Here is a 72089-nt window from a genome sequence, read left to right as displayed (position 1 = left end):
ATTTCCTGTGATTCTGAACTCTGTAGTCACTGTGTTGCGTTATTGAGTATTGTCTTTTTCTTTTATTATTTATTATTAAATATATGTAAACCTTATAATTCTGACTGGTTTGTTTAGAGATATTTAAAATCTTAGAGTACTTGCATATGTATTTGGTCACACTTACCATTTGGATAATAGTAGCATTAAACTGTATGACTGGAAACCCTTTTGTAAGGGCCTTATAGTAGCTGATAAATAAGGGGGGCTGGTGGCAACTGGTACTACCTTATAGTCTGGGCAGAATGAGGCATAGCTAGTAAACCTGTGCCACCCTTTCTTAGGTGTGTGTTTGGGTTTGCGTATAAATCAAATCTCAAAGTGTGTGTGTCAGCTACTTGGGCAGGGACATGAAGCATTGGTTGGGCAGAGAAGGCACTGGAAGTTTTGGTTTGGCCAATCAGCTGAGAACTCAACCCTATAGCTGTGCCATTGGGGAATCTGGAGAAAGAGAGAGAAACCATCCCCAGACTGACTGTGATCTCTGCATGCTCTTAAGGGAAATTATACTTTACTGTGTGTGTACTTGCCATCTTCCCAGTTTGTATGTCCCTCACTGGTGCTAATGGTGAGGATTGAGGCTTCCTGATTACTGGGCAAGTGCAGGGGCATCACATATTAATTGTTTGGCAGTGGTGGGATATCCACATCACATATTAATTGGCTTGTAGTGGTGTAGATATTGAATTCCTGTAGCCTGTGTATAGTGATCACTGAAGTTGTTTGTACTCTCAATCAGCCATGCAGTGAACATTCAAAGTTCATAGCACAATTGTTTTATTTTTTTTATTTTTTTGTTAGCTTAGTTAGTCAGAGAGAGCAGACAAGCATGTCAGCAGAGGAGTATGGCAAGTTGACAAGGACCCAGTTGGCTGAAATGTGCCAGACTAAAGGACTGGTGCATGCCAACTTGACTAAAGCAGACATGATTGCAGCTTTAGTCACAGCTGCATCACAGAATAGCAACTAGGAGGACAATCAGACTGGCCTTGGAGATGTACAACTCTCAGAAAATTGACAGCTCAACCTGGTTAACTGATAGACAATGTAATACTGTAGATGAGTTGGGGATACAGGGAGACCTATACCTAGCAAGTGGGGCATCACTGTACAGGAAAGGGACGCCTAGTGCTGCTCATGGGTCTAAGGGAACCCATGATGTGCAGCCCAGACTGCCCCAAAAGAGTCCGCCAGTAGCAGGGGAAGCCATTAGTCCATGTACATGTCCAGGACCAAGGGCTAAATGTTTTAAATGCAACCAGTGGGGCTATGTAGCATATAGATGTCTATGGAGGCAAGGTGGGGAACAAAAGGTGGGAAAGCTAGAAAGTGGGAATGACAAAATACCAACAGTAGGTTGTCTCGAGATAACAAGGATACCAAACTACTACAAGAGGTTACATCCTATCTTAGTGAATAGGAAAGAGGCCCTGGCTATGAGAGACAAAGACTCTGACCTAACCATTGGGAAGCCTGCAATGGTTTCAGAGGAGTACTACTTGCTTGGGCAGTCTACTCCAGTCAGAGCTTTAGGGGGGACTCCATTCCAAATACCTTTGGCTAGGGTTTACCTTGAGTGGGAGGGTTTAAAAGGAAGCCAATAAGTAGGTGTGTTTGAGGATATCCCTACAGATGTCCTGGTAGGGAATGATTTTGATAATGCAGTACCATGTGTTCATGCAGTTACATGCAGTCAGGCTTTGTCAGGCTTGGACACAAGCATGTGGGTCTGGTAGCCTGGGGAAGACCCAGACAGACTGCACACTTGCAGCCAGGATTGGTGAAGTGGTTACTTCAGTGAGGGAGCTACCCTATTGCAGTGAGACTGAAGATGAGCCACAGCTACTTGTGGGTACTGATGTTCCCTTGGACAGAGTGAATGCAAGGGCAGGCATGAGTAGTATGTGTGTGGCTGACAGTGAGGCACCACTGTCAGAGGATACCAGACTTCCTGTGGAAGGGGAGCTGGGAAGGGTTGCAAAGAGAGAGTTGAGACAGGCTTAGCTCTCAGACCCTACATTACAAGGCCTAATTGAGGTAGTTAGTGAGGTACCTGATGCTCCAAAAATGGGGAAATCTGTATACTGGGACAAAAGGTTACTGTATACAGTGGACCCCTGAGGGAGGGCTAGAGGGTGAGAGAATACAGCAGTTAGTAGTGCCCAGAGCCTACCATTTGGCACTTTTAGCCATAGCCCATGATATTCCCTTTGCAGGCCATATGGGCATTAAACATACCAAGAGACGTATTATGCAGAACGTCTATTGGCCTGGGATTTCCAGAGATGTACCAGGGCACTACAGGACCCGTAAGCAGTGCCAAAAGGTAGGCAAGGCAGGAGAGAAGGTGAAATCTCCTTTGATGCCTTTGCCTGTGATTGAGGAGCCATTTCAGAGGGTAGCTATTGATATTATTGGGCCCCTTAGTACCCCATGTTCCACAGGGAAAAAGTATATCCTAGCGGTAGTAGATTCTGTTACCAGATACCCTGAGGCAGTGGCTCTGTCCTTCATTGAGGCCAGAAAAGGTGGCAAATGCTTTGTTAGAGATTTTCAGCAGGGTAGGCTTCGCAAAAGAAATACTGACTGACATAAGTGCCAATTTCATGTCAGACCTGCTGGCTTGTCTGTGGAAGTACTGTGGGGTGAAGCACTTAAAGACCACCTCCTACCATCCCCAGACTAATGGTCTTGTTGAGAGGTTAAACTCTACACTCATGTCCATGCTACAGGTATTTGCAGACCAGTTTAAGAGGGACTGGGACAAATATTTGCCCCATTTATTGTTTGCTTACAGAGAGGTTCCTCTGGAATCTAAAGGTATTTCACTCTTTGAGTTGCTGTATGGGCATAGGGTGAGGGGTCTTCTAGATTTGTTTTCAGATGAGTGGGATGGTGAGTGTGAATCCCACAAGGAGTCTGTTGTGGCATATGTCCTAAGCCTCAGGGAAAGGCTCAAGAAACTCCTGGGCTTGGCCCAGGAGAATCTGGCAGAAGCCCAACAGCAGAAAAAGGTCTGTTATGGCAGGAATGCTCGAGCTAGAGAGTATACTGTAGGGCAGCAGGTAATGGTTCTCATTCCTGTCAGACACAACAAGCTGCAGGCATCTTGGGAGGGACCCTCCAAGGTGGTAAGGAAGGTCAGTGATGTTAACTACATCATAGAACTGCTAGGCAGGAGGCAGGGGCACAAATTGTATCATGTTAACATGATGAAACCTTACCATGACAAGGATGTTCTTGTGCTAAGTATTTGCAGTACAAGGCAGGAGGAGTTTGAGGGGGATCTATGGCTACAGGAAGCCAGCCAGGAAAATCCCAAATTCCTATGGTGGAGCCTAGAGTTTCAGGCATATGATGGGACAGTGCAGTGTGATACTGGGGTCAGCAATGCCAAGACAGCTGGAATATCAAGACAGGGAATAGAGTACGGTATTCTCAGATAGGCTCAACCCTCTCAAGCAACATTTCTCAAGGGGTACTTGAAAAACCAGCTTGAGTTTTCAGGTGGTGGATTGTGGTATTGCCAGCCCAGCTACCAGGAATTTTGTAAATAGTCATATGTCATTTGTGAATATTAATATGATTCATATGCTTGTCCTACAAATGTAAAAGAACTGTATATTATCTACGGAGCTTCAAGAATGTAACCACAGTGTACCCTACTGGAAAAGAACAGAAATGTATATAAACTATATACCTGTACAAATGTATACCTTAATAGTCGAAGCTAGAAAATACAGAGTTAACTTGCAAAACTCTAAGAAAATAAGTTGGAATCAAAGTGTTTACAATTGTGTGTTTATCTCTCGGTTTCAGTGAAGGAGAAGGATGTCTAGAGCTAGAAGTTTATTTCTATTGTCTTGAAACATAAATAATTACTAGGTTTAAAATGTAAAGCGTTTTTACTGCTCTGTGACTTCCTAGCAGCTGCACATCTAAGATATAAGTATTTGTAACACAGAGATGATAAAACTGTTTGTATCTGTTAGCCTGGGAATGGAAGTTAGGTAACAAGGAGTGATGTTATCTAGGCTAACCCAGCAGTAATGTTTTGATATTAATCTGGGAACAATGTCAGAGACATGGGCATTTTGTATCTTGTCTTGGATCTAGAAACATCCATTCAACATTTCTCATCTGCATTTGCCTTGTTCTGTAGGTAAGTTATTTAGGGCATATTATCTTTTAGATATAGATAGGAATATAGTAATGATTAGTTTAGATGTTTTCTGTATTTTTGAGACTGTCCTACAGTGTTGTTTTAAAATATGTCCTATGATTCTGAACTATGTAGTCACTGTGTTGAGTTATTGAGTATTGTCTTGCTCTTTTACTATTTATTATTACATATATTTAAACCTTTTAATTGTAGGTGGTTTGTTTAGAGATATTTAAGCTCTTAGAGTACTTGCATATGTATTTGGTGACACTGTATGTCACTCCAGTAGCCTTGCTGTTGGTCACACTTACCATTTGGATTATAGTAACATTACCCAGTAGGATTGGACACCCTTTGGTAATGGCCTTATAGTAGCTGATAAGTAAGAGTGGCTGGTGGCAGCTAGTACTACTATAGTCTGGACAAAAGGGGACATGGCTAGTAAACCTGTGCCAGCCTTTCCCAGGTGTGTTTGTGTTTATGTATAAATTAAATCTCAAAGTGTGTGTGTGTGTGTGTGTGTGTGTGTGTGTGTGTGTGTGTGTGTGTGTGTGTGTGTCATCGACTAGGGCAGGGATGCGAAGCACTGGTTGGACAGACAGGGTGCTGGAGGTTTTGGCTTGGCCAATCAGCTAAGATCTCAACCCTATAGCTGTGCCAGTGGGAAGTCTTGTTGGGGATCTGGAGAAAGAGAGAGAAACCAGCCCCAGACTGACTGTGATCTCTGTGTGCTCTTAAGAGAAATTGTACTTTACTGTGTGTGTACTAGCCATCCTCCCAATGCGTACATCCCTCACTGCTGCTAGTGGTGAGGATTGAGGCTCCTTGATTACTGGGCCAGTGCAGGGGTGTTACAACGTATTTTTTTTTTGTTTTTCATATTGACTGTCTCCAACCCACTGTACAATTTTACATTGTAATCCCTATTTCTTGATTCCTTGTTGTATAAGTTGCATGTACAACTATTTTTTTCTGTGAATGACATCAGTAAACCAGGTTTCTGTCATCCTCGGGGTCTCCTGGTGATAGCCCCATGATTGAACACATCAGCTCCTTGGTTCCGACATGAACCCTGACATTGGGCCTGTTTTACAATTCTACAGTACTTTTCCTACTTGCTACACTGTCTTGCCTATGATGAGCTCTAGCACAATATTGAATGTGGTATAATGTGCCATATCCCCCACAGATCTGATCCCATTTATTGACATAATTATCCATTATGTGTACTTTGCCACACCTAAAGTAATAAAAGTCTGAGCCTGCCTAACCCTTTTTCATTCAGCATTTGAATATCTCAACCTCATTCTCTCCTGCATCTCTTCTTGTTGCTTCCTGACAACTGACTGTTCCGCAGTGATCCCTTTCTCTCCTTATAGTTCAATTCATCCTGATATCTTCATGGCCTCAACTTCTCTCTTTTTTGAGGTTTTCCTTCCCTAGGAGATCCTTTCTTCAGGGTGCTGCTTGTTCGATAACTCACTGAATTCCTCTTCGATATATTTTACTGACTAGTCTTTTTCTCCTGTTCCTGCACCATATCCTATACCATCTGCTTTTTATGTGCTTCTCTAGTTCCAAGTCACCATCTCTCAGATGACTTTACCACCCCTTCATGCTGTCCCTCCTTACTAATATTTCAATATGCTTGTGTTTCTACCCATGTCTGTTACTCTCCCTTTTGGATCTGACAGATCTCACCCTTGCACTCCATCTAGCAATAACCACCTCTAGTCATGTATAATTGTAACCGATTCTATTGCTAAATATATGCCTATGCTGTTCCAGTTCTAAAAAGTGCAGATGCAAGGAGATATTGGAGAGAATTAATCTATAGCACATTTCTGTCTATGGGTAATTAACCCTCTAACAGCATAAATATAACTTAGAATTGTCTTTCTGTAAGTAGCAAAGAAAAGTTGTATTAAGCCTAACTAAGCATTATTATATTTTTTAATAAAAAAAGTTTCATGAAAAATTCGACAGTATATAAAATCTATAGTATGCAAAACAGTGAAATGTTACACTGTATAGAGCTCAGTGTTTTGTGAAATGGTACTCCAGGTCAAAGGCTGCATTACTTTATGTAGATTAGCTTTTCTCACCTCCTGGGAGTTACAAGGCTTTGGAAACTGGAAACTTTACTTTTAAAATTAAAGCCTGTCAGGATATGTTAATTATGAAAAGGGTTTTTTTTTGTTTCATGTTTTATGCTTTGTTGTTAACTATGTAATATGTTATTTTTTCTTGTTGTTCCTTATACTGGATCTTTTCTCCCCAGGCCTCAGCTGAAAATGGGTTTCCAACCCAGTCAGAGTTTCCTGGTAACCAAATGTCAATAAAATAAGTAAATAAAGTAGAACCTATGACTCTTAGAGAGAGAGAGAGAGAGAGAGAGAGAGAGAGAGAGAGAGATCAATAGTTATTTCATTAGATTTTGCTATGCTATGATGTCTGTAGAGTAAACTGCAGATCTTAGACAGAAATTCAGACCCAGAAAGGTTTAGTGTGAGACTGTGTCATTGCTGTTTTGACTTACAATCACAAGTAGATAGCATTTTGTAACTCTTTAGCTCCAGCAACTGATAGCACCAGGCAAGCTGATAGGTGGAGTTCTTCTATTTGCCGCCTGCCTGCTCAGTTCCATGATGTGTATTTCTTTGTGTAAGTGCATAGCTGCTGATGTATTTAATTTTGCAAAACATATTACTTATTTTGTATAAACTTTATGCAAAGAGTTTGATTAACTGTAATTTCCAAAACTTGTGGCTATACTTATTTTTCAGTGTAGGAGTATGTTTGCAGAGCCTGTAACATCTCAGCTATTGTAATCCATATTTTCAAGAGCAACTGCTTAAAGCTATTGCTACCTTACAATTATTTATTTATTTTTGACCATGCCCAGGAGTTCTTCTACCATCACCTAAATAGCGTATTTGTTCCACAGATGGGAGCTGGGTTTTCTTGGGCTAGGCAAGAACCCTATGGATCTCCTTCCAGAGAACTCCCAGCATTCCTCTTTTTCCTCAAGAGAAGTAGCAGAGAGTGAGCAAGCTAGCTAGTGTTCGGGGTGTGACCTACCTCTCCTTGAGCACATCCCCTATCCCCTCAGCAGCTCTTCTGAGCCCTCAGTTGCTGCCATCCATGCATGCCTGCACACTCCTTTTCTCCTCAGGTGCACTATGGTACTACTGTGCTCCTGCCACATGCCATTTGTGTGACCATCCAGGACTTCCTTTCCAATAGAATGCATGAACTGGCAGCATCTGCTTACTGCCATCCTGTCTGGCCACCTCCTGCAGGGCATCAGTGTTGAGAATTGAATTTGGGTAGCCTGCAACATAGTCAGTGCTTTATCCCTCTATGCCATGTAGCTGGCTTTGCAAATATTTAGAGATCTGCTTGTTGTGACAGCAAACAGTATTGTGCTCTTCATGTGCTAGCTTGGTCTGACTAATGCTAGTATGCTGCTGTGAAGTTAGATAATTGGATGTTTCTTCTGGAGAGATATCAATAATCTCTTATTGTGTGTGTGTGTGTGTGTGTGTGTGTGTGTGTGTGTGTGTGTGTGTGTGTGTGTGTGTGTGTGTGTGTGTGTGTGTTTGAAAATAATATATGTACAAATATAAATGTTTGTGTGTACTCACACAAAATAATGTTGGCCAGGTTTCAGTTACTATTTGTAAGATAGCATTAGAAGGCATTAGACTAGGTGTAAAGTAAATAAGATTGTGAAGAATCAGTAACTGAAACTGCTCTGCAGCTTGTAAGTGTTAAATTTATTTGAGCAGGATAGTGGTAGAGTTGTTTATTTCCTTTGGCATCAGTGCGATTTACCAAACACTTTGGTCTAGCTTTAAATGTTATTACTTGATGCTAGCAGTGTAGATTTATAACTTGTACCATCACATATGAACTTGCAGCAGCAGCAGTATAGATTGTGAAAGCCTAATTACTGTATGCAAGTCTTTCTTTCACCTGATACAAATGCTGAAACTGTGACCCCTGTATGTCACACACTCAGTGATATTTTTCCCTTTAACCTATACTGCTACATTAGTTGTTTGTTCTATTTTTTGCTTGATAATATTAGCTGCTTGAAAGTTATCTATTATTTGTGTCTGATTTTTTTGATTTATACTACATTAATATAGGCTAATTCTGTGGTTCTAGCTATTCTGCATGACTTCTCTAAGCTGTGGTGCTAAGTGGCACTTACCTGATCAAACTTGTTTGAGTGGTAGAGTTGTTTATTTTCTTTGGCATCAGTGTGATTTACCCAACTTAAACCATGTTCTTCAGCTGATAACCTTCCAAGCAAGTACCTAAAAAAGCACAGCCAATAGCATTGCCTATCCCTATCCTGTCTCAATCTTTATAAATAGGTCAAGCCAGAAATCCCAAGTTCCCTCTCTCTGGAAACAGTCATACATTATCCCTCTCCAAAGGAGGAAATTCAACAGACACTAATAAAGTTATAGACCTATAGTAATCTTATTTCCTTTCACCAAAATACTTAAAAATGTACTCAAAAACAATTGCTAGACTATCTCCTGCAGAAAAACTCCTATCCCCTACAGAACATGGCTTCCATCAATTCCATAGTACTAGCACTGTCCTTTTAACTATATAGTTACCCTCAATAAAGATAGTGATAATGGTAAATTAGTCTTTCTTATTTTTAGACTTGTCTAAAGCCTTTGACACAGTTTGTCACAGCAAACTTCTACTTCAAGTGTCCTCACTGGTTCTCTTTCAGCCCACCCTTCTGTGGTTCAAAGCTACCTGTACAATGGGTGTACCACAAGGCGCTATCCTTGGTGCCCGCCTCTTTAACATTTTCTCCAACACCCTCTATATGTCCACACAGCAGACTGCCCTAATACAATATGCATATGATTCAACTCTCATTTGCACATCTGACAACATGGTACACCTCCAAAAAATTACTCTGAAAACTTTAACAGCCACTGCAACATGGCTTTGTAAATCACAACTCCTGCTCAACCCAAAAAAGGCCAAACTACTACCCCAAATCCCCAAATCCCTGTTTCATGAAATAAAAAATAAAGTTCTCACTCTAGATAATACAACCATTGACGTTACTTCTCATAGCAAATTATTAAGGGTGATAGTGGAAAACAGTCTTATATTTGACCTGCATATAGAAAATTGCATAAGAAAAACACATCATTAACTAAGGATGCTTTACAGAACCAAAAATGTTCTTACCAATGCAACTAAAGCTACACTTGCCACTAATTATCTCCTTCCCTCACTTCTTATGTACTTCCATCCCCACTAGTCTCCTGGCTTCACAAAAATTAAAATTGAACAATGCTATAGCAAAGTTGCTAAATTTGCAGCAAATACCCCTTTCAGAGCCCACCACTGTATAGCAATAAAAAGCCTAAATTGGTCAGCACTGTCTTATCAGTTAACATATATACAACTTCTTACTATCTATAAAATTATCCAGTATCCATCTTCCTATTCAGCACTAAAAAACATTCTACAAATCTATGTTCCCATTCGGTCATTAGGATCCAATGACCAGAAACTCCTGTCTGTCTACAAACTTATCAAATCTAATGGGCATTGTCTGTAGTCGTACAATGTTGCTAAGGCCTGGAACTCCTTACCTGTATCCATCAGGTCAATGCCCTCCCTTCCATCTTTCAAAACCAGTCTGAAAGACTTCCTAGCTAAAATCTGTCTCTTTTCTTGCTCAAAACCAGAATACCTTTTCATTCCTTATACCTCCTTACTCTCCCTTCTTCACTTACTTCCTTAATTCTATCAAATTCTCTTCCCTGACTTTCTCTCTAAATATGTCATAAGTCTGTTTTCCCTCCCTTCATATTGCAATTCTTGTTTGTATGACTAACTTACCTTTAATTTATCTACAAACTGTTATAAAAGATTGCCATATAACTTGTATCCATTCTTAACCAATGTTTTTATATTCTGTCAAACTTATAATTATTGAAACTGAAGATGTTTTTGTTTTATTTTTGAGGATTGTAAAATTACTGTTCTTAAAATGGAGCTTTTCTGCCTGGGCCACCAATGAAAATGGGCTTCTACCCAGTCAGACATTCCCGATAATCAAATGACAATGAATAAGTAAATAAATAAATAAACTGATGGTTGAGGATTTATCAGGCCCCATTTATGTGGTCATGTTTTATGTATAGCTAGTTATTTCTTCTCTCTTCTTCTCTATTTTTCCACTTTAACTTATTTGATTTTTTTGGTCAGCACAGCATTTCTGTGCACAGTTCCTCAAAACATAAAAGAGCCATGTTAACCCATGTTAAGCCTTGCACACTTGCATAGACATTCTCTGCTATGTAACCTAAGTGAATTGGAATCAACAAGGCAAGAAGGAGACTGTAGTCTGACTGGATTGCCTTACTTTTCTGTCACTGTTATTATGTAGTTTTCATCTACAGAGAGCTGCCATACTTCTATGTCACTGCTATTAGGCAGTTTTCATCTACAGAGAGGCTGCTTTACTTCTTTGTCACTGTTGTTAGGTAGTTTTTGACTAATGGGCGGTCCATACGAGGTGCCATCCAATCACTTATTTATAGCATTCCAATATCCTGTGGGATTCAAAACAGTTTTCCTGACATGGTAGCAAATTTTTCAGAATAAACAGCCATTTGCCAGCTGGAGGCAATTCATAAACCACACTGAGCACAATCACAGTGGCAGTGACATGCCATGGCCTGCATAATATGCAAATAACACTACAATGACGTGGAAATTTGCAACATTATTAAAATGAAGACCATGGCAGATGCAAATGAAGATGAAGAACATGGTGAATCAATTCAGAAATGTATACATTTTGCTGAGAAATGCTGTTGTCAGAGATGCTGACCTGAGTAAAATACCACATTAGTCATTATCTATTTGCCAAGAGGTTTTTGCTGCTGATGATAATCAAAGAGTTGTCTGCCACCTCACTTGGTGATGGTGAGTCTGTGTTTAACGTATCATGTTCTTCATGAAACAGAAATAGTGGACTGTTAACAAAGGTAATTTTCCCAACTGGATAGCTGAGCATTCAATAGATTTCTCAGTACAGAAGAAGCACAGAGAAGGTTCAGCAGTTGACAAAATACTGTAGTAATTCTACTCTTGTCCAAGAGGAAGTGCTTGGTTCTGTATAGTGCACTGCTTTTGTGATTTTTAATGGTATAGTCAGTCCCCCAGATTCACTATCCTTCTGTGCAGGACTAAGCGGCCGTTTAGGAGCAGGACAGCAGTGCACCATGCATAGTATTGAAGACGCGTTGCCTGAGCTCCGAAATGGGACATGGAGCTCATACGAGTGCAGGGGGCATGTCTGAAAGCAGAGGTCTTAGAATATACATGCCCCTGCAATCAAGAACAGAAGTGTAGGATTAAGAATGAGCGAGACTGCTCATACGTATTTGCATACCACCAGCAACATACCCCAAAGTGTACAAGAGCAATAGTTACAACATGTACATATGAAGATTATTTTTTTATGAAACAGATCAAATTTAACCATAGGTTTGTAGGTTTGCCCATCACTTATCTACAGCTAATTCAGTTTAAATGGCACAAGAGGATAAAAAGCAAGATATATGCAAATGAAGCAGTACAGCAATAGTGTAATGAGCAGAGCATTTGCCTTACAAGCAGTCATTCCTCGTTCATCCCACTCCAGTACAATCCATTTACCATGTCAAATCACTGTATGATCAATTTATTTTGTTGCATAACCTATGACATAACATATATTTGTGAACTGGAGTACTGCATTAACTGCAGATGTGAGGTGTCATTGTGATAATGTTGCAAAGTCCACAGATAATCAGAAGTGCCCCATACAGTATATGTGCATAGGAATCAGGGATGCAAATGGAAGGTAAAATGTGTAATGAATGATAAATCCATACAAGTGCCAAATCTACCACCTGCCCAAGAACCATTAGACATCACTGTCTAAATTTGTGTGGTGGTAAGTGGGTGTAAGCACGAGTAAGCAAGAGTAAGTAGAGTTATGCAGTAGTAAGTGGGAGTAAGCATATTTAAACAGTAGTAAGTGGTTTCAAGCCCATTTGCTCAGAGGTAAGCAATGTGCACATAGGTAAAGCAATATTGAAGCTAACTGCCTGTAAGCATATTTAACCGGAGGTTAGCATTGCTTACCTTTGCGTAAACCCATGCAAACCTGCTTACAATTGCTTAAAAGTGCCTTAACCACTCTGAATGCATCAGCCGCTGTCCTGCCCAGAAACAAAATAAACAGCCTTTGCAGGTCTTGAACTGAGGACCCTGTACACTATATTCACAGTAGTTAACCATTAAGCCATCACAGCAGTACATAAGATTGAGGTATCACCAAACAGAGCCTCACCATAGGAAATACAAACTAAACATGTGAAAGGAATCTATATACAGTTTTATATTGTATAACCAACTACAGGACATAAATATGTGAACTGGAGTACTACATTAAGCCCAGATGTGAGATGTCAATGTAATAAAGTGTTGAAATTCCCTAATAAACACAAGGACCCGATACAGTGTACATACACATGAATCATGGATACCAAACACATATATAACATGTAATGAATAATAAATCAATGCCACAATGCAAATATAATGCAACTTACATATTAAGCAATGCTAAGCATTGCACACCCCAGCTTAATATGTGTAACTAATATGTAGACCAGCTAACTCAATCTGCCATTTGTTATACCCCTTTAAGCATGCCAACTTCAGGTAAGCAAGTTTGCCCAATAGCTTAGCCTTTTCAAAACTGTCTGATCACATCAAAGTGCAGGGAACTGGCCCTATTTAAACCCAACAGGTGGGAATACATCTCATAACTGGTTGTAGCTTCCCCTTGTAGGCACTATGTCTGGAATGGAAGAGGGTGTGCACTTTCAGGCACTGCGCTGGGGCATCCAGGAGTCCAGAGTCATGGCAGGACTCCTTGTGAAAGACCATGACAAGAGACTGCTGCAGGGCCAGTACAGGGTTCAAAATACAAAGTGGAAGCCTGGGACTGTCTCGCCCGTGACCGGACCAGTGCTACTGGCATACCTAGAATGGGTGAGCAGGTCAGGCATCACTATGCTGACCTGAAGTAGTGAAAGGGGGATCTCTTGCCAGCCATGTGTAAGTATCAGTCCACAACCTGTTTAATAATTGCAAGCTCATATATATTATGGATAGGTATGGCTAAATATTCCTCTTATGTCTTTCACAGCGGAAAATGAGCGGGCTATGAACCAGGAGGCCCATGGATGTAGATTGGAGCAGTTGCGATGCAAGGCAGGTTAGTAATACTTTTGTATGCACTGTCACAGGAAATAAATCTAAAAGTAATAGTAATGTAATTGCCTTTATAAAACCTGTATTGTTTAAGGCATGTACTGCATACACTGTAAAGTATAGCAGGAAGAGTCTCTTATAGGTTGTATGTAAATAAAAGTATAATAGCCTGACAATAAAGATCTAACTGCTGGACTGCATGTGTTTACTCTGGTATCATATGGTAATGTAGATTTACAATCACTTAATAGTACTGTTGCGTTAAGTGCTGTTACCCACACTGAGCTACATAAATAAAATGTGTAGGAATGTCTGTATATGACTGTTGTAATCCAAAGAGGTCATATAGTACAACTGAGAGAGACTTAGGCAGAAAACAGGGGGATAGGCAATGCCTATACAAGATAAGCAATTTAGACGCCAGTTCAGTGTAAGAAACTGTAACCGGAAGTTAGCAGTGCTTACCTCTTTACAAATCCATGCAAACCCGCTTACAACTGCTTAAAAGTGCCTTAATCACTCTGTATCTAACAGCCCTTTTTTTACCCAGCAACAAAATGAACAGTCTCTGCAAGGCTTGCATCCAGGACCCTGTACACCACTGCCAAAGTGACTTATCACTAAGCCATGTCAGATATACATAATCCTGATGTTTTTACAAACATATCATCCAGCACAGGCATACAACAGTACAAGAAATGCATTTAAACCTGTAGATGTATGTGTGAGTGTATATATATGTATATATATATATATATATATATATATATATATACACACACACATCTATAGATATATATGTATATATATATATATATAATATAGAGAGAGAGAGAGAGAGAGAGAGAGAGAGCAATATATATATAGATATATATATATATATATATATATATATATATATATATATATATATATATATATATATATATATGTGTGTGTGTGATATATATATATATATATATATATATATAGATATATATATATATATATATATATATATATATATATATATACCTGACATGGTCAACAGGCCATATGATCGACACTCATTTGGTCGACAGTTCATTTGGTCAACAGGCATGTTATGTGGGGGGCTTCGCCCCCCCCCCCACAACCCCCCTAACTATATATATCAACTCCAGGGTCGCACAATATTGGGGAGGGGGACAAATCTGCCTGTCGACCAAATGAACTGTCGGCCAAATGAGTGTCGATATTATGGCCTGTCGACCATGTCAGGTAGACCCATATATCTATATATATATATATATATATATATATATCTATATATATATATATACAGATATACAGATATATATCCATAGATATAAAAGAGAACATAACAAATAAATATATGACCACAGGCACCATTAATGGGGGTGAGGGGGCCCAAGCTACACACGTCTTGTAGGTATTGCTATTATCCTCCCCACAGCCAAACAGGTCTGCCCTGCAATACAATACCAACTGTTGCAGGTCCCATAACCAGGACCCAACAACATGGGCACAAGATTTTAACAGTAATCCATACCACCTGTATGATTTCAGGCTGGTATCAATAACATATGCAGTACAGTCTGGCTACCATAGGGAATATACAATGTGGAAGCAATAAACATTCCTAAGATACATATACATACACACATATATGCCGATACACACACACATATGTATATATATATATATATATATATATATATATATATATATATATATATATATATATGTAACTACATATACACACACAGAGATATGGATAGGAAGATACATATTTAGAGGGTGCACAGCCAGTTTGCATACAGTTGCCACCTTACCAACTGGACACTGTATGAGTCACCCATACAAAAGACAATTGTTGCCTGAAACATGTACCCACAGAGAGGTCATAGGATATAACACCACACACAGGTTTGCATACATGAGAAAGCTTTATTTGTGTACTATTACATTGTATATGCCATGTCACATAGCTGTTTAGCCTCTGAAATACATATATGAGTCATCCATACAAAAGACAATTATTACCCAAAACATGTACCCACAGAGAGGTCAAAGGATATAAAAGCACACGCAGGTTTGCATACATGAGAAAGCTTTATTTGTGTACTATTACATTGTATATGCCATGTCATATAGCTGTTTAGACTCTGAAATACATATAAACAGACTAATACAACTCTCAAACAGATAACATAATACAGTATTCTGGAAAGCATAACATATGTTGCTGGCCAGGCCAAGGCCTTTGAGTAATACAACAGTAAAGACAGACTGGACCACAAGATAAAAATCAATCAACAGTAAGTAATGCATATGTATAGTCCATCAGCCTCTATCTACACTCTGTAAACAATCCCTAGGTGGTAAAGACTTCAGCTGACACAATGGGATGTATCTGTTACATAACAAGGCATAACTGAAACCATTTCAATCACACTGACAAACAGAACAATCTGTATGGTAGGAAGAAGTAGGCCTGCATTTACCCAAGGTGAATTGTATGGTAATGTGCATACAGATACCTTAAGGCAGCTTACCCCTGATACCACTCACATGTTGTAACAGCCTAGGTTAGTTATGGTGCATCCTCCCATAGACTGACATGCAGGGGCATATACCACTGTTACATACACTGACCTCTGGACCTCTGGACTGCATAAGGGCACACATGTACTGTGCAGATGAAGCCCACACATATATGGACCCAACCCCACAATATGTGTGGGGGCCACAACAGCAGTGGAATGATGGCAGGAATGGCAGCATAACATACTCACAGGCCACTGCATAACAACCCCTGACAGCATGTCATATGGACAAAGCCTGGTATGTAGGTGGAGGACAGAGGCTGGAACACAGGCCCATATGTTAAATAGTGTTGTCATACACTAAGCAAGTTGCTGGTGTTACAGGATAGTCTGCAACATACCCTTGGCCAGGAATATGAAGTCAGAAATACAAATGGATGCAGCCATGTACTGATAGCACTCAACACACACACTGCCAGTAATATATCTGACGCAAGACCTGTGTGGTGGACAAGCAAAACATAACAGGCATATCTGTGGCCATCAAGTGGATAGGCACACAGTTGAGAGCTATGCAGACAGACTGCAGTCCATGTTAAACTGGTATGTACACACAAACCCTGTAACACTGGTGCTATGCAATGCATACAACAACACTACTCACACTCTGTTTGTAGTTCTGGAACCTCATACAAATATGTAGCTGGCCTGAGTGTGCAAGTTGTCTTGTAAGAGGTGCTGCTAGTAAAGGTAAAGCGACCACACCCATGCCCACATGATGTAGGGATTTATAGTAGTGGGTTTCCATGACAGTGGTAATTGGAAGTACTACACAGAATGCTGCATGCAGGTAGCAAGTTGAGGACACTGGTGCAGAGGCCATCACCTGATCATGTGCATAACCTACAAAAGCCATGCTGCAATCTATTCCAAACAGCTTAATCCATTTGCTGGAGAGAGAGAGAGAGAGAGAGAGAGAGAGAGAGAGAGAGAGAGAAAGAGAGAAAGAGAACACAGAAAACAGATCTAGAACCAAAATCAGAACCACAACCAAACCAAAAACAAACACAAAGGAAGCAGGCTAAGGCCATAGCCTAGGAGAAAAAAACAAAACTCCTACAAGGGCACCATCCACAACAGACCACATTCCCACAACAAGTATGTGAAGTATATATGCATGTAATTGACTGCAGTACTTGGTCCATAATACTGTGGTAGATGATGTGGAATGATATATATGTGCCATCAGGTGTTGTTGTTGTAATGATGTTCAGCTGAACAACTGCTACTGACATTAGAGTCTGTCCCTGTGGGCCATATCTGTCAACTGTGCAGAGCAGCACCAACTGACAGGATATAATCCAACATAGTGTGTTTTGTGTAATGCAAAGGATGTATATTACTGTGGCCAATAGCTGGTGATTGAAGTAATGCTATAATGATGGACACGTGTGTTCCAGAGCTCACCACTTGCAGGACACTCAGGTTAACATGTATTGTAGCATGATGAAATGCTATAGGTGTGTAATAGGCTTACCTGAAATCTGGCCCTATATATACCCCCTAATGTTAGACTGTCTCCATATGTGGCACCTGTCTGTGTTATAGCAAGGCAGAACAGTGCAGCTGTGCAGGAAGGAGTGTTAGAGATTGTGGACCTGATGTCTGAATGTACCCCATATATAGGTATGTATATGTGTACACACAGATATATATATATATATATATATATATATATATATATATATATACATGTATGCCTACAAATATACAGATACCCATATGTAGACATATATATATATATATATATATATATATATATATATATATAAACACATACATACAACATAATATATATCTACACACACACACACACACACACACACACACACACACACACACACACACACACACACACACACACACACACAACCACACACACACACACACACACAAATATATATATATATATATATATATATATATATATATATATATATATATGCATATGTCACATATATACACACACACACACACACATGTAAATACATCCCCACACACACATAGCAATACACACAGATATATATATATATATATATATATATATATATATATATATATATATATATATATATATATATACAGCTGTAAGTATGTGCAACATGGATAGGTATGTCACATGTGAACCCCTTGTTGGGACTGCAATGCCCTTGTCTGTGAAGTAGGGAGTAGGGAATGGGAATATGGGGAAGGATAGCAGGTATATTTGTGGAGGTGGTTCGGGTTGGTAGATATAGAGGACAGCCTACAGGGGTGGTATATGACACATGTGGTGGGTAAACACCCTGGATGGTGTGTGTGGTCTGTGATGTGGAAGCCCCATGGTCCCCATATGGAAACAATGGGAACAAGGCCCCCACCCATTGCTACTCACAACAGCAGTCCATGGCCCTGAAGGTTCCTTGCCTGGAGGCTGAGCAGGAGGAGCATGTGGACCCTGTGAATGTGTACTGGGTGCCTCAAGGTGCTTTAGCACAACTCACAAGTGTCTGTGGAGCCCCCTGTTTAACAGACCCTGGAACTGACCTCGGGTGACAGGATCATGCCTGTGTGTGCCCCCAGGGGGGACAACATCCCCTGAGGTAGTTCCACCTGAAGACAGGGCAAGACCAGTAGATGAGCCCCCAGGGTAGCTCCCACATGTGATGTGGCCTGGTAACATCACCAGATGAGGTTGGAAAGGTGATTCTGCTGGCAACTATTCCCTAAACATGCTCTTGTGTCACTGTTATAGAACATATGTGGGTAGTAATAGACTACACCATCCCAGAACATGTCCAACAGCATGCATAGATATCCCCAATAACAGAGAATGACAGATGTGCAGCAATCACATAGCAAGCATACCACATGCATGTATGGAACCATAGCGGCCCTGACAATGGCATGCAGGTGAAATAGTCCGTAAACGGCCAGCAATGATAGTGTCCCCACAGATAAGATGGCTACAAACACATAGCACAAAGTGTGGTACAATACAATATATGTCCAATTGATAGGTAAACTGTAGGTATACCTATTGAGTTGTATGAACAGTTTGCTGTCACTGATATGGTGGGGGAGGGGTGACAGAGATGTGTATTAAGAACTATGGTAACTTTGCTGAGTTGCTCAGGCCTATTTCCATATTTATGTCTTTCAGCCAAGATGTCCCACAGCCATCTACCTGCGTATTCAATGGCAGAAAATGAGGTTGTGTTGAACCACCTAATACAGCACTATCCTGTTCTGTTTGGCAGGGCCGCCCATGAGCAGCAGGAGTGGACCACCCTGTGGAATGATCTAGTCCACAGGGTCAATGATGTCGGCCTGCATAACCACAGTTATGAGCAGATCTAGCATCATTGTTCTGACCTGCTTTGCAATGCCCGTCAGTGTGCAGCTGCAGTCTGGGGGGATCACCTCGCAATGGGAGGGTCATGCCATCCACCCCCCTGACACATGTTGAGGAGCTTCTCGCCATCCTTGTGGCACCTGCCTGCCAGCACACCCAACAACTGGCAGAGACAATTGTTGAGGTGGTGCCACCCCCACACTGGCTGAGGATTGTGCAGGTATGGTCACAGGGCACATCAGTAGACCACTGTTGCATATGCATCCGCATCTATACAGGTAGATCATGCATATGTGTGATATCATATATATAGTTTGTTGGTGCATAGTAGTAATAAACGGATGTGTATAAGCGGTAGTATTATGGACTTGTCTGTTGATATACTGTAATGCTGCACCCACCCTGTATCAATGCCACAGCTGTGGCCACAGACATCGCGTATATCACACTCTTATGTAGGTCCTTCTGGTATACCACCAAGGTAGCAGCCTGTAGCTGGTGAGTATGGTTTATGTTGATACTTGTCAATACACCGGGCATGTAATGGCTATGGTATATTCCATGCACACATCTAACACACCTACCCATAATGCATGCAATACATGTTCACGTATTGTTGCTGTTAAATGCACTACATCACTGTGGTGACCATGATGAGGTATCGGAAGGGTATGTCAGACATCTGCAAGATACCTAACATCCTGTCATTGTGAAATGTGTCCACAGGAATGAACATAATGGTGGGATACATGGCCTACAGTAGGGACATGTGTGAAACATCACCCATATACAGTGTAACAGCAGTGTATATACCAGTATTACAATGGCAACTGTTACAGATCTACACAATGGTATAACATAATACTGTGGTCCACATCATCAGCTGGGACTAGGCTGTAACATGTGGTGTTCAGTGTATAGGAGACTGCAAACTGACAGACATGTGCAGGCCATACTTGTCAAGCATCTGCAAAAAGGCTGAAGGTGGGGAGGGTGTGTCAGCATGACACACCAGTGCACTGCAGCAGGGATCCTAAGGATGCTAAGAATGGCTGTATCTGCAGACAGTCATGTTCAGGAACTGTGGCAGATGTAACCCTACCCCCACAGCAATAGTGACAACAATGTGTGAACACCAAAGGATGTGCACATGAGTAGACCTTGCAATAATGCAGAGTTGGGGGACATGTGTAGGGCAGACTGACAATATATTGGCAAATGCAAATGGCCCATGCTAGTTACCCCTGCCAGGAATAGTGACTGCTGTAGTACACATAACAATAGGTGCAACAAACTGTAATGATAAGGGTGTGCACACATATGCTCCCATGGAGTGTACGCATCGTGGTCACCATCTGCACACCTAACACATTTCTTAGATGCTGCATGTGAATGTACAGGACATATGTCACATATCAGGCTCATGTACCATTAATATATGTGGTGATGTGGTCCCATGGCAGAACAAGGAAGAGTGTGTCATATCAATAAGGGTGTGTACACTCCCCATAGCCATGGTACGGTCTGACAGTTGTCAGTGTAATAGTATTGGATTGGTCATACATGCACTGCTGATGTTGAGATCCGTATACTAGACATCAGCCATTCACAAATGACATCTGTCCACATATCATCCCAGGTATGTGTCTCTGAAAAACATAGGTGCTGTGAGCATTAGAGCAGACATAACTGACATAGTAATACACATTCGGCAGAGGGTTGTACACCTGTGAGGTTTGGTGCACAGTACATGGCAGGGTGCAAAACAGGTGCACAGCAATAATGTGTAACTGGGTGCAGTGTTTTCCAGGGGAAGGGGCATCACCTAACACAGCCCATGCATCACACACATGTATACTGTTGCTAACATGGATTGACTATAGCTGCACTGCATGCTGTTGAGTACCATATGTTATGCATGTTGACAGATGGGTAATGGGAGGACTGTGAGTACTATCTTTGTGAAACCTCACCTGTATGTGTGTGTGTGTGTGGGGGGGTTATTTTGTCTATAAGTGCAATCTGGTGGAGTGGAAGATTGTTGATGCATGTAGGATGTGTGTGTGTATGTGTGTGTGTTTGTGTGGGTGTCCATGTATGCACATGTGTGATTGTGAGGTTGTTCATACGGCAGTACTTCTGTTTGGGATCGTGCAGTACATGGACATGGACTGACACATGAGACACCAGGAATACTCATCTGAGCTGATAGTATACTAAGGTCTGTAGCATGGAACATGCATTGGGAGGGAAAGTAGACACCAAGTATACCTTTAATATTGCAATCAGCAGAGAGATGAATGACAATGCATGTACGCAGCACTACAGATGCATTGGGAAATTACTAGACAACACCAGGGTGTGTATCCATATGTTACAGTTGTCACATGATAGGCTGATTGAGCAGCAGATCTGGCATGTACTGAGCAATACTTACACATGACACTCCAGTGCCTGACATTATGGAGTGAACGTAGTAGACTCTAACATACAGGGGCCATGGTCACGATGTCTGGACATACACAGGGTGAACACTGAATGACAGCAGTGAGGCCATGTAAAACCTACTCCACTCAGGGCAAGGAGGTAATGGAGTAACAGGTCTTGTGTTGTGATCACTCGTCTAGACATTTAGAGCAATGATATATTAATGAGTGGTATTAATGAGTGTATGTTACCAAGTGTGATGCAAGATGGGGAACTTATGTGAATAAACATGGGATTGTCTGTAAAATCAGGGACAGGTAGGTATTAAGGTGGAATGTGTGTGTGTGTGTGTGTGTGTGTGTGTGTGTGTGTGTGTGTGTGTGTGTGTGTGTGTGTGTGTGTGTGTGTGTGTGTGTGTGTACTGTTATGCAATGCTGTACAGGTCTTAAAGTGCATTTTTTGTTTTCCCCCACATGTGGCGAGGTGGGTCAGGGTCCCTCCTGCATGCAATCTGATGTTGGTGTCCGTATGGACACTGCAGATGATGACAGTACTGTTGAGGCACAGGAGGGGTTGTCAGTGCCCAAAACTGCTCCATTGTTTGACATCCCACTCTTAGCCACCCCAAGCCCACACACATTTACAGTGCCTATACATACCCCATCACCAGTGGCCATAGCAGTGGGAGAGTTGGTAGTTGGTGGCAGTGCACACGAGAGTGTGGTATCAATGCCTACTGTGTCTGGTCACAGCATGCATAGCCAGATGTCCGGCAGGGCACTATATAGGCAGATGTACTGGGGTGTTCATGGTAGGGCCACTGGTAATCATGCCCCTGACAGAAGTGCCACAACTGGTACCACCAGGTGCATTTTTCAGACTGTCATGGAGGTGCAGGCATGTATGGAACTGTACAACTGACAGGGCCTGAGGCTGCAGATGGCTGCTTTCGCATCTGCAAGCGACAACTTCCATGAACTCTCTGGTGCCCTCCGTGGTTATACCGACGTCATGGATAGACGGTTGGGTGAGATGGTTGGCCACAGCGACCATGGTTTGTCAGTGCTTGAACATGTGGTGGGAGTGCGGCAATGGCTGCATGGATGTAAGCCATCATCACCAGCTGCTGGTGGTCAACGTGGACATGGTAGGAAACCAAGGCACTCCTGTAGTGGCAGTACCAGCCCCAGCACTGCAGGGGGGTGCTGTCCACACCACACCATAGCAGGCCATGTGCACGTGGCCCTGGCCAGTCCCAGGAAGGACTTGGTTACAGTGGACATCTGTCATCATCAGGGAAGAGTAGCACATCGAGGCCTGTACCTGGACGTGCCCATGGAACCCCTGGCAGGCACAGTCCGCATGTCCATGGCTGGAGCCGGTGAACTGCACACCCTATCAGTTATGGTCAGGTATGGTCCAAAAAACACCTGTATAGGGCAACCACATGCCAGAACTGTGTGCATGCATACCCACACACTATACAAACACACCTAGGGCAACCCCATACCTATACACACCACATCACCATGCCCATTTCAACTAATTACACCTCTTATCCACACACATGGTGTCAAATGTATGGCCCACCCTTGGTCTCTGGCAAATGAACAACACACCCTGTGCATATGATGATACCTATTCTACATCCCTGTCATCCATAACATCGATGCAGGGACAGGCTAATATGATTCTGATGTACATGGTGACTGTACTACAGTGTACCAATGTACTAAAGTGGAATGTGTTGTCAGGAGTAATGTTTAATGCATACATGTCAGAAGTGTAGCTGTCCAGCAATGATGCATTATAGCTGTTAGTAACACTGGGTGATTGTGGTCTCCATAATGTTATCCATTTGTGTCATAGGTGTACATGTGTCAGCAGGAGGATGGTTTTCAGTCATATTCCACAAGGGGTACAGCACTATTGTGACACTATGGCTGTGACATATCAGGGGTACAATTGAAAACATGTCACAGATTTGTATAACAGTTATTGCCTGCATCACATGGACAGGTGACCCACTGGGACATGTATAATCAGCAACCTGATGTAGACCCACCCACATACCCGCACACTCTTACTTGGCAACACTGGGACTAGACCCCTACCTAGGTATGTAGTGCTACTGAAGTGTGTGGCTTTCATTGCACACACCACACAATGTTTAGGGTGAGGTGTGTTCCAGGTTACATGTCACATGAAGAACATCCCCAGACATGTACAGTATGGTAATGGGGATGTAATGGTTGTATATGGACAATACATAGTGTGACATACCATCATATACACATTAACAGACACATAACAGGCAGACACACATTTATTTTATTTTTATTTAACATTTGTTAACCGGGAAAGTCCGACTAGGTTCCACAGATCCTGTTTTCAGTGGAGGCCCGGGGAGAAATGCTCCAGAAGCATGTCTTTAGAATGTGGGAGGAAATCGGAGTACCCGGAGGAAACCCACGCAAATGCAGGGAGAACATGCAAACTCCACACAGAAGGCACCCCAGCATCCGAGAGACCTGGGCCTATTGGTGCTAACTGACTTGTCAGTGTGTCCATTGTGTTACAGGTAGGCTGCACACAGCACATGCATAACTGGGCTGGATTGTGGTATCAGTTACCTGTATGGTTGAGGGTGACAGTGGTCACCATACAGTGGTACATGGGACATATGCCAGGTGTACCATGGTGTAATGACAGTGTACACAGCACCCACATCCCATAGTGGATATTGTACTCACTGGAACCCATGATGACACTCTGACATACCCACCATTACACATTGCCCACGGCTGTGATACAACCCATTGTATATCCCAACAGTGGTACTACAGGGCTATGCATCTAATGCACATGCCACAGCCATAGTAGGGTGTTGCATTGTCATGCCTCACCTATGGGCAGCAACAGCACTATCCATACTACTTGTGGCAATGTGTATTGTAATAGGAGTATGTGGCCTCAGAATGCTGTACCTTACAGATATACAAACATGCACACATACACACACTTGCCAGAACTCAATGGGTATCCCATGCCTATCGACCCATTTGTACAACACTGTTGTGCTGGCACTGCAAGGCTCATGTAGCCATTAGGAGAGGAGCATAATAGGGTACATATAATGTCCAATACAGCAGCAGCCACATCTTACTATGGCGATGAGTGTTGTCATGGTTGTGAAGGCCCTCATGGTGTTCCCAACTACAGGTGTACTAACACACATACACTGCTATCCTCAGTAATGCACATGTATACATGTGTCAGTACTGGGGTGCATCGCTGCAGGTGGTCATAGGTGTGTACCTGGCTATTGTCCATGGAAAGATGGGTTGTGTAGGGGATGTGTGTACAGTGGTATCATGCCACCTGCCATGCGCCAGCAGGGAATCTATCAACAAACGCCACTGCGATGATCCTCAGGCTGAGAATGACATGCATCAGCCAATCCTCTGAGTGCCTTCTGCGAATGGCCACTGAGGTAATCCAGTTGACATGTATGCAACATGTCTTACAACACATGGTTAGTGTCTGTGATGGTGACCTGTACCCAAGCATCTTCTGTTGACTGTGGTAGTGTAGTGGAGGTTGCAGTGCGTAAAGGGTGTTGTTTTCTACATGTGCCAGTTATAACACAGCTGGGCAGACATGTCAGTGTCAGTCAAGCGTAAGTTGCCTGTACATATCCAAGCTGGATACCTGCCATCTGCACATCTGTACAGGGACTGACAGACATCAGCTTGGCAAGTAACTATGCAGTAGGATGAATGTTTCGACAGATAGACATTTGACAACAATATGGATGCCATTACAACATGTTGGAAGCCCTCACTGACATTTCTGTACAGGCGGTACTCTGCAGTTACATTCCACATTTCAGATCATTATCCAGTAGGGGATATATACTGTGACACAGCTCACACACCAGGAACATGACAGTGAGGCCTCAGTGTCCAGCTATGCCTGCAGGTGTGCTTGTTGTCAGTACTACATTTAGCACTCTACTCTTGCCTGGGAAAGCACTGTCAAAAGTAGTACTGGCATGATACACTACATGTCAGTGTGACAGCACATAACCTGGGTTACTACCCTTGTATGCATCACATTCACATGGATAACAGTGTTGTACAGGTATTATATATTTGTGTGTCCCACACATGACACTCACACCCCTTGCTACTGTAATGACAGCACATAGATGCATGTATTGTACATGGCATTACATGCCCTTATTACAGATGTCATTACCCTGCATTGTTATCAGACTGGGATGTGAGCACTGGTTACCAGGGCTGAGACATGCTTAGCAGGTGTCAACATTGCTGCAATTTAACAGCTAAGAGGATTTGTGCACTGCTAAGCAAAGCCTACATGGTGTAAGTGCCTGTACGTTTAACCATAGCTTAGCACCGCATAGCTTCACGCAAACCCACGCAAATGTGCTTAAAGCTTTTCAGAACTGCCTTAACCAATCTGTATCCGACAGCCTTTGTTCTGCCCAGCAACAAAATACACAGCCCTTGCACCCAGCTCCCTGTACACTATAGTCACAACAGTTAACCACTACGCCATGACAACTGTGAAGACCATTGTTGTTTTTCCAATATATCTGTCACTGCACATATTGAATAATACTGAACAATTGAAATGACTTCCAGAACTGTGTAGTACTTGTTATTGATATTACTGTCACATCACATATGTTGTTATATCTAAATATACACATATCAGATACATATGGTGAGATAAATCTGGGAAGATATACACAACCATGATGTTTACACATGGCAGGAATATGGATATATGCATATACATATGTTGATATATGTCTGTATGTACATATACATATATACTCATACATATGTATGTCTACACATCTGTATAGTGCATCCTATATATGGCCATTTGTAGATCTCTTTGTATACACACACACACACACACACATATATATATATATATATATATATATATATATATATATATATATATATATATATATATATATATATATATATATATATATATATATATATATATATATATATATATATATGTATGTATATATAGATATATATGTATGCACATCCTATGTGCACAGATATACCTATTTATGTTGATATATATGTAGATATCTAAACTATATGTGCATACATATCTAACCAGATATATCTATGTCGATATATATGTAGACATCCATAACTATATGTGCATATGTATCTATATCTCTGTATATGTGTAGACATATATTGCTGTGTATATGTAGTCCATGTATATGTAAATATTTGAATGTTTATATGTATGTATATATATATATATATATATATATATATATATATATATATACATATGTATCATATAAGTAAAAAACTAAGAGCTCTCATAAAATCATCCAAAGCAAATTTTGAGAGAAAAATCGCCAAGGACTCAAAAGACAATCATAAGGCCTTCTTTAGCTATGTTAGAAACCTAGTAGGAAACTCCCAGATATGCTCAGAATTAGTTCAAAATGATGTGAAGATTACTGAACCTACACACATTGCCAACATACTGGCTGACAGGTTCAGTGCAAACTTCTCCCCCACCTCCCCCCCAAAAGGAGAGATATCTATACCAGAGGATTGTAGCCCCCCAAACATCTCCAACACCCAGGTGAGAACTGCTCTCTCCAAGGCAAAAAACACAGCATCCATGGGACTGGATGGTGTCCCCGGCTGTGTGCTCCACGAACTCAATGAGGAATTAAACCCGCAGTTAGGACAGCTGTTTAATCTTAGCCTCACCTCAGTATACATTCAAGGAGTGGCGCATGGCGACTGTGGTCCCACTTCACAAGGGCGGTGCCTCCACCGACCCTGGAAATTACCATCCCATTAGCTTGACAAGCCTTATCTGCAAAGCCATGGAGAGGATCATAATGGAACTCATAAATAAAGACATAGGGAACTTGCAGACTTTGGATCCAACCCAGTTTGGCTTTGTCAAAGGCAGATCATGCCTTTTAAACTTGGTTGACTTTTGAGACAGTCACCAAGGCCATTGATGAGGGAAAGGCAGTCCATACAGCCTACCTCGACCTGGCAAAGACATTCGACACAATACCCCACTCAGGTATCATCGAAAAACTCATCAGCTTGAATGTAAACCCATACATCACAAGATGGGTTGCAAACTGGCTAAATGACAGAACCCACAGGGTCAGAGTTGCTGGAGCCATGTCAGACTCAAAGCCTGTCACAAGTGGTGTCCCACAGGGCTCAGTCCTGGGTCCACTCTTGTTCTGCATCTACTTTTCTGAAGTACAAGCAAACACAGGAGGGTTATGGCTGACAAAGTTTGCAGATGACTGCAAACTGGGCGCCATAGTCGAAAACACATCTGACACAGATATCCTTCAGAAGGGCCTCACAGAGACACATAACTGGTGCCAGAGCCATGGCCTAAAGTTAAACGCCAAGAAATGCATAGTCATACCCTTCGGGAAAAACAAGGTTACTCCTAGCTACCATATAGATGGCAATCCACTGAGCACAGAAGAAGTCATCAGGGATCTGGGGACCCAGGTTGACAGTAGCCTTTCGTTTGACACAAATGTTGCTAAAGTAGTTAGGAAAACCTTCTACATTGCCCACCTGATCATGAAGGGATTCACATCTAGATCAAGGGAGGTCATCGTCCCCCTGTACTAATCACTCATTACACCTATGATTGAGTACAATGCCCCATTCGGAATGTATCTGACCTGACACCTGCAGCAGCTGGAAAGGCCCCAAAAGTTCCTCACCAAAAGGATAAAGGGTGTCAAAAATATGTCTTATGCTGCCCGGCTGAAAGAACTCCAGCTCTATTCAGTCTCATACCGCTTGCTCAGAGGTGACCTGTGCCTGACATATAAGGCCATGTCAAACTCAGATTTGATGAATATGCTTCACCTCAAAAAATCTAGATCCCTCAGAACCACAAGGCGGAGACTTAAACCTTGACACGGTTATTAATAGAATGCTGGAGGGACAGATTCATCACCCAGAGACTCCCTATGCTGTGGAACAAAATCCCGGTACATGTGAGGCAGAGCACCTCACTGGCCTTGTTCAAGAGGAATCTTGACCAATGGATGGGAGATCGCAGATATACCCCAGGGATTACTTCAGTGTCACTGCTTGACAGAGGCACAGCAAAATAATAGGCATAGTTTTGTTCAAACTAAAGGGGTGGCGAAAGCCACATACCTATGGGCTAGGCTTATAAATGCCCTTGGGCAGATAGCCTAGTATGAACCTATGAACCTATGAACCTAAATATATATATATATATATATATATATTTATATATATATATATATATATATATATATATATATATATATATATATATATATATATATATATATATATATATATATATATATATATATATATATATATATATATATATATATATATATATATATATATATATATATATATATATATATATATATATATATATATATATATATATACATATATGTTTACCATATGTCCAGAACATGGAGTGGAGTCCTACCTCAGCACCAATAGTCCCAAAATCTAAGTGCAAGGGGATGTCATGTATGTATTGCAGGTATATATGTAGACTGTTGCTACTGTAACAGGTTTGTCTTAACAGACATGTTGTGTGTGGGAGGTCACATATGCTTTTGACATATGCGCCACTGGCTACTGACAGACATCCTAAGGACATCATAGTAGAGTACCACTGCTAGCACAGTAATGATCCTGTGGACTACAGCAGAGATATGAGATGACCAATATTTGTGGACAGTCTGGCATTCTGTGGTCAGTCCATGGGTGTACACAAATCCTCTTCATGCGAGACATGTGGACCACACCTCACAATGTGGATGTTAATAGTCATATACATTGGTATATCACGTAAATACTGGACTACATATGCCCACACAGTTTATGCATTCACACACGCCAGTCTGTCCTGACACATAATACCTGGTGGTGCAGAGGTCATATGGCCACATACTACCCAGTAGTTAGTGACATACATCTATACAGAATCCCACTGCTTTTTTCAGAAATACACAACAGTTATGGTGGCCTGGCAGCAATATGTCTTGCAAATAATTGGACATAACAGCACACTGGGTAATTACACTAGGCTGCTAGGCATGTTACAAAGCACTGTGCAAACTACAGGCAGACTACCACAACACTGGACTACATTTTGTATGGGGAATGCACATGTACCTCTATAGCAGGCTCTACGCATGTCACAGCACAGAGTAACAGACACCCATGAGAAAGTGCATACCCACAACCAATGTCAACACAGCCACAGTCACATATGGTATGCAAGCTTAATATGACACTATATGGACTGTCTGATAAACACCATCCTCATATGTGCCACTTACACACTAACCCTACATACAATGGATCATGACACAGTGTGATCCGATGCCTGTCTGTGGTATGGGACATGTGTGTGTCTGGCCCTACAGACATGTGAGCCAATAGGGTACCATACACTGGAGCAGCATGTAACATCAGATAGAACAGGACCAGGAAGAATGGCATCTAGCACAGTCTGTGCACAGACCAAGGTACATATGCACAATACACATACTGTCAACAAACATCATAAGTACACAGACCCCAGTACTGTACACACAACTGCAGAATGCCCAAATTATGCCCTCAGAAGCAACCCTACTATACATAACATCTAGCAGTCTGATATCTGACTGGCTTGTTATCAGGTATGATGTCAATAAATAATGTTGTACAGTACATATGCACCTCTTACTGCATGACATATGTACAAAGGTTGACAGACTTATGGCTGGAGCTACAAACACTGGGCCAATACTGGCATGTTGCTGTGATAACCTCATACATTTACTGTTGTACCAGGGTTTGTTGTGACATATGTCCTATGAGGGATATGAAGTCAGTAACTCTCATGGCTGTCACCATGTACTGACTGCAATCCTCACACTATGCTTCTGCAGTTCTCAGATAGGTGTTATGTGAGTAACACAAGAAACAAAAGGCTCCACACACTGCCCAGTCTGCAGATAACCCTACAGGTGGGAGTTTCCTCAAACACATAACACTGTCATGACATGTATTAAATCATGAAGACCAGCCATATCCACACACACCCTGTTAAACCAACATTACCCCAAATGCAGAAGAGCAACACTTACATTCTATAGTCATGTCTGGCACATCTCCCTCCTGTCTGTTGGCCTGTTTCCACAGTGTATGTTGTTAGAGGTAAATACCAATACCATCTGTGATGCTGTTTGCCAAACACCAAATTTAGGTCCTGCTCACAGTGAATGAAAATGCCCAACACCAACATGATGTTCCTAGATATTGGAGTGTGTTCCCTTGCAATTGGCTATGGGAATGTTACCACAGCTGTTCCACATGCAATCAACTAGAGGGGGACTGCAATTCGTGCAGAGGTGATCAGCTGATCATGAGCATCACTAACAAAACACAAGCTTCTGCCTAAGCAAAGCAGGTGTACTTCTCCACATCCACCAGAGAGGGAGTGAGAGAGACAGACAGAGACAAAGTAAGTCAGGGAGGGGGTGGGAGAGTAAAACCTAAGCATGTTTGTGTCACACACCTACCAGTACAGGGTTTCAAACCCCTGACTTACTATGTATTGTTATTACATGTCTATGCAGTTATTGCATGCGCCATATAGCTTACATGCTGGGGAGTTGTCTAAAGGTATATCTGATGGTGAGTGACATCTGCAACAGTGATATAGTACCAATAAGGTAGGTGTAGTACACATGCCTGTCCAAATGAACAGGTGTCAATGTCAACACAGTCACATTCTCTCAGGGACTCACGCACATTGACACACTTGGCAGGGTCATGAATAGACTTCCTAACTAGCTAGTTTGCCAGAATACAGTAATGAGCAGGTATCACATGCACCACAGGGGTATCCGGATGTTATATGGGCAAAGGGTATGTGAAGGTGTCTGACATAAGACATCATGCATCAGTAGGCTAATGGGAGTGTGAATGCGGTCAAAAGCATCATACTCCACACACACACACACACACACACACACACACACACACACACACACAGACACAGGGTGCCAGTTCTGACATGCCTGGGTGCATTGCTTCATGGGTGTGTAATGGTTGACTGTGCCAGAAGGCTATACAAGGCTAGGTGAAGGGTATACCTTGGCATCAGGCCACATGACAATGCTCTGTAGTATGGCTCAGGGGTGTAGTTTCTGGATTGGCCCACACAGGTGGGTATTGTATTCACCATCCAGTCACCTGGGTTACTATTGTGTGTGGCCAGTACTGTGCAATGCTTGCCATGTATGTGTTCTATAGTCCATGACATGGACAGTGTCTGGGATGTGCACACATCCAACATGCATGTTCAATGACATGTGGAACTGTACCTGGGGTGGCTGGCTCATATTGTGTACACAGATTGTAATCATCAGATGCGCCAGTCTTGGGTTCATGTGGAGGGATCTGGTAATGGATGCCAGGTTGACCCTGCACCTACATTGATAGCATAATACAGGTATTCCCTGGTGTCAGTGGCACACTGTCTGCAATTATGTGCCTATTGTAGTGATGGGACAGGGTGCCATGCCCTCTGTGGTCCACTGCAGCCACACCATGGTTACTATCTGTGGGCAATATGCAGGGTACTACCAACATAGAGGCTGTTGCCTAGGCAAGTGTGTTTGTGTATGAGACATGGGTTGAGAGTGATCTCTGGGTAACACAAGGGCACTTACTTTGTTCGCCAGGCCTTGATGTCACATATAGGGGTATGGATTGCACCTCAGCCTCTCAGCTATTTGATGTCTGCTATCCTTGTAAGGTGGACATTGTGACATATAATAGGCCCAACATATAAGAATTTTGCAAAACCCGATCCACAAAGAGTCCAGTTGTTACACACTCACAGCCACCTCCACACAGGATACAAATAACAAACACAGACACACACACACACACACACACACACACACACACACACACACACACACACACACACACACACACACACACACACACACACACACAGTTGCCATGTCTGGGATTAGATCTCATACCTAACTAGTTCATCACACTACAGCATTATGCAGTTATAGGACGTGCCACGGAGATTATTGGACTACTCTTTCCCCAAAGGTGTATTTCACTGGGAATGACATCAACAGGCTTGCCAAAGAAGGGCAATGGAGGTTGTAGTGACTGTGAATGGCCTCAGAAGCATTGCTCCTTATGCAGACAAACAAACATCCACACTTGCTATGTCTGGGAATAGAACTCCTACCTGACTAGTTTATCACACTACAGCATTACATAGTTTTTGCACACACCACAGAGCTTACTGGGCTACACCTTCCCCAAAGGTATATTTCAAAGTGAATGACATCAGCAGGCTTGCCAAAGTAAGGCATTTGAACTGTAATGAATGTAACTAGCCTAAAAAGCATTGCTCCCTACACAGACACACACACACACACACACACACACACACACACACACACACACACACACACACACACACACACACACACACACACACACACACACACAAACACACTATCGCCATGTTTGGGATTAGAACACCTACCTAACTAGTTTATCATACTACAGCATTACACAATTATAGGATGTGCCACAGGGATTACTGGACTACTCAATTCCCAAAGGTGTATTTCAAAGTGAATGACATCAGCAGGCTTGCCTAAGTAGGGCATTTGAATTGTAGTGAGTGTGACTAGCCTAAAAAGCATTGATCCCTATACAGACACACACATAGTTGACACATCTGGGTTTAAAACTCCTTCCTAACTAGTATATCACACTACAGCATTACACAGTTATAAGACATGCCACAGAGATTACTGGGCTATCCTTTCCCCAAAGGTGTATTTCACAGTGACTGACATCAGCAGGCGTGCCATAGTAGGGCTGTGGGGAGGGCTGTGTGTGTGCATGGGCCATAAGCCATTCATCTAGAGGTAGACACACCACACTCAAGTACACACAGGTTTATATTCTACAGGTACATGTATACAACTTCTAGATGACTACTGCCTTGTACAGTCATGTTGCACAGTTAGCCCTAGCACCACAGAGTCTATAATGCTGAGGGATACCAGTGGCTAATTTCTATGGTGAGTGACATTTACACATCATGTGGTTATAGACATTTGGCTGTGTGCTGGGCGGGACAGGCCTCATGATGGAAGGCTCTTTGTCATTGTCACTCTCTTCCACACATCTATGTATGTGTACTTTTGGCATATTATAGTGTGTTTTCCTGGGATATATGTGTGTATTCCTATCCAATGTGTGTGCAAAGCATGACTGGTGCATACTAAGGAGTGTATGCACTAACATCTGCAACTGTCAGATATGTATGGTCCACTGTTGTTGCCAGACATGGGCTTCATTTGTTCAAGTGTGTAAGCATGCCCAGTATGACCTTTCAGTATGTCGTTGTCTGACATTGCCTTTATTTCTCTAAGTGTGGGAGCATGCCCAGTATGCTCTTTTGTATTGAATGTGTGGATCTGTTCCAGGTAGATTTTACTCCAGTGCAGACTTTTGTGTTCTACACCTACAGCTAGCAAACTGTTTCTGCAGGATATCTGCAGATCAGTTAGCAATATGGAGTCAATCTGGGCAAGAGATAGTGGGTACTGTAGGTAATTGTGTCTGGGCTGCTTCTGCTACATGGTATTGGTGTTAGCAGAGCTATTCAGACACGTGTAGTGTTATACACTGTGATGTTTTATGTCCTCAAGTACTGTCAGGTAGACATTTTTGCTCACAGTGATGTCCTGAGGAACACAGGGTGAATACATATTCCTGCAAACTAATGCCATTCTGGAGGGGGAGCTGCAGACACTTGCTGCTGGGTCTGTGTAATCAGTTCAGCACCTTGGTACAGTGGTGGCAGAGGATCCCATACTTCTACATCCATCAACGTGACAGTATGGCCTTATCTTGCTGTGGCAATACCTCACAGCTGTACAGATTCACACAGGTTACCCAGAGGCAGGGGTCATAAGTCAGGACATTACCCCTATTGTGGTGTATGAGCAGGTTTGTAGCCACCCATTCTTGAGTTTGCAGCCAGGGATAGTATGTGCACATGGCTGCATTTCAGACTTTGCACATTCCATGCTGCCCATGCTCCCATCCCCTCTTTATTATTCTATCCTCTTCCATACATTATGCAAACATTCTCTGATACTTTCCCTATAGTTATCACCTCATCACCGCAGTGTATTGGTGTTGGTCCACAGTTCATGCAGTGGGACATGGTGGATGTGTTACTGTAGTTTGTCCACATGACCTTGCGTATGGGTTCAATGGACTGTGCTATGTTGTTATTTAGGAGTCCATGACATAACATACATTGGCAGTATGGGTGAGATGAAGGCCTTTGGCAGAGAACTATATGCCATTTGGTAGTGATGCAGGCCAGCTGTAGTAGGCCATTGCATTCTGTCAGTCCTACTGTATCAGACTGCCATGCAGTATATTCCCCTGGGGTGACAGGGTAGGTGTACTAGATGTTCATGCCAATACTTTCTATCAGTATTGATCAGGTGGTGTGGATGCTGGCAGGGTGCTGCTTACAGCTGGGGACACACCTGCATGGGACACCTGCATTGCATGCTGCATTCTTTCGCTATTGCCATACACAGGTGGGGGTCATATTGTACCCATTCCCAGCAGCAGGGATAAGACTGGAGAGGTACTGGTGGGTGGTGGTTGAGTGAGCTGGGTGCATGTGTGCTATGGACACAACTTGCATCTGACTCACAGATATACATGGGGCATTCCAGTTATGCTGGCTTGTGCAGGGACATCAGCTGTTTCTCAATACATCATTCCTATGACCTTTGTGATCTGTGAGTGTTTGGCCAGACGACATCGGTATTCCCTACTACAAGGCCAGATAATGTGATGCAAACCTGTATGCACAATTCCAAGGGAGTGTCCATTTCACGGTTACACATTATACACTGTCTATCTGGGGTACATTCTTCTGTGTACTGCTTGTATATCTGGTCAAACAGCCATGTCATGTCCATCTTTCAGATGGTGACACATATTACCTTCATGCATTTACAATGGCTTACTGCTAGAATGTGTTATACTGGGGAGCATTGTGTTTGGCACTGCAGTTGTGAAGACTTGGCCCTGTCATCAGCAGTACTGGGCAATGGCCACCAGGTCAAACCTCACCATGCATACATACTGACCACTCTCACACAATATGTAACACACACCCACACACATACCTGCATATTGTACAAATGCTACAATCTATCCTGCTACCTTGGCCACCTCAGATCATCTGTGCTCCACTGGTATTATACCTACACATACATGTTACTGCATTTCTACATCGGATTGGAAGGGGGGCACACCTGACTGTTACTACATTTCTACATAGGATTGGGGGCCACACCTGACTGTTACAACGTGTCTACATTGGATTGGGGTGGGCACACCAGACTGTAACTAAATTTCTACATTGGATTGGGGGGCACAACTGACTGTTTCTACATTTCTACATAGGATGGAGAGGCACATGGCTGTTATTACATTTCCACATAGGATTGTGGGGGCATACCTGACTGTTTCTACATTTCTACATAGGATTGGGGGGCACACCTGACTGCGTCTACATTTCTACATAGGATTGGGGAGGCACACCTGACTGTTTCTACATTTTTACATAAGATTGGGGGGCACCCCTGACTGTTTCTACATTTCTACATAGGATTGGGGAGGCACACCTGACTGTTTCTACATTTCTACATAGGATTGGGGGGTGCATCTGACTGTTTCTACATTTCTACATAGGATTAGGGGGGCACACCTGACTGTTTCTACATTTCTACATAGGATTGGGGGGCACATCTGACTGTTACAATGTGTCTACATTGGATTGAGGGGACACACCTGGCTGTTACTACATTTCTACATAGGATTGGGAGGGCACACCTGTTACTAAATTTCTACATAGGCTTGGGGGGTCACACCTGGCAATTGTACACATTTGCTATGACTGTACTGGTATGTCAGGTTACTCCATTTCATTCTGTATTCTAACCTATCGTGCTGACTAGAGGCATATCAGTGTACTACAAGTCTTAGGTTTGTTTGACCTACATATCAGTTTCTGACTTCTTATTCTTCAGAATTAACATCTCACTGCCTGACCTGATGTAGTCTGTCTGTGTAGGCCTGGGGGGGGGGATTACCCATAGTCATCATTCAGAGGCCTTAGCACAGCCTTTGTTTGTGCTTGCTACACCTGTCCTGTTAGCTGAGACTGTTGTTGGGTAAGTAAATCTCCCTGACTGACATGTGTGTGTCATATGGACACACGTGTGGCCCAGCACATTTCCTGCAGTGGGTTTTGTCACCATGTGTAGTACTGGCTACTATGGTGACACCAGTATTTGTTACAGATCTCATGCTGCCACTATAGGTGTCGACTATCTGCTGGCATCTCATTCAGCCAACCGATTCCCTTGCATACTCACATCCATACCATAGATACAAGTAACAACACATACTACTCCATTCGGCAACTGGTAAGAAGAGTGACTTACCTTGCGAGTGTGCCAGTATTGAGGATAGTGCTGGAGGGCTGTATATGTTCGATGCACATAGTACATTCCTTATACATGGTTAAGCAAAGGTAGTGTCATGTTTGGTATCCCTTTTACTGTATGTGCGAGTCAGAGAGAAGTGTCATTCCCTGGGTCCCTACTGTGTCAGTGTATGTGCTATGCATTGCCTCTTTGCCAAGACCAGGGCATACTGGGCATGCCTCCTGCTGCCTACTGGGGCAGGCTGAGGTTGTTCCTCCTCCGAGTCAGTCTGTGCCTGTGCAGGCATTGCCAATCGTGGGGGGCTGTGTGGATCATATTGTGTAGCATGGCATATACAATGACAATTTGAGTACATGTAGCTGGTGAGTACTGCAAGGCTCCACCGGATGTGGCCAGGCACTGGAACCATGACTTGAGCATCCCAAACACATGCTCTATTATAATTTTGGTCTGTGCCTGTGTCTCATTATGGAGTTCTTATTCAGTTGTGTGTACATTTCTGATGGGTGTCATCAGCCACGGCTCCAGTGTGTAACCAGCATCTCCCACTAGGTTACCATAAGGGATGTCCCCACTGGCAAATTTCTGGTACAGCTGTGTCAGATGCCAGATGTGGGAATCATGATAGCTTCCAGGCCAGCCAGCACTCACATTCATTATAATTCCCTAGGCATCTCACACAACCTGGCAGTTGATGGAGGGGAAGCCCCTGAAGTTGATGTAGATGCTACCCCACTCACTGGGTGGTGCTTTGAAGCATATGTCATGCAGTCTATAGCACCCACTACCTCAGGGTATCCTGCTATTTGGTGGAAGAGATGCATATTGCTGGTCCATGCCTCACGGGTGTTGGGGGAAATATACGTGCTCACAGGCATGTGCTGACATGGCATCCAGGAACTGGTGGAGTACCCTGGATGCGGATACCTGTGAGATCCCCAAGATATCCCCAGTTGGCCTTTGGAAGGTACCTGTGGCTAGTATTCTTAGGCCTACACATACCTTGGTATCCACTGGGATGAGTTCCCCTCTGTTAGTTATGTGTGTTACGCATGGCTGGCACAGCCCAACAATTTTCTGTAGGAGGTCCCTTTTCACCCTATAGCGCTCCACTATCTCCAGCTCATGTAGTCCCTGGTAGGTTATCCTGGGTCTGTACACTCTTCTCCATCTCCTCACTGTGGGTTGGTCAACAGTATTCTTATCCTCACCACCCTCAGCCTCTTCCACATGTTGATATATGATAGCTGCTGCAGCCCCTATCATTTTTTTTGTTATCGTTTGTTAAAATTTCCTTGCTTGTATATACCAGTGGTTTAGAGCATGTGGGAAAAAACAGAGGGAAAGGTGTTTGCATAGTTTATAGTAGTCTTCTGGGCTGGGCTGCTGCCTGTGTAATTGGCTGATTCTGATACATTTCACCTGCCAGCTATGCTAGTTCTCCTAGATTACCTTCCTACTGCTGTTTATCCTTCCCATTGCCTTCCTGTTTAAGCCCGGGGGGGGGGCACCACACAAACACAGTGCTCAAATGTGCACAGAGTTGCTATTTCCTGGTTTACTTTTTTCCTTTAAAACCGGGTGCACGGCACGCACATCCACTTAGGCAATGTAAAGAGTGCTAGACAGCCTCAGCCACACCCCTTTGCTTAGCTCTGCTAAGCTAAGGGCAAACCCGAGCCACAGGGCTCCAATTCACTTACAGTATGTCTGACACCTCCCCTATAATGATTATAAACACACCAAAAAGTTTATAATCAGTTTGGTTTTTGGTGTGTTTATAATCAGTTTGGAATATTTTGACAGTGACACCATTATTGTCTATTTACCTCCCCTATAATGTCAGCTAACTTCTAGGCTTGCACCAAGCTATTCCTGCACTTACACTGTTGGGTGCTGACTAGCACTGAGGGGAAATATGGGATTCAGTGTCATTCCACTCATTTGCATAGGATTGTCTGCTGATACATAGTTGCAGGTCCCACACTGAGCCTCCCCCCTTAGTAACCACTATTGACTGGAAATGTTGTCTTCTGCCTGCCATTGAGTATAATGGAAAAATAGTGGTTTTTGGTTGCAATGTTTATTTCAGGTGATTTTTTTTTATGATTTGCCCTATCCTGTTTGCACACCACTGCCCTATGCTTAAACAGCTGAAATTAGCTAAAGATGCATTTATTTATTTATTTAACTATTTTCCATGCCAATGGCCAAACCCAGGGACACAGAAGTTATTTGCAAACAGTAAAAGTGCTGCAAACTACCATACCTGAAGTAACCTGGCTGATTGGTTTTCCTGGGCTAGTTCCATCTGGTTTTGTGTGGCCCACTTTGTTCGCTCCCCTATCCTACCCCCATTCCCGCCCACCCTTGACTCGATTTCCTTTATAGTTAGCCACACCTCCTCCACCCACGTCACTAGCCAATCATACAACACAACACATCCACACCTCTTTAAATCCCCACCCTCTCAGTACTTAAACTCTTACACCATTCCTATAGTCTTTCATCACCCTCTGAACTAATAATCTCATCTATCTCACACTACTCTAATTACTAGTATGCGTACTATTCTTAATATACTATTTCTCCTTCTCCTTTCAGCTACATTACTATTTCTCTCAGTTCTCATATGCTATGCTATCAAAGCACTACTGTTATACACACCAAATCACCCACACTCACTTTATCGCCAAACCACAACACATCTACCTTTAATCACATTTCCCCCTCACTATCTAACTTCACCATTATTGCCACACATACTTCCTTACACCTAAACAGCATGTCGACCACAAAAACAAATATCCATACATGCACTCAATCTCTCCAATAATCAATTTCATATTATCCAACCTGTTACTATCAGGAGGCGTCCACCCCAACCCGGGTCCTAACAATTCTCCTCAAAATACTTTCAATACTACTACCATTTCTGTGCTCTCTTCCACCTCTCCATCATCCATTACTAATACTATTCCCCAAAAAAGACTCACCCTCTCATCTATAAATATTCAAAGTATAGTTAAAAAAAAAACACACTTCATGCTTGGATCACTCAACATAATCCAACCATACTTGCCTTGTGTGAAACCTAGTTAAAACCAAGTATTTCTAATTCTGAAATTTTCCCCCTAGCTACAATATCCTCAGGCATGACAGACTTTCAAAAAGAGGAGGGGGAGGCGCAATTCTGTATTTTAACTGTCTGTTTGTCTCCTCTATCTCTTTTCCCATATCTGGCTTTCTCCCAGCTGAGATAAGTTTAGCTGACTTTAAACTTAGCCACCATAAAAAACTTGCCATTACATCAATTGATATCCCTCCTGGAAATAATGTCCCCATATTAGAACACTTTATATCCAGGATATCTAAAACTATCCCTTATGAAACCATCATACTAGGAGATGTCAATATTGACTGGCTGCAGATCAATAAAGAATCACCTTTTACCTCTCTCAACCTGTATGGATTCACACAGTTCATCTCTTCCCCTACCCACCTTCATAAATTTTCCTCTACTGGTTCACTTATTGTCTGGATACTAGTATCTCACCCCCAACAATACCATAATCCAACCACTCTACCAGACACATTAGGTGACCAACTACCTTTAATAGTTCACAGAAACTCTGAACACCTGCATAAAGCAGAACAATATAAGGTGACCCGTGATCTATCTAGCTATTCCCCTGACTCACTAAATCAACTCCTCTCTACTATAAACTGGTCCTTTCTCTCTAATCTCACTCTCAGTTAAGCAGTCCTACACTTCAGCAACATCTTTCTATCCATCCTCAACTCCCTTGCCCCCACTAAGGAAACTCACATCAAATTCAGATATGCCCCATGGCTAACTAAAACTATCTTTACACTCATGAAGACCAGAGATAAAGCTTGGAAAACTTGGAAAGGTAATAATACCTCTTCCAACCTTTTCTCTTACAGGAAACTTAGAAACAAAGCTAAGAAATAAATCAATCTTGATAAAAAGAAATATTACCAATCCCCACTTAACAATCCCAACTGTAATCCTAAAAAAATCTGGAACTCTATCAATAAACTTCTCTTGCTTGGTACTCCTACCCCATCCACACCTTATTCTGACAAGACTACTCTGGAAATAGCAACACTCCTTAATAAGTTCTTCATTGAAACTATTGAAAACTTAACTGTAACTAACTTCTCCACCTGCACCTCTTTCAATCTATCTACATCTTCAACCACCTCTGATTCACCTCTCTCTCGCCCTCACTCTCATTCTCACTATCACCTGTTCCTACCTCTTATATCAAGTTGCTCTTAACAAAACTAAAACCTGGTTCACACTCAGCTGATAACCTTCCTCCATTATTCCTTAAACATGCAGCTACATCTCTAGCTTACCCCATATCTATCCTGATTAATAGATCCATAAAAGAAGGCAAAGTCCCCAAAATTTGGAAGAAATGTTTTGTAGTACATCTTATAAAGGAGGAAACTCCACTGAGCCAACCAATTTCAGACCAATTGCCATACTGTCTCCTTTCTCCAAAATACTGGAAAAGTGTATCCATAAGCAAGTACTAAATCATCTGCTACAAGAAAACCTACTCACATCAACTCAACATGGCTTCTGTCCACACATAGCACAGCTACTGCTTTTGTATCCTTTACTAATAACATTGCAAAGTCTGGGATAATAGCAAAATAGCATTAGCCCTCTTTCTGGACCTGTCAAAAGCATTCAACACTGTATCTCATACCATACTTCACCATAAACTCTCCAACCTAGGCTTCTCAAACTCCACCACCTCCTGGTTCTGTGATTACCTCATTAATAGACACAAGGCTGTTAGATGGAACTCTTCCTACTCCCCCTTTCTAGCAGTTAGGATAGGGGTCCCACAAGGATCAATATTGGGCCCTCTCCTCTTCAATGTATTTACCAGTGACCTTTTCTTATCCTGCCCCCAATCCAATTTTATTCAGTATGCTAATGACTCGACCATCATCAGCTCTGCTGACAACATAGAAAACCTTCAATCCCTTACACAAAACTCACTCCACTCAGTTGAAAACTGGCTACAATCCAACCAGCTCCTGCTAAATGCAAGCAAAACTAAGCTACTACTTTTCCTACCTAAAAATCTGGAACATGCAAAACATAACTTTTCCGTAACATCCCTTAATGGAACTAAACGTTCTGTTGACACTCAAACAAAACTCCTTGAAGCAATAATTGATGATGAACTTAAAGACAACCTTCACATTCATAGCTCAATAAAAAAAACACCAAAAAATAGGTCTGCTTTACCATCACAAAAACGTTCTTCCCTGTGCATCCAGGCCATCCCTTGCCCAATCCCTGCTTCTACCATCCCTACTCTATGCTTCACCTGTTCTTACCCATCTACAGAGTGACCTAATATCCAAATTAGAAACCATATATAACAAATTAGCCAGATTTTCTGCAACTCAACCTTACAAATCACATCACTGCTTCTCATTAAAGGCTTTACACTGGCCTGGATTTTCCAACTTACTGCCTCAATACCAACTCCTTATAGCCCACAATATACTAAACAATCCTAAATCTTGCCTGTCCCTTGCAACTTCTCTGACACTTTATACTCCTCAACGCCCACTAAGACGTACTAATCAATACTTTCTTGAAGTTCATAAGCCAAACAAAATCTTTGGGAAAATATTCTATTGTCACTTAGTTGCAAAAAATTGGAAAACACTCCCTTTAGCCCATAGACCACTTAAGACAAAAATGCCTTCAAGAAACAGCTTAAATCTTTTTTCTTATCAAATTGGATATGTTCATGCTCTAAATTAATACCCAAGAAATATTCAGGGATAACCTAACTTAACTGTATCACTTTTAGCTCTCTCTCTTACTACTACCTACACATTTTTTCCGTCATATTCCATACTAGTTAGCTCATGTTACACTCACTTCCCATAATCCCTTATTACTGTTCTTTAATGTATTCATTAACTTCCAAAGTTCACACAACTTTATCTATATATTTACTTACTTCATGCCTAGTACATTGGTTCAGCAATGTATTGACCTTAATCTTACCATATTTCTGCTTAGTTTCTTGCCATACTATATGAACATTTCCGTATATGTATTGTATTGTATTTCTATCCATTCTATATATTCCTTTATTGCATGTTATGTAATTACTTCAGAAGTATGAATACTTAAAATGTGATCTGTGTTTATCTTTGTTCTTACTATTTGCTTACTTAAACCTTTTTTGGGAGCTTTTCTCCTCAGGTCTCTGCTGAAAAAGGTCTTCTAAGAACCCAGACAGACTAACCAGGTTAACAAATGTAAAAATAAATAAATAAATAAATAAATAAATAAATAAATAGATTATATATTACCATATGGATTTATCATTTTGCTAGCTACTTGGTGAGCTTTTTTAATCATCTAAAGTGTTGGTGACTCATTTCACTGTTGTAGTATGCCATTCATTCCAGGTTTTATATCTAGATTTCATACGTTATTTTAAAGACATAATACTTATATACTTTGCATCAGCATATCTCTCCCAAGATGTGCCTAATATAATCCTCTTTTACTACATCTAGACTATTACTGGTAATTGTTTCATTAGAAAACTAAAACTCATTTAAACAAACTATTTACCCATATATTTATATATGCAAATATAGGACTATATGTACATTCATATATACACTTCACATTTCAATATATAATTAATTGCCATCAACAAAGATATTCAACATGTCTGTTTTCTTTTCCTTAGCCACTCTCTGTGCATTCAGAAATGATCGGCCCTACATTACATCTACTTTTATTTTTCTTTTCTCACATTACATCTTACCAAAATTCACTGCCCACTCAATGCAATACTCACTACCACTGTCAAATTACATATCACAGTGAGTACTTATCCCTCATTACTTCATCCTTATTTAAATCAGACACCACTTTTCATAAGAAACTGAATTACCTTCCAATAAATAGGACATTATACTCACAAATTCTCTAGTTCATCCAATAACTCCTAAAACAAATGCACAAAGCTTGTAATAAAAAAGAATCTTGTAAATCATTCTTACAAAAAAAAATATTTCAAGTCATCCAAACCACAATCCTTCAAATTTCTGGAGACAGACATTCTAATTTTAGCTCCACAAATATAGCCTCAAACAAGATAATATCACTACTACCCAGCAATAATTGACCCAAAACAATTGTTACTTCAACTCCACACTTTCATTCTCAATATTAACATCCACAGTATTTTTAAACAGATCTCTAAATTTCGTGCTTGGGTAGCCACACACTCTCCCGATATTATTACTATCACAGAAACCAGTCTTAAACCATTTATTAAAGTTACTACCTTTCTCCCACATGGATGGAATATAATTTCTTTGATTGTTCAAACAAAAGAGGTGGAGGTGTAGCTGTACTCAACTCTTCACACCTAACCATTATTTTGTTCCACACAACGTATACTTTTTTTCTAATACAGAAATGTTGGTTAGACTCTTACAACTGAATCAGAATAAATTTCTTTGCCTAGTTTATATATATTCCCCTATCAATAACCCTTTTATAATAGGGTGCATTCTGTCCAGTCTCAGATCCAATTTAAATCATAAAATCAACATTTTGTGTGATTTTAATATCACTACCAATAACTCCTCTCCAGCCTCACTCAGTTTACTTGGCTTCACACAAATAATCACAGCACATGCCAGATTTTGCAAACCTACCAATAAATATACTACTCTTGACTGGATTTAAAAAAAAAAACACTGATAAAAAATTTTGAGAGTCAAGACATCTCCCAGATACACTAAGAGACCACATTTACTATTCATCAATGAAATTACATATATTAATCTATTTATTTTAACTATGTCAGAACAGTAAAGAACTTCAACCCTAACTAATTCATATCAACCTTAACTAAATGTGAGTGGTTTCCATGTACATATGTAACACTAAATCTTACAATTGATGCTTTCAATTATGTCTACGTAAATATTCTTGACTCACTTGCCCCAGTATTAATAATGGTGACTAAAGCTAGCCTCCTTGGCTAAAATCTGAACTTTGAACTAATAATGTGACAAAAAAAGATAAAATCTGGAAATCCTGGACTACAAACAGAACTCAATCTTTACTTCAATTGTATAAACAGCTTTGTAGCCTCACAAAAAAAAAGTTATACTAACAGACAAAAATAATTAATAAATATCTCTCAAAAACTCATAATTTTAGCTCTAGTCCTTTCATCTTCAATCAATAATCTCATAAAATCAGGATACTCTTCTCAAACAAATCCTTTTCCCAATCTACCCATTTAAGATATCACATCATCCATCATTCGCCTTACAATCAGTGCAAAAAATATATATATTGATAAACTGCTTAGTAAGCTTAAACCATCCAACCTAGCTGCAGACAATCTTTCCCCCAAATATCTGAAGATTCCTGCCAAACCTCACCCTTACCCATATCCATATTTAGCAATCAGTACGTATCTGAATCTACTGCACCCACACTATGGAAACAATTATTCAAACTTCCTTTACAAAAAGGTGGCATCTCCACAGAAGTGTCCATTTTTTGTCATATAGCTATCCTTTCAACTCTCTCAAAAATATTTGAAAGATGTGAAAATAATTAGTGTCCTTATTACATCCTGACCAACAATCTGCTCTCACCTATACAACATGGGTTTTGCCCCAATCATAGTGCAACTATTGCCTTGTTCTGTTACCTCATCACCATTCTTCAAGAAAGAAATGAGAATAATCCTGTCTCATCCATCTTTCTTGATCTTTCCAAAGCCTTTGATACTGTATTCCACCCAAAATTAATCCATACTCCCCCTCCCAGGTTTCTCCTCTACTTTGCTTAACTGATTTACTAGCTACCTCTCTAATAACACACAAGCAGTCAAATAGCCCTTAACCAATTCTTATTACCAAGCAGTACCTACTGGTGCTAAAAAGCATCAGTCCTTGGACATATATTATTTAACCTCTACATTACCAATCTGATCAAGTCATCATCTTTCTTTAAATGCACAGACGATGCACCTCTTATCTGCTCTTCTACTTCACTGCCTCTCTCCCCTCACAACAAACCATCAACCAAGAATTCTTCTTCTTCATTGAATCTTAGCTTTCCCATTCTCATGTGTTTTTAAACCCTAATAAAATCAATGCAATAGTCCTTACTTCCAAATCATATTCTAACAACCATTTTAGTTTTACATTTTCTCAACTCAAAACATTCAGCTGGAAATAGTTTCTGAGTATCATCCTTGATGAGCAGCTCATATTTAACGTTCATATTAACAATGGAGTAAAAAAAATCTCTAAAATTTAGACCAAGTATGCAGTGCCTCCACCTTTCCAACTGTTGGTTCTGAAAAATTCAATTTCATCCTATCTCCTAACAGCTCTAAGTGATATCTCTCCTATACATAAAACATAAACACATTGTTAATATGAAAGTTAGAATAATGTTACAACAAAATTGACAAATTTGCCAATTCAACACATCATAGTCTAGCCCTCAAAGAAATTAAACTGGCATGAACTTCTAAGTTATCTGAGCTCATTTAAAACACAGTATACCTATCTTAGCAGACACATGTTCTTGCCTCTCTTCTCTATTACAGCAGTACTCTTTCACAAGACATCTAACATCTGCAGACACAAACCTTATTGTGGTTACACAATCACACAAAACCTTTGGTAACTCCTTGTATTCCATTTATGTAGCTAACATTTTTAGCTCTCTCCCCATAACCTCATAAAATTAAGCAACCATCATCCACAAATTTCTTGAAAGTGAAGCTAAAATATTTTTTATTTAATTCTTGGCTCTGTTCTTGTGCTAATTCTCCAGGCTAAATTCACTTGGCTAAATTCATTAAAGCCTACATGATCTGTTTACATCATGTGCACATTGCGGTATAGCACGCACATGGTAGCACACTGTTTTATCTTCATTAAGTGGCTCTACATGAGTGTAGAGCCATGAAAGAAAGGTGAACATTGTGGCATGTTAATTACAGCATAAGCAGTTGAATTGTATGCTAATTAACCAATCCAAGATGGAGGAGCTATTCATCAAGCTATAAATCAACTGTGTAAACTCAGTGCTAGTTTTCCCTTTGAATTACAAAACCTACTGGACTGCAGCTACAGAAGAGAGTCTACACAGAAACAATATTAGGGGCTGCTGTAGCTTTAATTCATGTCTATATGCAACAGTCTGAAGTCTATGCTACTGCTGCTGCTTCTAATAAACCAAAGCCAAGAAGGAGAAGCATTTTCAGACCTCATTTAACTTATCACAATCTACATGACATGAAAATTGTAGACCACTACAGGGTAGATAGAGACATACTACAGGAACTCTGCAAACTCTGTCATCTTCAACTCAAAGCCAGGGCAATCCAAGGGGCACCCACACCAGTGGAGACAAAGGTATATGTAGCACTTAGAATGTTAGCTACACGTACCTTTCAGAGACAAACAGGGGACATGCAGGGGGTGTCACAGGCATCAGCATCCAGGATTCTCCTTCAATTTCTGAATGCTATGCTCCAGCATGCCAGTGAACACATATATTTCCACATACTCCTGAGGACAGGACCACAAATATGCAGATCTTCTACCTTGTAGCACACTACCCTGAAGTAATGGGTGCCATAGATTGCACACATGTAGAAATTAAGGCACCACCTGGAGAACAGACAAGGTTTTACATAAATAGAAGGGGGTTCCATTCTATTAACTGCCAAGTCATGGTTAATGCCAAGGGAATCATCTTGAATATGTGTCCTGGCAACCCAGGCATTTACCATGGCTCACATATCAAGCACACCTCCCAACTGTATCAAATGTTTACTAGGAGGGCTATCCCACAGGGTGATTTACTGGGGATGCAGGTTATGCACTGGAACCGTGGCTAATGACGCTCATCAGAAATGCACATACACCTGCTGAAGAACACCAAATCAAACCAGAAATATCATAGATCATGTGTTTGAGCTGCTGAAATTGTGGTTCCAGTGCCTATATACCTCTAGTGGAGCTCTGTAGTACAAGTAAAATCCACTGATATATACTGAAATATTCATGGTATGTGCCATGCTACACAACATCATCCTGAGAAAATAGCTTCAGCAGGATCAACAAGAGGAAGGGACACACATCCCACCACCAGTGGCAAGGTCACCACAGCCACACATGGGTGAGAAATCAGAGGGTGGACCAGCAGCTACTGTGGATGTAGGAAGATGAAGGTGTGCTCAAAATGGCCTCCAGTTGGCTAAGAGGCAATAAATAGCACACTCACTCACTCATTCACCATCTAAGGGTTTAAAATCTTCCTCCTATGCACATACATATAACAACAGTGATGCCGGGCAATACTCACAACCTTTAACTACCCATCTAATGGCTGTGTACTGCTAGCATCAGACAGAGTCAGCCCTGAACTAAAACTGTTGCAACTTCTGGATTTACAAGGTAAGTGTTGAACCTAGAGTGTATTGCGTAATAATATGAATGAATGACATATCCTTGCATATTGTTACTTGATAGTGTAAGCAAGTAAAGGATGGGTGATTTGTACACAAATGAATTTAACATGTGACAGCAGAGACTTAAGTGACTTATATGTGTCTATTTTTAAGTAGTAGGCCTAAGGTGTCAAAGATGCACACAGTCATACCTCTCAAAAGTACTGATAGTCACCAAATGTCCTCAGTTTAGTATCATACTTTTGTACTGGAAAATCATTAAAGAGAGAAGTTAGAAAGCAATTAGACACATTTTAGTTTCAGGCTTCACAACCTTACACAAGATCATTAACAATACTGATGCTATCAACTGTCTAACTTTCTAAGACCAATATAAGATAAAGGTACAATTACCAATTCAACACCACAAATGCAGACATACTAAGCACTAAATCAACTATGCACTCTGAGCAGCAGGCACAAATGCTTTGTATGCCTGAATCCAAAAGACAGAAAACAGGGATATGGCACAGTTATCATCACTTGCACAGGGTGTTGTGTGGGGATCAGGTAGCCTAGGCTGACACAAAAGGTTGGTGAGTGTGTGTGAGAAAGAAAGAGAAGCAGACAGACATTTGGATAAAGAAACAAATGGCCAGTGAGAAAACATGGGCTTTAAGCTTCATGGTTGAACCACGTAACTGTTGTGTGTATGTGTGCATGCCTTAATGACATTTCAGCATCTGCAATATATAGCTGAAAAATGCAAGCATACCTTCTGCAGTTCAGTAGTCTTCTGTGCAGATATATCCCAAAGTAACAGCCTCTTCTTTGTTCACATAAACAAGTCCCCTCACCTTTAGCTGTGCTAGCTACATGGTTGCCTTTTTTGTGGTGTAGACTCAAGGCTGTTAGCACAGTGAATATGCAAATGAGGTCTGAACTCATTAGAATTGCTGAATCCCAAATACTTGGCTCTGTGTTTCCGATGTAACCATAATGCAGTGATTGTTGATAATGGATTACAAATGTGAATGATTACTGGTAGGAAGAAGGAAAACAGAACAGCAGTGCAGACTACCCTACCTCCAGTGGGTGTGTCAGGTTAGACTTACAAATTGTATATAAGTAATTTTATCAAGGCTGTAAATGTAAATAAGCATCACACAATTCACAGGTTGTGTTTAGCAACATCAACCCCCCCCTTTCATTTGTTGACAACTGTATATTATTGCCTTTTAATATCCTCCACATTTTAAGGACAATGATACAGAATGGTTTAAAGACTGCATGTCTCAGACTACTGGTTAAATAACACAAGAATGACCACAGAGAGATAAGACAGAGATGAATTTTGAAAACAATAGTCAGAAATATTTGTGTGATCACTCAGTGAACTACGCTTGAAATTAATAAATGTACAAATAACTGTTATGTGGTTTCTTAATACTATGGATGATGTTGCAGTTGGTTGTATGCAGAATAATTTCAGTTCCCTGCTGCACAGCTCTTTGTGTGGCCAAAAGGGAAAAGGTACCCTTACTGTGTTCTGAAGGCTCATTGGAGTGAGAGTTCAAATCCAGACCTATGTACAAATATTTCATTTATATTAACAAACATTTGGAGGTGTATATTTCATAGATTGCTTTTCTTTATTTCAACTACTTTTTGCTTTTATTTATTTATTCGTTTATTTTTGCTAGTGTTTGCAATTTGTGCAGTTTAGCGCAAACAAGATAAATGGAGAAAATGAATGTTAGGTTTGGTTGGGCTTATCTGGTTTGCTTAATGCTTAGCAGTGCACAAACCCAGATTAGTGGCTAACACAGGAAACAGAAACCTACAGAACCCCTGTAGACAGGGCATCTGTAAAAGTGCAAAGGTCAAAAACAATACATCCTAAGCAGCGTTGTGCAGCAGTTAGCAAGTTTGCCCAAAAGCTGCAGTCATTGAACACCTGTAGACATGTCACAGACAGACAATAATTGAAAATCGATGCATACAATTAATTCTGTTGGACATGAGACAGACACTTTAAGTGGCATTGTTAGGCGGTTAATACAGAGATCTTAAGAATGAGTAGGAAATTATGGAAATGTCATGTAACTAGTCCTGCCACAGTCATTGTAAATGTAGGGCTGTAGTACAGATGGTCCTGGGTTCTAGTAGAAGGTGTGCAACCAATTTACTGCTGTGACAATGCACTTTACAGCAATGAACTGAAAAATAGACACGTTAGTTCAGCATTCTTGTGGCAACAGATGTAAGTGTAGGACTTCCATACACATGGTCCTGGGTTCTAATACAGGATATTTCAGACATCTTACTGCTCTTCCACTTCCCATTATATTCACTGTCATTTATAACACTTTAGATAGTGAAGCTGATATGAATTATATGTATGAGGGATAATACACCCTTATTGTGTTTTCAGATGTATGATTGAGGAGATACTGTCTACTATAGTTATATAAGTATAATTCTGCTATCTGGATGTGCATGGTCTTCACAATTACATAAGACACATATTAAACTGCATCTATATACAAGAACCTTGTAAGGTCACACAAATACATAACACCTCAAACTGTCAGCTGTATTTATGAATGACTCCTGACTATATCTGAGCAGCACTTCTGTGCCAAAGATGGAAAATCAGCACTGTAGATGAAAATGTTTGTCCCTTATACCTATGTTTGAATACCACACTTTAAAAATCAATTTTGCAGTGTTCAAAGCCAAAAACAAATGTTTTTGGTGATGACATTTATGTCTCCAGTTTATGTCTGCAAATTTAACTCACCTAAGAGTTACCTTCCCATTTTCAATAAATATTTCCAAACTATATCAGCAGACACTCCTCAAACTGAGGTCAAGCGTCAGATTAACCTTCTTATTTCAAATATTTATTTCATCTTTGCTTGGCACTGTTGCTCTCTGCTTACCATCATGCAAACGTGGTTGCCATTGTTGCTCAGGTTTGTGCACTTCAGTAAATGCAATAACAGGAATTGGTGGGAAAGCATTAGTTGCCATTGCTCTAGTTCAGGTGTTTGGCATATTTGGAGTTAGTGGGTAAGCTGCCCAGTTTAAGGGCCAGAGATGGGGTGTGCAGGCATCCAGGATATTTTCTGGAATCCTAGTAAAGTGTGACATCCAAAGGCTTTGGTGGGGGGATTAATCTGGCTCCCAGTACAAGTCTGAAGTGTGGAGTAGTTTGGCTCAGGCTGTATCCAGTGCTACTGGCATCCCACACATTGGAGAACAGTGTAGACATCATTTGAATAACCTACAGAGGTGCAAAAAGGATGCCTTCAACTGTTGGTTGACTGAATTTGAAACTGGGGATATCCCACAGCTGTGTAAGTATGGGATTAAGAGAGTATTTGTAATACTTAGAAAGCTAAATATAGGCAAGACTGGTATGCATAATGCTCTTCTGTTATTTTCTGTTCTTTCCCCAGCTAATGCCATCTTGAGTTCAATAGATGAGCTCATGCTGCTAGCATGGAGAGACCGGGGGAAGCAAGTGGTATGTATGCAGCACAAGAGAAGAATTATTGTCGCTTTACAAGTTAAAGATAGATTTTGGGTTTTTTTATACAGTTGTAGCAAATTAAGCATGTATATACTAACTGCAAAAGCAAGTATTCATGCATTACTCTGTAGCACAAACCAATTTTAGGAGTCAAATATAAGACTGTAATCAAAAGAAAACCACAAGTGATGATGGAGCACTATATCACACAAAATGAACTTTAATCCACTGGTTTAGAGCTTTCAGCCCAAGAATTAGGCCTTCATCAGAACAAAACAGTCCACAGAAATCTCTTGTAGAACGATAAGCGCTTTCAGTTATACCTTATTCAGATAGTAATTAATTCTGGGATTCTATTTCATTAAAAGCATTGGCTTGCCAAATCAGATCAAACCCAAAAGAGGGCGTTGCCACAAAGGGTTTGATCTGATTGGGCAAGCCAATGCTTTTAATGAAATTGAATTCCAGAATTAATTACGATCTGATGAAGATATAACCAAAAGCGCTTATCGTTCTACCAGGGTTTCTGTGGATTGTTTTAAGTGACTGCTTTTATTTTACATTATTAAAGAATTTTAACTGTTTTGCTGTGGTGGAGAGTTTGACATTTTACTGGATTTACATTTTTCTTGTTCTGTCTCTCCTTTAGTAGCTACGAGATATTTTTCTGTTCTTGTTATATGTGTAATATAGGCACATTTCTAGGATTACTTTCAGAAATCTATAGTGACAGTGTGTATTTGTTAAGATGTATACATAAATGTAATACTGCAGATAAAATAGTTGTATACTTGTGTTACTGCATTGTATGACACATATTTTGGTACTAAGTGTATCGCTTTTTTTCTTTCACCCCAACTCTTATCGATCTATTTTTATTTTCTATTATCTGTTGTCAAAATGTCTCTATGTCATCCATGCATACCAAACCACTAAGAACTACACAGCACAGTGAGGTAGGCCAGCCCCAGTGGATCAGCCTCCCTTGCTCCACCAGCTCCACCACTGATGCCCGGCATGTCTGGGATGCAAACTGGCAGCACAGCCCCTTCTGTCCCTGCATAACCTTTGCCCTCAGGTAGTCCTGCCCCAGCAGCTGATGCTGTGGTACTCTCCAGGAGCAGTGGCAGTGGTGGGGATTTCATCACCCACAGGGAGATGCCAGGGTTGGTGAGTAGGGTTGTGCACTGCACCATTGGTGTATGACTATGCCAGATGGAGATATTGCTCTGCCTCATGGTACATAGGAGAAGATGTCAAGCACTCCAGCCACCAGCAAAATAAGGGGACAGTGATGACAGTCCAATGGGTGAGGACCCAATTCTCATTGTCTCCATGATTGATGGGCATGAGCCTGTGTTGTCTCCTCCCGCAACCCAATCATGATGTACCAACCTTTTGTGTCCCTCACCATCCCTGTGTCTTGTCTTGGTTGTCTTCTTTGTTTTCATTTGCTTCCTCACCTACAAAACTTACTTGACCCAGAAATAACTACGTTCCTTCCCCAGCATTTCTCTCTTACTGAATTAAAAATAAATGGGCACCCGTCCTACAAAAAATATATTGTACTATACATAGCTCTCCATTTCACACAAACGTCTTCTTGACACACTTGATTTGGTCCATTTGGCTATTCAGCATGATTACATTGTTTTCATCCCTCTCTCTGGAGGTGTCAATCCAGAGTCAGATACTATTCTGCACATATTATCAGTTTTCACTGTTGAAGAAATGAATAGCTATGGTTCTTACCTCCCTCCCTCTTGCACATTCTTACATTGCTTTCCCTGCTTCTCCCCATTTCACCATTTTCCTATCTACCTCATTTTAACATCTATAATGTGGTCAAAAAATGATCACACATCAAAAACTGATCACACGCAACACACTCATGAGTATCCGTAAAAGCAATGAACCCCTTCACTTTTTGGCCTGCATGTTTGCATGGAGCTTGGCGTTGAGCACCAATGCCAAGTGATGGTGAGCAGCCCTACAAAGCTGAGGTTAACTCAGTGCAATGCTGTTTAAACCCACTGTGCTCTGCCAACACACAGCAACACATGTACTATAAAGACTTAATGTCATTGCATTATTACTGTTTATTTAAAAGTATTAGATATACCTGGATTGGAACACAGTATCATCTGGGCTCAAAAATAAATGTGCTAATGCATTTACACCTGCTGCCACAGATTCATCTAAGCAGCAGGTGTGTTTCATAGATTTAATGCTAAATCTCAGACTTTTAGCAATGTAGCTCATGTTTGTGCATCAGGGAAAGTAATGGAAATGTGTATCTTGCATGTACAAACACTTAGACAACCCTTGAGAAAAACAGATGGTTGCCTCTGCACTATGCAAAGTACATATTAACATGTATCAGTGCTGTTTACTGTCCATTTAATCTTTATGCCATGAAACTACATGTAGAAACATAACAAAATGAAGATCCTATCTAACAATTTGTCACATGTTTACAATGCAGCCATGTGTTGCCTCCACCCATGTACTGCAACCCTGGTGTCTCAGTACTTGTTCACAAATATATCAGCTACATTACATAAATTAATATCAAATGTTATGTGATATACAATGCACATCAATCTGGTAACATGCAGAACGTGAATGTTTTTTTACAGTTGAGCCTACACATCCATCAACTGACCCTAGAAACTATTGACCCAAAAACCTAATCACCCTTATCTGCAAGGATATGGAAAGAATCATTATGGCACTTATCCATAGAGACATAGGTGACCTTCAACACTCTTGGCCCAACCCAATTTGATTCTGTCAAGGGTAGATCTTGCTTATTAGACCTAGTGGACTTCTTTGATAATATCCCCAAAGCCCTGGATGAGGCTATGTTGATTTAGGCAAGGCCTTTGACACAATCTCATGTTCTGGTATCATACAGAAAATCTCCCAACTGGGGATTAAGCCAAACATTACTAGATGAGTAGCTAACTGGCTCATCACTGTCAAAGTGGAGGAGTCCACTCCACGAGTAGACTAGTTACCAGTGGTGTACCACAAGGATCTGTGCTGGTCCCTTTACTGTTTGGAAACTATTTCTCTGATGTCCAGGTGAAGGTAGATGGCCAGTGGCTTACCACATTTGCAGATGACTGTCAACTGGGCACAATCATATAGAGTCCCCCAGCGATGTTAACATATTACAGAAAGGGCTGGCACAAATGACTGTTGCCAAACTCATGGACTGAAACTTAATGTAAAAAAATACTTCATTGTCCCCTTTGGCAAAGAGCTATGTATATCACCCCTCTAGGCTCAAACTTGGTGGTGTGAGACTTGGGAACACATGTCGATATCAACCCAGACTTCAATCACTATGTGTCCATAGTGATAGGACATGCATTCTACACTGCACATCTCATAAATAAGGGCATTGCATCCCAGACCAGGGAAGTCATAGCTCCATTGTACTCAGCCCTTATCAGACTACTAATTGAGTACAGTGTTCCCTTCTGTAAGTACCTCCCCAGACACCTGCAGCAACTTGATAAACCAAAGAGGTTTTTAAAGACAGGAATCCAGGGCCTCCAAAATATGACATACATGGAAAGACTGAGCCTTGTGACTTTACTCAGTATTATACAGGCTGCTGACAAGTGACCTGTGCCTGGATACAAGGCAGTCTCAGATCCTGCCATACTGCAGCCTTGTAGAAGTCAGAGTTGTGCCGTGGTCCTTGCATAAAGTGCAGAGTTCTGTAGTCTGTGTACTTAGATGGGTAGGTGCTCTGTTCTCATTGAAGTCAACTGGTGTGTCTGTGTGCATGCGTGCATGTGTGTGTGTTTGTGCAATTGCTTGACATTGCAGAGAGCCTTTTATACCACCATGTGAGGCACTGTTATTGCCATATACACCTCACCTGGCACTGCTGATGTCATCAGCTATAAAGTGCTGTCTGAGACAGTCCAAGTCAGACTTTGTGTTGTGGCTCTTCCCTTAAATACAGAGTTTTATAGTCTGTGTACTTAGATAGGTAGTGGTTTTGCTCTCACAGCAGTCAACTGGGGTGAGTGCGTGTGTGTGTTTCTGTGTCTGCGTGTGTGTCTGTGTGTATGTTTGTGCACTTGCTTGACATTACAGGGAGCCTTTTACACCACCTGACACTGCTGATTTCAGCAGCCTTATATGATTTGTGGGTGTGCTCTAGTCACACCAAGGCAGGATCAGAGAATGACCTGGTGGCCAGGCAGATGCCACCTCATGCTATACAATAAAGATTGCAGTGACATGTCGGTCAATCTATCCACAGACATCATGTCATGGTTTGTAGGCCTTCTGTTTTCCTGGTGAAATATCCCTGTGGTCTCTCCAGTTGCTGTATGTATCTGGTGAGGTACATCCAAAAGAGAGCATTATACTCTACTAGTGTTCTAACGAGGTTTGAGTACAGTGCTGTAATATAATCCTCAGACCAGAATAAGATGACTTGATTTATGATGTGCGCAACATAGGCTTTCAATACCAGTGTGGACACTTTGCGGTCAAAGTTCAGATTGCTGTCTATGTGCATTCCTATTGCTTGCATCACTGGGTTTCAGTATAGTGGGACTTGTCAATTCTGTAATTAGCAGGGAATTCCATTTTGCAGAAGGACATAATAAAGACACATTTTTGCATTTATTTGAAAGCCATATGGCTTTGTCACCACTCATTTATCTGTGTTAGCCCCTCCTGTAATTTATCATCATAGGTGGACTCAGTGATTGCACCCAGTATGCCAGAATCAGCAAATGTGGTAAGCCAAAGGCAGTATACTTTAGTATGAACTTTCGAGAAATAGATTCCAAACAGTAAAGGGCCAAGCACAGATCCCTATGGTATGCCAGTGGTGACAGATCTACCAGTACAGGTTGATTCACCAACTTTTACAGTATGTGTTCTGTCAGTGAGCTAATTGATTGCCCAGCTAGTGATGTAAGGGTTAACCCCCAGCTGGGAGAGTTTCTTAATGATATCTGTACGGGGGGGGAGGTGTGTCCAAACTCCAGGCCAGATCAGGATAGGCAGTATGCACTGTCTTGCCTTCATCCAGACGTATCACACAGAATCAGTGGGCTGTGACAACATCACAGATTGCCTGTTGTGTGACTCAGCACATAAACCTTGCTGACATGGTTAAATACACACTTCAACACACCCTCCACACAGACTATGTTACTGTAGAAGGGCGTACATCAACATGCATCCGTGTGAGTTGGGAGGCAGCACCCACTGCATGCATATATAGATACATCCTGACTCTCTTCATCTGTGAGGTAGACCAGCATGTCATCACGGACCTTCTCTAAATGGACACTGACAATATCTTGGCTGTGTGCAACAGACCTGTGTGGGTTGTTAATGCCATATCATGTCTGTTACATCTGGTAGATAACCTCAAAGATGTCATCAATTGCAAGCATGACTACAACACTATCATCCTTTAGAACTTGACAAGCCCAAGGCATTTGGCACAAATCACCACTGAAGTATTCAGTCAACACTGTCAGATGTGGCCATAAACACCTATATCACCAAGTGGAGAGACCACTGTATCACATACGTGGCATCTAAATATGTTGAAATGTGTGAAGTGACCTATATCTCAGATCCAGTTATCAGGGCTTCCTGCTAGGCCCTTTCCTGTCCATTATATAAGTCACATACACAAATGAGCTGCAAATCCTGAGTCCAAACAGCTGTCTGAAGGAGTACAGATTGTGGACAATCATTCACTCCAACTATGATATTAGCATAAAACAGACAATATCAACACACATCAAATATTGCTGCCACAGCCATGACAACACCTACAGTGATGCAGAAATGTGGGGGGATTTGAAACATCATGAAAACAAACACATAACCTAAATATAATGTAGACATCACACCCTATAATCAGACCAATAGGTCTGTGTCCTGGGGTAGATCGTATGTGGAATATCCACCAGTATGTGGCCACATTGCTAACTACTCAATTGTATATAACACAACTAATGAGTATGTGAAGGACATCCACATCACAGGCCATAATACCTACATAGTTCACATCCTTCAACAAAACAATAACTAAGAGCCATGCACCCTTCTTCATGTACCTCACTACACAACTTTCAGTGATGTGTAATTGAAGTATATCAACCATGCCACAGTGAGCTGTCACATATTTTATTGGCCATACCTACGTACTGTTTTTGTGGCATAAACATTACCGTCTGATGGTGTGGAACCCCCATTAAGTTGTTACACAAGATGCATGTGTGATATCTGTTCTGGTGATGCACACCATGCATAGATAGTTGTTTGACAACATTAATGTCATGGCTAACATTCATGACAGTGTGGATTGTGCTCTCTGTGTGTGTGTGTGTGTGTGTGTGTGTGTGTGTATATATATATATATATATATATATATATATATATATATATATATATATATATATATATATATGCCAAGCACACCAATCAACTAGCCTATATAGATCATAATGTCACATACAGATATAGCAGAGTCCCTCCTGACATCTCCAGCAGATGTTACAGTGTCAGGACAGTATGTGTGATTAACCTCATAGAGTGCAGAAATATCATTATAGTTGTACAAGTGTGTTTGTGCAGGATCACTTTAAATCACATATGTTATGTCAGAGACATGGGATTACTAATGGTATTATCCTGATATTGTCTATGAATGCGCATCCTTGTTTTAATGTTTTCAGTGAGCCTTTACTTGTGCCCCACTTGCTGGAGACCTCTGCTCAGATTACACTCATATTCAGGCAAATCAGTTTGCACAGCCTTACAATATGCACCCTATCCCAACTGTATGTAACATCCCTAATACATGTCGTCTGCATTATTCATGTAAGGATGATTATCTCACACAGACATCATCCTCATTGTTATGTCAACATGTGTGACAGTCACATAATACACAATTTCACTGTGCAGTCCATATTGTACCATATTGATATGTGAGTGGTATTGCTGCTACAACTGTCTTCCACTGACATGCCCACATCTGCTGTACATTAGCATGTTTCAACTGTCCTTTTTTCCTGTGTTCATTCATCTGTGTGTCCCTATTCAATACACACATACCTCCCCTGAGTGTTTATTTTACATGGCAGTCCATGTACGCTTACAGATCATTTACATAACTTTGGTACAGAATTCCAGGAATGGGTTTCACAATACTCTACACTGTATACACTGTCTGGTACTGTTTTTGAACCATATACATAATTATCATACCTCTCAGATGTCCATCCTTTTGCAGAATGTCCATCTTATTGCCTTATATTGTTTGATTTTTTCCTTATAAAATGTGTGGTTTTCTGCCATATCACTGGGATAATATCAGGACAGATGTCACTAAATAATTACATACATTTCAGTTACAGGCTTCAAATCCTTCAGAAAATATATCTTAACACAAACCTTGTTATTCTAACATGTTTCTAAGTTTAAAAGAGCAAATATGCAAAATCTGTCCCTATTTCTGGGTCATTGTCCCCCATTATATTGATCTTTGTCAAGATTTCTTGTACTAAGAGGTTAAGAGTTATGAGAATATATGTTAAGCCCTGGTGATCATTGTAGCATTCCATGCAAACACACTAACTGACTATGCTCTGATGTATACATGTTTGCTGTCTGTATTGCTTTCCATGGTTTCCTGACCAGCAACACTGTTGCATGTGGTGCACAGCATACATTTGTAATTAGCACTGCTGCTCAGTGTTCATCACTGTGCACACATTTAAACTCCGTGTAGGCTTAGTGCAAAGTCTATACATAGTATACCGAATCCCAGGTACAGTCAGATAATTTCATCTATTAGTCTTCCTACTCACTACTTTGCTTCAGTTAATATTATCTCAACTCATACATACTGTGACACCCATGCACTGGCTCAGTAATCAAGGAGCCTCAATCTTCACCACTAGCACCAGTGAGGGGCATGCACATTGGGAAGGATAACAGCTACACACACACAGTAAAGTACAATTTCCCTTAAGAGCACACAGAGATCACAGTCAGTCTGTGGCCGGTTCCTCCCTTAATCTCTCCAGATCTCCAATAAGACTCCCTACTGGCACAGCTATAAGGTACAGATCTCAGCCGAGTGGTCAAGCCAAAACCACCAGCACCCTCTCTGTCCAACCAGTGCTTTATGCCCCTGGCCAAGTAGCTGACACACACACACACACACACACACACACACACACACACACACACACACACACACACACACACACACACACACACTTTGAGATATAAATTATATACAAACACACAGACACTCCTGGGGAAGGCTGGCAAAGATTCTCCCGCTATGGCCCTCCTGCCCAGACTATAAGGTAGAAATCATGCCACCAACCATTACTTATCAGCTACAATAAGGCCCTTCCCAAAGGGTGACCAATTCTACTGTGTGCTATTACTGTTATCCAAATAGTAAGTGTAACCCAGGGCTAAGGTTATTTGAGTGTCTTATACATTATCACCAAATACATGTAAGTACTCTAACAGCTTAAATTATCTCAATGCAAAACAGCCACAGTTAAAAGGTTTAAAAAATATTTAATAATAAATAATAAAAAAACAAGACCTCAATTCAACCCAGTGCTAATAGAGAATTCAGAGATACAGGAAAATACTTAAAAACAATATTATAGGATAGACTGACATAAATATAGAAAACAGCTAGACTAATCTATCTATGTTCTTATCTATCTCTAAAATAAGCTAAGCTCTAAATTCTGCTTACAAGGCAAAGTGCTGGTGAGTTGTTGTCAGCTCTGAAGACATATACAAAATGCTAAATCTTTCTCTCTGAGAAAGTCTTAAATTGATAATACACATTACTGCTGGATGAGTCATTTCAGATTACATCATTCATGACACTTCTACTTAAGTTTTCCAGGCTCACAGAACTTAAATTTTTAACATTTCGTTTTGTAATCTGCATCTGCCAGGAAGCTACAGCAATAAAATACACTTTTCATGTAAAACCTAGTAATTATCACTGTCTTAGAGCAATAGCAAGAATTTCCTAGCCCAGACATCCTGTCTCCTAGCTTGAGATCAAACAGTCAAAAAATGCTTTACTCATCAGCTTTCTTACAGCAGGGTACACTGTGGTTACATTTTTGTAGCTCAGAACATAACACAGTTTTCTTACATTTGTTACACAAGCCTGTGGATCATATTAATATTAACAATGACATAGAATTATATATAAAAATCCATTATGCAGAGGAAAAGGAGACAATCTACTGAAAAAACAAAAGCGAAGCACTAGAAGCAAAAACAAAACCGCAATAACTAAAAACCGTTTAATAAGTGCTTTCGGAAAGCTTAGGATCTTTCCCTCTTCAGACATGAACCATCTTTAAAAAGACCTCTTTATATAGACTTTTACAAACATCATGTGATCCACTTAATCACGTATAAAGATTTAAAACAACACAACACTTTTAAATCAACACTAAAGCACTATAAACTGATAAAACATGAAAACTGAAAAGTAGCCCTTACTAAAGCACAATAAATATTTAGCTTGAGCGTAGTACACTTAATACATACTTTGTGACCAACTTCTTATATTATTTCAAACGTAAAAAATATATATACAAAATATCAAAACTTTGAAAAGGCATAAAAAATAAATAATAATAGTAAATATTACCTTTCCAATGCCAAGTATTTTAAAACACAAAGAATAGATATATACTCATTAAGCCCAGGGAAAAAATGTGCAGCAGTTATTATCTGCCAAAAAAGTTCTTCTTTTTCCAAAAGGATTTGCCATGGTCCTGCTCTAAAATCATCATTAACATGTTTTAAAACTGTAAACTTAAAATTATGATCTGGATTCTCTAAAATGTGACATGCTAAAGAGTTTGTAGAATCATTCTTAGAAATAGCATAAATATGCTCATAAATGCGTTGCTTTGGCTTACGCTCTGTCTTGCCAATGTAAAAGGCTGAACATTTTAAACAATTAGCGACATAAACAACTGATCAAGTCTCACAATTAAAACTACCCATAATATTATAACTTCTATTATTGATAGAAACTGTGTTAACCACATTGACAAACCTGCACTGGCGACAAGCCCCACATTTAACCATCCCCAACCTTCTTTTATTAATATTTGAACTACTAGCTTCTAATAATGTTTTTAAATTGGTACCTCTCCTATATGTAATTTTAGGTTCTGTACCAAAACGATTACGCAAATATTTATCCTCCAATATCAATGCCCAATTTTTGTACAAAACATTCCTAATAAATAAGTGATCTACACTAAACGTGCATAAGAAACTAGTTCTAAATACAGAAGAATTTACTTCTAATACACTAGCAGGCGGGTCATCAAACAATATTGTTTGAATCTCATTCTGGCTGCATAAAATCGGTCTGAAGTGCCCAGTAGCACGCTTATAGGCAACTTCTGACCTTGCTTCAGCAATCAGAGTAACAGGATAACCCCTGTTAGTGAACATAATACTCAAATTATTGCATTTTTCCATAAAATCATGTTCGTCAGTTGTCATCCTAGCTGCCCTTACCATCTGACCTTTAACTAAGGCTTTTATCTGATGGTAAGGGTGACAGCTAGTGTAATGCAAAAAAGCATTTGAGTATGTTGGTTTCCTAAATATGACACTTCTAAATCTAGATTTAAGCCTGTCCTTATGTAACATAATATCAAGAAAACTAATATTTGTGTCTTGCACTTCATAAGTGAATTCCAGAAAGTGTGTTAATTCAGAAATTCTGGAAATAAATGGTGTAATTGCCTCAGAAGGTCCTTTCCATAATAAAAACATGTCGTCCTGGTATCTCGTATACCAGGCAACATGACTTTTAAACAAGGGTTCCTTAAATAGTAAAGTGTCTTCCCAATGGGCCATAATGCAATTGGCAAAAGTGCCCCCACATGGGGAACCCATAGCAACCCCCGAAGTTTGTACATAGATGTTACCATCAAACACAATAAAATTGTAAGTCAGTACCAACTCCAATAGGGTCTCAATCAAATAAATGATGTTGTCACTAACTTTCCTAGCTGTTAAAAACTCCCTGATCCAATCCAATCCTAATTTTTGTGGGATAACCGTATAAAGGTCCCTTACATCAATAGTAAGGAAAATATAATCAGGATTAAAAGGAATGTTATTAATGCTATTGAGGAAACCTCATGAGTCCTTACATATCTGTGGTTCCTGTTCTATCAAAGGTTTAAGGACACTGTCAATATATTTTGCACAAGCACACATAATCGAACCCCTACCATCTACTATAGGTCTAAAAGGGGGGTCACATATTGACTTGTGAATTTTAGGTGTACCAAAAAATACCGATAATTTAGGAGCAGTAATATTCAAGTACCTATACAGATCAATGTCAATAAACCTTTCAAGAAAAAGATCTTTCAAGGTACCTCTAATTTTGCGATATGCAATATTCACTTCATTAATACTTATCTGCTCATAAGGTCCAGTACTAAGGTGTGCCAACATCTTATTAACATATACATGCTGATCCATAAAAAACAGTCCACCCCCCTTATCGGGTTTCATCACCCTAATGTTACATTGATGCAAAACATTAATAAATTCACGTTGATGTGAAGTGATGTTAAAGTTGTTGTCTCTATTATTAGACTTTTTGTGGCTAGAGCTCTCAAATCTAGCTTGCAAGACTTCTCAAAAGCACGTAATGTATCCAACAATGCTGGATTAAATAAACTAGCCAACCGGAATGGGTTGGTAAGTGACGATCCCTCACCTAAAAGAACTTTTAAATTAAGCTTACGTACAAATAACTTTAAGTCAATTATAGTCTTAACCAAGTCCAAATGCGTATCAGGAATGAAAGAGAGACCTTTAGAAAAAAAGTTAACCATATCTTGGTCAATATCAAAGTAAGTATAATTATAAATCTTAAAGTCACCTTCCGTACTTTGAATAATAATGGGATGGTTTAAATATTGGGTCATCTCCTCCTCTGATTCCACTTGTTCCTCATGTTGGATTGGTTCTTGTTCGACCTCAAGTTCCTTTGTTGGCCATTCTTCCCTTGCGTAAAACCCTGTTTGTTATATGAGCCAGATAGATTATCTCTGTTATTATTGTTTTGATTCCTGTTAACATTATTGTTATTACTATGGTTAACACCATCATAATCAATGGCAGATCTATCATTAAGTTGGGTTTGATGGGCATTATTCTCTTGGGCTTCAACAACAAGTTCATGTGACTGGTTCAGCTGATCTTGATCCATAACATTGTCTCTTAAATTGTCAATTTGGGACGATGCATTCGACCCAATAGATGATTGTGCAATGGGGGGTGGACGGGGAAATGCCCTATTTGTGGCATATTGTTGCACATCCCTTGTTATCTTCTTGTTCTTAATATTAGAAAGTTTAATCATGGTTGCATCAATACTAGTGAAAATACGAATGTAATCGTTTTCATACCTAAAAAAATCATGGTTGCTTTTAATAGAATGCTCCAATAGTTCAAGTTCATGTTTTAAGTCATCCACTTGTTGTTTGTAGTGGCCAATAAGCATGTTGATAAATTCAAATCCTTGTTTATCAAACAATAAAAGAAGCTGGCGATGGAAATTTGAACCTTCAACTAAGCCCACCGGAAAACGCCACTGCCCTTAACCCTTTGGGGATAATTTTCTTAACCAGGCATTCTTCCAAGTAGGCAATTTCTAACTGAAATTTCTTACATCTATACAGTTTATAATCAAATTCTCCAATGAGTAAAGTAATGTTGTTAACTACAGTTTCTTCTTGTTGGGCCACAGCCCCTTCGGTGGCATCAGGTTCGAAATAGTTTTTACTATTAAGAAAATTAGATATAGATGGTACAGTCTCATTACCAATATTTAATATATCGTTACCTTGAGACAAAGTTCTTCTTTGTAATGTAGCAGTCCTTTGCCCAGCTGGAATTCTCTAAGCCACAGAAGAACTCTCACCGATGCTGTTATTAACACCATTATCCAATCGGTGTACAGGCTCAGTACGTTGTTGAGAAACAACCCTGTTCCTCTGTTGCCCATCAACAGATAAACTGTTACCAGGAACCATAGCACTCCCTGAGCTCAATAAGTTAACGTTATTATCAAAACGCTCAAAGCGTTGGGTCAAATGTACAACACGACCCATTAATAATTGAATAAGGGCTGTAAGATTGCTGTCAGCGTTCGCCTCCATGGCATCTGATGAATTAGAGTTTCTAAGTCCACCATTCGGTTCATTTTGCAAAAATATAGAGTTTTACGGTGACGCTCCATCTTCGCTTGCCATGTTAAATGCACAATTACCAAAAAAGCAAACAAACTACTGAAAAAACAAAAGCGAAGCACTAGAAGCAAAAACAAAACCGCTATAACTAAAAACCGTTTAATAAGCGCTTTCGGAAAGCTTAGTATCTTTCCTTCTTCAGACATGAACCATCTTTAAAAAGAGCTCTTTATACAGACTTTTACAAACATCATGTGATCCACTTAATCACGTATAAAGATTTAAAACAACACAACACTTTTAAATCAACACTAAAACACTATAAACTGATAATTAAAACATGAAAACTGAAAAATAGCCCTTACTAAAGCACCATAAATATTTAGCTTGAGCGTAGTACACTTAATACATACTTTGTGACCAACTTCTTATATTATTTCAAACTTAAAAAATATATATACAAAATATCAAAACTTTGAAAAGGCATAAAAAATAAATAATAATAGTAAATATTACCTTTTCAATGCCAAGTGTTTTAAAACACAAAGAATAGATATATACTCATTAAGCCCAGGGAAAAATGTGCAGCAGTTCTTATCTGCCAAAAAAGTTCTTCTTTTTCCAAAAGGATTTGCCTTGGTCCTGCTCTAATATCATCATTAACATGTTTTAAAACTGTAAACTTAAAATTATGATCTGGATTCTCTAAAATGTGACATGCTAAAGAGTTTGTATAATCATTCTTAGAAATAGCATAAATATGCTCATAAATGCGTTGCTTTAGCTTACGCTCGGTCTTGCCAATGTAAAAGGCTGAACATTTTAAACAATTAGTGACATAAACAACTGATTTAGTCTCACAATTAAAACTACCCATAATATTATAACTTCTATTATTGATAGAAACTGTGTTACCCACATTGACAAACCTGCAATGGTGACAAGCCCCACATTTAACCATCCCCAACCTTCTTTTATTAATGTTTGAACTACTAGCTTCTAATAATGTTTTTAAATTGGTACCTCTCCTATATGTAATTTTAGGTTCTGTACCAAAACGATTAAGCAAATATTTATCCTCCAATATCAATGCCCAATTTTTGTACAAAACATTCCTAATAAATAAGTGATCTACACTAAACGTGCATAAGAAACTAGTTCTAAATACAGAAGAATTTATTTCTAATACACTAGCAGGTGGGTCATCAAACAATATTGTTTGAATCTCATTCTGGCTGCATAAAATCGGTCTGAAGTGCCCAGTAACACGCTTATGGGCAACTTCTGACCTTACTTTAGCAATCAGAGTAACAGGCTAACCCCTGTTAGTGAACATAATACTCAAATTATTGCATTCTTCCATAAAATCATGTTCATCAGTTGTCATCCTAGCTGCCCTTACCATCTGACCCTTAACTATGGCTTTTTTCTGATGGTAAGGGTGACAGCTAGTGTAATGCAAAAAAGCATTTGAGTATGTTGGTTTCCTAAATATGACACTTCTAAATCTAGATTTAAGCCTGTCCTTATGTAACATAATATCAAGAAAACTGATATTTGTGTCTTGCACTTCATAAGTGAATTCCAGAAAGTGTGTTAATTCAGAAATTCTGGAAATAAATGGTGTAATTGCCTCAGAAGGTCCTTTCCATAATAAAACATGTCGTCTTGGTATCTCGTATACCAGGTGACATGACTTTTAAACAAGGGTTCCTTAAATAGTAAAGTGTCTTCCCAATGGGCCATAATGCAATTGACAAAAGTGCCCCCACATGGGGAACCCATAGCAACCCCCGAAGTTTGTACATAGATGTTACCATCAACCACAATAAAATTGTAAGTCAGTACCAACTCCAATAGGGTCTCAATCAAATAAATGATGTTGTCACTAACTTTCCTAGCTGTTAAAAACTCCCTGATCCAATCCAATCCTAATTTTTGTGGGATAACCGTATAAAGGTCCCTTACATCAATAGTAAGGAAAATATAATCAGGATTAAAAGGAATGTTATTAATGCTATTGAGGAAACCTCATGAGTCCTTACATATCTGTGGTCCCTGTTCTATCAAAGGTTTAAGGACACTGTCAATATATTTTGCACAAGCACACTTAATCGAACCCCTACCATCTACTATAGGTCTAAAAGGGGGGGGTCACATATTGACTTGTGAATTTTAGGTGTACCAAAAAATACCGATAATTTAGGAGCAGTAATATTCAAATACCTATACAGATCAATGTCAATAAACCTTTCAAGAAAAAGATCTTCCAAGGTACCTCTAATTTTGTGATATGCAATATTCACTTCATTAATACTTATCTGCTCATAATGTCCAGTACTAAGGTGTGCCAACATCTTATTAACATATACGTGCTGATCCATAAAAAACAGTCCACCCCCCTTATCGGGTTTCATCACCCTAATGTTACATTGATGCAAAACATTAATAAATTCACGTTGATGTGAAGTGATGTTAAAGTTGTTGTCTCTATTATTAGACTTTTTTGTGGCTAGAGCTCTCAAATCTAGCTTGCAAGCCTTCTCAAAAGCACGTAATGTGTCCACCAATGGTGGATTAAATAAACTAGCCAACCGGAATGGGTTGGTAAGTGACGATCCCTCACCTAAAAGAACTTTTAAATTAAGCTTACGTACAAATAACTTTAAGTCAATTATAGTCTTAACCAAGTCCAAATGCGTATCAGGAACGAAAGAGAGACCTTTAGAAAAAAAGTTAACCATATCTTGGTCAATATCAAAGGAAGTATAATTATAAATCTTAAAGTCACCTTCCATACTTTGAATAATAATGGGATGGTTTAAATATTGGGTCATCTCCTCCTCTGATTCCGCTTGTTCCTCATGTTGGATTGGTTCTTGTTCGACCTCAAGTTCCTTTGTTGGCCATTCTGCCCTTGCGTAAAACCCTGTTTGTTATATGCGCCAGATAGATTATCTCTGTTATTATTGTTTTGATTCCTGTTAACATTATTGTTATTACTATGGTTAACACCATCATAATCAATGGCAGATCTATCATTAAGTTGGGTTTGATGGGCATTATTCTCTTGGGCTTCAACAACAAGTTCACGGGACTGGTTCAGCTGATCTTGATCCATAACATTGTCTCTTAGAGCAATAGAAAGAATTTCCTAGCCCAGACATCCTGTCTCCTAGCTTGAGATCAAACAGTCATAAAATGCTTTACTCATCAGCTTTCTTACAGCAGGGTGCACTGTGGTTACATTTTCGAAGCTCAGAACATAACACAGTTTTCTTACATTTGTTACACAAGCCTGTGGATCATATTAATATTAACAATGGCATAGAATTATATATAAAAATCCCTTATGCAGAGGAAAAGGAGACAATCCAAAAAACGAAATCCACAGAGACAGTAAATCAATAGGTACCATTGATTTATTTGCAAGCGTTTTCGCAATAACAATTGCTTCATCAGACAACCATCACTAGACCAAAATCTATTTAAATAGTAACATATGCACATTACATCCAATCACATCTCTAAAAAAAGCCCTCCAAAACTAACCAATTAACCCTTAAAGGAATAATACATTAAAAAGCAAAAAAGCAATAAAGCAATAAAACCACATATATTTAATAACATTCAAATTACATTTAATTTCTGAAATATAAATATTAAAAGTTCCCCATATATATATATATATATATATATATATATATATATATATATATATATATATATATATACATACACATATACATGATTACACACATATATCTATCTATCTATCTATATATATATATATATATATATATATATATATATATATATATGGTTCCCTATCAGAAGCCTGAAATACTATAAGCCTGAAAATCAAAATCTTGAAACCAAGAGCCTGAAAATTCAAAATCCCAAAAACCCAAAATCCTGAAACTCAAAATCCTGAAAACACAAATAATGCTAATATGTCACTATAAAGACAGTAATATCTACCGACTGACCCTGACCCTAACCCTAACCCTAAGGTCCGTCATTATCGCACACTCACCTGACCCGCGCCCTAACCCTAACTCACTTAAACCTCCCCTAACCCCAATATTTGTCACTATTGCATACATGCCTAACCTGCACCCTAACCCTAACTCACTTAAACCGCCCCTAAGCCTAACATAAAACCAATCACACTTACCTGAACCCAACGCATGACCTAACACCACAGGGCTAACAATAGCAAAGCCACAATGACGTCAGTATGTCCATTTTGTGTTTTCAGGATTTTGAGTTTCAGGCTTTTGGTTTCAGGATTTTGATTTTCAGGCTTATAGTGTTTCAGGCTTCTAATAGAGAACCATATATATATATATATATATATACACAGACACACACACACACACACACACACACACACACACACACACACACACACACACACACATAAAAAATCTTACTCTATACATTAATTATAATCTATCCCATCTGCCCCACATGAACTCACACTCTTTTTCTTTTGTAGTCTTCTGGATTTCAGAACAGGTTTAAGTGGAATACTGTCATTAAGTCTGTGCCCCCTATGGGCACCCAATCTAAGAATCCACTGCAGCTCTATCATTTCAACCAAGTTTGTCTTTTCCCCCATCCTACCATTCTCCCTTAATACATACAAAACTTGAAATAAAAATGTGTGATCCTCACCCATCAACATAGTGTGCTTGGCGAATGCACTGTAATCATATTTCTTAGTAGTACAATACATATGGTCCCTAATCCGTTCACGTAAATGTCTAGCAGGCATAGCTATGGGCACTAGCTGTGCCAACTCATATGCAAATTTGGTTATGCCAGAATGGGAGTATCAACATGTCTTATGTACAAATACTTCCCAGATTAGGTTTAATCGAAAGTTTGTCGATGACCTTTTCTTTTTGTGGGCAGGAGACAAACAAGATCTGGTTGACTTTTTGGGTTATTTGAATGAGACCAGCACCTTTCTCAAGTTTACCATGAACAAGTCTTTAGAGACTATTGATTTTTTAGATGTCACTATCTAAAAGAAAGGATATACATTATTAACCAAATTGCATAGGAAGGAATTCTATTGTCATGCATTTTTACACAGGGACAGTATGCATCCAAAGTACATATTTACACAAATAGTTAGTGGAAAAGCCATGCACATATCCATATTATCATGTGAGGAAGATGATTTTGTACAGAGTCTTGAGCTAATGTCTTTAGAATTTAAAACTAGAGGATATAGTGAAACAGAAATTGCTTTGGCCCATACACAAGTATTACATGAAAGGGCAGGTAGGGCTAAACCTAATTTTGGTAATAATGAACAAACTAAACTAGTTAGTAGACCTGTACAAACACAAGTATCAGTAATGTTGTCCTATACAGAAGATGTGAATAGAGTGAAGGAGATGGTCAAGAATAATTGGCATATTTTGGTCACCGATGAACGAACATCTGCAATAGTAGGGGTACAACCCCGTTTTATGTATAAAAATAAGAAGAATTTACAGCAGTCCTTATGCTATCCTAGATTATATACACAAGTGTCTGATATGCCCAAAGGTATGCAGAAATGTGGACATTGTGCACAGTGTCAATTTGTTGATGAATCCTTATTTTTTAGGCATCCTGAAACAGGATACCTTTGGCAATTGAGAGCAGCAGCTGACTGTCAGACTAAACATGTGGTTTATGTGGCACACTGTGTAGCATGTTTTATGTTCTACATTGGAAAAACAAATAGACATTTACGTGAATGGATTAGGGACCATATGTATTGTACTACTAAGAAATATGATTACAGTGCATTCGCCAAGCACACTATGTTGATGGGTGAGGATCACACATTTTTATTTCAAGTTTTGTATGTATTAAGGGAGAATGGTAGGATGGGGGATAAGACAAACTTGGTTGAAATGATAGAGCTGCAGTGGATTCTTAGATTGGGTGCCCATAGGGGGCACAGACTTAATGACAGTGTTCCACTTAAACCTGTTCTGAAATCCAGAAGACTACAAAAGAAAAAGAGTGTGAGTTCATGTGGGGCAGATGGGATAGATTATAATGTATAGAGAAAGATTTTTTATGTGTGTGTGTGTGTGTGTGTGTGTGTGTGTGTGTGTGTGTGTGTGCATATATATATATATATATATATATATATATATATATAAAATCATGTATATGT

Source organism: Protopterus annectens, chromosome 6.part0 (assembly GCF_019279795.1).
Source record: "Protopterus annectens isolate FY-2018-M chromosome 6.part0, PAN1.0, whole genome shotgun sequence".
Lineage (NCBI taxonomy): Eukaryota > Metazoa > Chordata > Ceratodontiformes > Protopteridae > Protopterus > Protopterus annectens.
This window is presented reverse-complemented; position numbering follows the sequence as displayed.